At 36.4% G+C, this 72089-nt stretch overlaps 2 protein-coding genes and 1 long non-coding RNA gene across 3 annotated transcripts; 2 read left to right on the top strand and 1 right to left on the bottom strand.

Moving 5' to 3' along the window:
- Window positions 1-6698: 6698 nt before the first annotated feature.
- Window positions 6699-33216, bottom strand: LOC104883195 (protein trichome birefringence-like 42). The gene is made up of 4 exons (XM_010667677.4): window positions 32546-33216; window positions 32281-32455; window positions 31990-32174; window positions 6699-7374 (listed from the first exon to the last, which is right to left on the bottom strand). The coding sequence occupies exons 1-4, from the start codon at window positions 33124-33126 to the stop codon at window positions 6873-6875; spliced, it is 1443 nt and encodes a 480-aa protein (XP_010665979.2). The 5' UTR covers window positions 33127-33216; the 3' UTR covers window positions 6699-6872.
- A 21929-nt stretch (window positions 33217-55145) lies between these two features.
- On the top strand, window positions 55146-57148 carry LOC125493305 (uncharacterized). Its single transcript, XR_008967644.1, has 2 exons — window positions 55146-55287; window positions 56496-57148. It is a non-coding gene; the product is annotated as an uncharacterized LOC125493305 (long non-coding RNA).
- A 359-nt stretch (window positions 57149-57507) lies between these two features.
- On the top strand, window positions 57508-58533 carry LOC125493577 (uncharacterized). The gene is made up of 2 exons (XM_048637043.1): window positions 57508-57523; window positions 57803-58533. The coding sequence occupies exons 1-2, from the start codon at window positions 57508-57510 to the stop codon at window positions 58531-58533; spliced, it is 747 nt and encodes a 248-aa protein (XP_048493000.1).
- The last annotated feature ends 13556 nt before the right edge of the window (window positions 58534-72089 follow it).

Below are 72089 nucleotides of genomic sequence, written 5' to 3' on the forward strand. Positions count from 1 at the left end.
GTCGACCATCAGCCTTCGTTCGTTCTATCGGTCGTCGTCGACCGTTCGTTCGTCACTCGCCAGAAAACAAGAAGAATCATTCGTGGGTTCGTTCATTCTCGACGCTGATGCTTTCTTTCTCTCTCTTTTCTCTCTTTCGTCGTTCTCGGCTCTACTGAACTCGTGGTGGTGGTGTTTCTCGCGCCGCTTTCATTCTCCTCTTCGCCGGTCGATCGATCGACAAGAATGCTTGTTTTTCGTCTCTGGTGCCTCCAACTGGTATGTTATTTGTTGATGATGATTACGATTGTGAGAAATCTTGAGTAGGTTTTTAGTTTTTGCATTGATTGTGTTGTTGATTACGATTTGTTGTATTTTATTTTCAGATCTAGTTGCGTTGATTACGATTTGTCGAGTGCTGAGGTGGTTTTAGTTGCGTTAGACTCGACCCTTGGAAGACTTGCTCGTCGGGCGCGCTGAATTCGTTCCATCTCCAGATTTTGTTTTGTCATTTCTGCATTTTTATGTTTTAAGATTCAATATGATGTTATTGGATTTTGTGTATCATTTATGTTTTTGAATTTTGTGTATCTTTTCTGTTTTTGGATATTTTTTCTTTTGAATCTCTTTTCCTTTGTATCTTTTCTTATGATGTTAGTTTCGAAACTGGTATCTCAATTATTTGATAAATTTGAATTTGTTGTGTTTTATTTTTTTTTTCAGTATTTTTTTTTTTTCAAATTTGATGATAAAACGCAAAAAAAAAAAAAAAAAAAATTTTTTTGCCTATACAAGTACATATGCTGCGGTTTTCACTAAAAAACCGCAGCAATATGTCTAGTTTTTTATTATTAACTACAAAATATTGCTGCGGTTTGGTCTTTAAAACCGCAGCAATATTTCTTTATATTGCTGCGGTTTAAAACCGCAGCAATATTATTAATACCTATTGCTGCGCCCTTAATTGCTGCGCGCCCTAATCCACAGCAATAGGGCACTTTTTAACCGCAGCAAGTAGCCTTTATTCTACTAGTGATAAATTACAACATGTTAAAATACCAACACTCATTACAGTACCAACTTCAACATTGCCTCAAAGCTTCCAAAGAGGTTCCTATGTAAAGCAGTCAAACAGGTTTGGATAGAAAGTTGTACTCCTCTACAATAAAGGTGATTGTTCTCATTTGGTCCTAGATGCATATCTCAAAGAAGATCTGCTAATCACAATAAGAAAAAAAAAATTTTAAAACATTTTAAAGAGTCCCTTTTATTCAGTCCACCATAAGTCCATAATCCAAAGCCAATAAAATTTATTTTCGCTCACAAACAAGTTGGTCAGGTAAAGTTTGAGTTATAAGTTATTCGGTTTTGGGTTATATTCGGGTTGGTTGATCTTAAGTTTGGGTCAAAAATGGCTTGTTCAAGACCCAAAGCATTCAGGTTCGAAATGACCCAACGTGTTAAAGGATTTGAAGATGCTATTTCTATTTGCATATATTTGGCTATAAGTGAACATAGTCAAGATACGTCCGCTCCTATTAGAAGTCATAATGAATCTACACATTCATATCAAATCTCACAAGTCACAATACGAAGATTGATGATAAATTCTATAAATTTTGGGTTAAGTCAATCTAAAAAAACCCATCAAAAGACAATAAAAGAACCAAAAGTGATCCATTTCTCTGAATGCATGACCATTCTTTTCTTTTCTCAGTGATGTGCAAATGCTCATATCTCAATGAGGAAGAACTAAATAAGCGGAAAAAACAAGCTGGTTTCCTTCCTGAACTTCGTCTTCTCAAGTAACAACACCAAAGAAAATTTCATCCCCTTCATCGTCAACGTCCCACAAGGAAAATGAAGTTGCTTATTTAGTCAGATTTAAAAAGCGCAAAATTCAAAATTAAGAACATACATCCACATTCCGCACATGCAAATTGGGAATCAAACAAGATGAGCCAATAAAAAATCAGGAAACAAAATTAGAATAACCCACCAAAGGAACACAGATTTACCATAAGTTTATGAAATCACAAAGCGTAAACCATCAACCAAATGAAATTTTGAAATCGTAATTAATTCCACAAACTCAGTGTCAAAACCCGTATATCCTTAAATTGCTCCGTAAACTATAAAAATCCATAAATATAAATAAGAAAACAGACAATAATAGTAGCTGAATAACTAAGATGATACAAACTCACCGCACTTATTTAATCAACCCACATAACCATCTAGTTTATCATAGCTCAGCCAACACTATAACAATCAATTTACCACAATTTCAAGCTAAGAAATCTACTAATCATAATCCCAACTTTACAAAAGACCGTCTTTTGTTTATACAATGTTATTTACAAATGGATACATCATTCCAAAAGTGTGACTCAAAAAATATGCTCGTAATCCACTTTTATGAATAAAATTTTGTTATACTATACTATAAAAGTTTAAGAACATACATCCACATTCAACACATGCAAATTGGAAATCAAAGTATCATGAAATTTGTTGTTGTAGGCTATCAAATATAAAAAAATAAAGATAATTTTTTTGTTTCCGGTGGTTTCAGTAACTTTTCTTCATCTTCTTAGTTCTTAAGAACTACCATCACTTTAAGTGTCATAACCTTTCCATTTTCACTGTCTAGATTATTTCCGAATAACAGAAGAACAAAATAACAAATATAGAATCTAAAACTGTTGCGCACATATCTTTTCTTACCATTTACAGATATCTGAAATTCTGAAATGACCCATAATGGAGGCAATCTATAGCGGACTTTATTATTATCTGTTAAACTTCATAACTTCTGCATCTTTTCAAATTTATTAAAAAAATTTCGTTCCCTATTTATTGCATAGTTTTATCTTTCCTTTTAAAAATTAGAATCTCCTACTTTGCCAATCACTTTTCTCTATTCTTTTGCATCAACCCAAAAAGAACTTTTATTTTCTCAAACTTAAATAAATAAAACTGAAAAGCACAAGCCATTGATTTACCTTGAGACAAGCAGAAGATTCCTCACCCGAGAGCAATAGGGAAAGGAATGCAAAAGCACATATTTCTTCATTTTTACAACCATTGTTCATGAATTCCGACCTGGATAGGAGAATATGCTTCTGTTCTCAAGAGTTCCTAATTCAAACAGTGCATTCTTCCATTCATGAAGGTCATCAACACCGCACATTCGAAAAGCTATGTCCACGGCTCCTAGGTAATCAACTTTACCCCTTACGATTCTTTTACTCTCATCAAGGATGAGGACCAAAATTTCCCCAAAAACAGCTAGAAATCAACCAATAATTCTCTTTCTTCATCATCAAGCAACGGTGAAAGTTTATGAACTTTGACATTGTAGTACACAAGCAAGTTTTTAGTGTATACACCCATTGTTTGCAAAACAGCTAATTATTGAGCGTACCCTATGAACAAAATGGATGGAAAAAAAATCATTTTCTTGGCTTCAAATTGCACACTTTACATTTCAACTTATCAGCAACATGGATTTTAGGAACATACAACCTAGCAGTAAGGTGCTAAGAAAATGGGAATTTGATGTTATGCCCAGCTACGAAATAAATAAAAAGTAAGAAACCTAGGTGGAAACTTCATTAACATTCCCTTAAAACAGTGAACATGTAATGTTAAGTTATAAATGTTTAATTTGCCAAACCAAACACAGAAGTTCCAATAAGAAGTCTCTATAATTGACTACTAAACTATTCATAGCAGACTGTTGATAATATTGAGCTTGTCTTTCACCTACAAAGAACTTATACACTTCCCTATGCACCATGGAATCTTCCCTGAATTGTTGGGTTTTGTCCCATCTGGATGTAGTCTCAAAGAAGATATAGGAGGAGCCCAAGTATTCATTTTAGCCTTTCCATTGAAAAAGAGAACTACTATTCCAGTTCCCATGTCTAAACAAAACCATATTACATATAGAAACTTTCATGATCCCGACACTAAAAAACCAGCCACTTTTACTCAATCTCAAAGTGACAGTGTATCAAATTACTAAGCATCTAATTCGTTTTGTGACATATTACCAGTTTTGGGGGGAAATGATCACCATGACATGCCGACTTCAGCCCTAAGATAAGAATTTAAAAGCGCAAAATTCAAAATTAAGAACATACATCCACATTCCACACATGTAAATTGGGAATCAAATAAGATAAACCAATTTAAAAATAGGAAACAAAATTATCCAAACACAATTACAACAAATTAGAAAGATGAAATTTCGGATTAAGAAAAAAAGTTTCAAAATTTTGAATTTAAGAACTGACCAGCATCAATCAAATGGGCTCGATCTCCGGCGATAACGACGATGATAATAGTGTCGGAGATTACGATGATGATGAATAGAGAGAAAGTAGAGAAGTTTGTTTTGGTTAAACTGATGAAAGAAAAATTAAGAGGTTGAGGAGAGAGAATTGACGTGTTGGATACTGGGAGACCAAAGTCATTATTTTTTATTTTCCATTAAGGGCACGTAGGTAATTTCTTTGAGAAGTGGGTCGGTGCTCCTACCCTTGGGCAGCCGAAACCCCAAAACTCCTTTTATATAAGATATAAGATAAGACTTCAAAGATAAGATTCCATTACTAATCAAAAATAGAAATAGATAGTTTTAGTAATATTGCACACTTCCAGTATGATCTAAAGACATGGTTCCTTTAGTATTAAATTTTTACAGTTTAATCTTCAATTTTATCATGAAACTGATTATTACAAGTTTCAAAAAAGCAATATAGAGTCTTGTTAAATTTTTTTAGATTATATGAAAATGGGTCTGGGTAACCCAATAAGGAGGAGGAGAGTTTATCCCACTTACAAGCTAGGAGGTTCCATCCTAAAACCAATTGGTGATAGGAGGAGTAACTCCTTATCTTATAAAGTGGTTTATTCTCTCCTCTTTCCCCAATATGGGACACTCACAAGTGGGCACTTAATGGGTTTCAACACACCCCCTCACTTGTGAGTGTCCTTAGAAATTCAGAGCTAACTAGAAAGGTCAGAGCATTAATCCTCTTAGGGGCTGGACATCTTGTCGAGGTAAATCCTTATCCAGTAGCTATCAAACACCCAGTTTAGACAAGACCCGCAACCCGGGCTCTGATACCATGTTAAATTTTTTTAGATTATATGAAAATGGGTCTGGGTAACCCAATAAAGAGGAGGAGAGTTTAGCCCACTTACAAGCTAGGAGGTTCCATCCTAAAACCAATTGGTGATAGGAGGAGTAACTCCTTATCTTATAAAGTGGTTTCTTCTCTCCTCTTTCTCCAATGTGGGACACTCACAAGTGGGCACTTAATGGGTTTCAACAAGTCTTTAGATTGGAGGAAAAATTGATAATCGAAGGATGGAAAATTGTGCAACTACAGCAACATTGTAAGTAATAATGCAATAATTTCTCAAAGGTAATTTTATATATTTATAGTTTTCAAATTTATATCACATTAGATATTTTTTTGTCAATCACTCTTCTATATTGGTTGATAAAAACTGAAACTTTATTTGTTCTATGTATATAAGGCTTTAGGAGCCGAAAGGTTAATTTACTGATTTTAGTGAAATTTGGAACAACCTTAAATTCTTGGACTTCTACGTACTGTTATTTTCACTCTCTATATATATATGGTACTAGAAATTGGGAAGCTCCTGATTCAAATTAGAATTGAAGTTTTGGTCGAAGAATATTATTTTGTACATGATTTGATATATTCTCACTTTCTCAACTACTTTAGGTCAACGGAAGAAACAACTTTCTTTGAACTTCTAGAGCTCTCTTGATTAACCAACGCTCAAAAGAGGTTTCTTGGAGGATGTAATATCCTGCTATTTTGAGTTGCTAATGACACACATTCAATAACCATAAGCTAGTCCTTTCAGACAAAATAATCCTAAGCTATAATTACTACCTTTAATTAAATTAACTCACTGCAAAAATTATCCTTAAATTAGACCAACAACTCGACTAAATTCCCAAAATAATATACAATAATATATCCATATCTATCTAATTACAAACTCAATCCGTAATATACTTAATCATAATAACTTAAAGTAAGGTTAAATAAATAAATAAATAAATAAATTAGAAGCATGACAAACAAAAATTCATATTTCAACTCAAATAATAAAATAGGAATATTTATATTATTAAATTGATAATTAGAAATAGTATTTAAGAAATACTTTTAGAGACGGCCTATTACATAGGATGATCAAGAAATCGAAAATCCCAGGAATAATGATGTCTAAAAGACATATAGCTATGTATTTCGATAAATACTATTTGATTTTCTTATCATTTATCATTAAGATTAAGTTTTAGTGTAGTACTAATTTATTATCTACGAAGTTGATTTGTTTCATTGTCATATAATATTTTTATGTACAATTTTTGTTCGATGTTTCCTAGTTATTTTCCTCTTTTTTTGAAATAATAAATGGCATTTCCTATTTCTGAGTCGCATCTATGTTCATTTGCTTGCATCATAACTTGCAAATCTGTGGTTGGACATGATTTATAGTTCTTACGCAAGCAAATGTGATATGCCTATAATTCAATTTCATGACAGCATTGAAGTTCTCCCAAAAGTTTTAAAACGACTATATTAGTTATAGTATGGATAAAGTTATGTCATGTTTTTTTTGAAACTGTTTGTAAATTAAAGGACATCAATTTTCCATTTTCTATCATAAAACTTCATTATACATATATATTCATTTCAATCACAAAAGGAGATCAGTTGTAAGTTGAGCCTTTGTACACATTATTCATTATACAATCAGGTAGTCCAGGAATAGTCTATTAAGAGAAATTAAGGGATACAAATAAAAAAAATTAAGCGAAATTATGCGAAAACTCATTAACTAGACTTATTTCCAAAACCATCAAAGAAGAGAGAAACATAAAATAGTCTATTCCAAGTATCAGGTAGTCCAGGAAGGCACCAATGACTACAATCAGCATAAGAAGGAATTAACCTTTGGTATTTACTCGTGTAAATCTTCCATTTCCAGCTACTCCTATATACTGATGGATGTGCATCAATTCTATACTCTGAAAGTTTGGTGATGTTTAAATACGTTACCTTTATTTTGCTCATTCCAATTATCAAACTCTCAATGACATTAACCATAGATTTAGGGTAGTGATTTATATACGACTCATCCATGAGAGGTTGAGTTACGTTGTAGCACCCTGTTCTTCCATTGTGTTGTGCTGAAATACTTCTGAAAAATACATTTGTTTTCATTGGGTCTACGTTTTCTTTTATCCATTTAGCCCATGTTTTCATGCCTAACTCATATGCATGTGCCACCGGCATTCCCTCCATTAGTTTCCCATTGTGTTGTAATAAATCCCACCTGCAAAAATGTATACAAAAGTAATAATTCAAAGACAGCTTTGTATATGACTGTTAAAATCATCTATTGTTCTAATAGTTCATTTCTTTAAATATTAGCCTTATATGCACGTGATACATGTAAAAAGTAGAAAATATAATTAATTTCTAATTATATCTAATAAATCAGAAATTTTAATTTTCTAATCAATTTATATCACTAAATCAATGTTTTCTATAAAATTTACTTGAGAGGAAAGTAATAGAATGTGTTTTTCCTTTTTATCTTTACTTTGTTACGTGGTTATATTTCTTTTTTTTTTCCCTTTTTTTTTTAGTGTCACACCCTTGTTGCATATATAATGGAGATTAGTGTTGTATATGATTTTAATTATTGTCGCTAATAAAATCATGGCATTTCTATTTCGTGTTAATTTTATTTACTATTCTTGTCAAAAATTCTCGAAACTAACCCGACTCATTTAACTAATCGTGTCGAAACTCCTTGATACTAACTTGACCTATTTTTCAGCGGCACTTTGCATGCTTTGCAGGTAGGGCTATCCAAAGACCAGGATGGTCGGGAATCTGGGCCAGACTAGAACGAAATTTGAACCTAATTGAAGATTACGATCAAGTCCTCAGTCCAAATAAAATCCTGATTCCGGCTTTATGGTCAGGTCTAGTCGCAACTTGAAAACTTCTGATCCTGACCGTTGGACCGAAATTTCTGATTTTTCTTAAAAAAAATTTATAAGTTAAAAAGGTTTCAAAGATAAAAAAAAATCAGAAATTTAAAACCTACCATGTTTTACCTTTAGGAATATTATTATTAAAATTATTAAATTTAAAAATATTTTTTTTAGAAATATGTTTAAATCAAATTTAAAAGGTTTTTTTTAAAAAAATATATAGTAAATTCCGCTCATGGTCCAAATGTTTTCTAGATCACCGATCCACCCAATTCCGGCCTGGTCTTGTACCCGTGCACATCCCTATTAGCAGGTAAATATTCTGTTTTTTGTGGTTTAAATATAGACATAAAATTTTGGTCTTTTTCTTGGAAATATTATGTATGTATATGAAAATTGATTATTTAATGTAGGATGATGATAAGAAAATGGCTATATATATAGATAGAAGGGATTCAACAAAGATCTCAATGAGGTGTACTTTGAGACAATGGGTGGGAGGAAAAAAGGATTGGTTCCTAGCTTAGATACAAGTGCTGATCTACTCTACAAAAACTAATCAACCCACCCTATCAGCGCTTCCAATGTCTATACACATTCTTTGCTTTCTAAGCTTTCAATTACCATGGAGCCATATCAACAAGGGCTAGTTCATCAACCAGCTGAATTTGAGAGGTAAATAAATGAGTGGGATAGACATACAATGTTTCTAAACGGAAAAGGGAAGGGAAGAGGCAACGAAATACATGTAGGAGATGAAGATGACAATGCAAGAGTATTCTCAAATGATAACTTAGTGTTGAGGTTCTTTTCCTCTCATTCAACCACGTGATCCACGTGATCCTTCTTGTGGTGCATTAGGATTTCTTTTAGTACTTACACTTGTAGCATTTGGGACAAATATAATGCAACTAACGTATTAGTATATTATATATTTTGAGCAAAAAGATACTTAATTTAGGTTGTTGGAATTATTTTTAGATATATATCATGGAAAATGTGATGTTTAATATAAGTTGTTGGGATAGAGATTGCAAAAAAAAAAAAACCTATTACTTTGTCATCAAATAGACTATTAGTTTATATTGTTAAAAACATAATGTTTTTCTAAAAAAAAAAATACCAATTATTACCGACCGCATAACGGTAAGCTTACATAGTAAAATTACGTTGCCCAAAATCAAAAAATTAGTCGATAAATTAACTATCGTTTTCTAAAAGTTACTGACAGCCATCGAATTAGTTGATAAAGACCAACGATAAAGTTGTAGGTACTTACCTACAAATTTTACCTACTAAGGAATAGTAGGGAAATACATATTGTTGTTTAACGATTGGGAATGCTCAGGAATCGGTAGGTAAATATTTCCCGACCATTAGACAATCGGTAAGTTTAGATTACCGACGAGATCTTTAAAGACACATATTCTTGTAGTGATTCTTAGACAATAGTTAAATCATATTTGTGATCGTCTTTCGTGTTTTATTGATTGATTCTGGTGGTCGGTAAAAACATGTATTCTTGTAGTGATTAAGTTTTACTTCCTAAGTTTTGTGTTTCTTATTTAGGTTTTATGCCATAAAAAAACTGCTTCATATATATTATATTTGTCAATATTTTGTTTATGAAATTACTATGGTAGTTTCATATGTTACAATTTGGTTTCATAATATTTTGAATATGAAAAATGTCGTTTATAGCCCTAAAAGCAGTAGATTTAGTCTTAATATAATATTAACTAAAAGTTTATATACTTTATGTTTATTCACATTTTAAGGGAAACATCATAACTAGAATTAATCAAGGGACAATTATCCATCAAAATATAAGGAGTCACTTTCGGAGGGAAATCGTTCTCCCAAATCTGTTCAAACTCAAAAGGGGTAAGCTTAGCTAAATGATGAGCCACTAAGTTTTCGTCTCTTTTCACATAAGACCAAGAAAGAGAAGAAAAATTAGTACAATAAGCTAGAATATTAGACAAGATATTATCTAAATCTGAAAGAAAGATATGATTCTTCGAAAGCCTATTTATAATTCTTTGACAATCGGACTTAAGAATGATGCTTTGGAGGCCAGACCTTCTACTCAATCTCACCCCATCTCTAGTGCTTTAGCTTTAGTTTTTCGGGAGCCCTGTTTCCACGAACTCGACGTGTTGCTGCGAATACCACGCCTCCTACAGTGCAATAATGCCCAATGGCTCCTTGTTGTTGGCGGGGATCCACATTAACTTTGGGCGAGCCAACTGGCGGTAAACTCCATAAATTCGCACTGGCAGCACACCCTTATTGTTGGCGGGGATAAATAGCTTTTGTATATTTACCTTGTTCCTCCACATATCGCTTTATTCTCCTCAAAAGAACGTGGTTCCGGATAGCTTTATCATTGTACACTTTGTCATTTCGCTCGCCCCTAATACACCACATGAGAAAACCTCCTTTTCTCACTTTCACATCCACTTGTACGTTTCCATCGATCAAGAACATCACACATAGAATGATTCTCATCTTCAACTTTCAAGGATTCACAACCACTGTCCTTTGATAATTCTGGGTATCATTAAAACCAAAGAGTGCATGGTAGGAAGTTTCAGGCTGGCCACAACCCACACAGACAGTCAGTAGCATCAACGAGGTGGCGGTACTATAAGAGTGCACGAGCCGTAAGGGTATTAGTGCATATATCCTCCAAATAAAGTGACACAACTTATGACTAACATCCAATCTCCATATATCTACCCAAGATAGATGAAAATTATGAAGGTTGCCTCCTTTACACAACATATAAGTTGTTTAAACAGTGTAGTGGCCATCTTATGAGAAAGCCCACGTTAAATCATCTTTAGCAGCAGGGGAATTAAGAGGGTGGCCATTATGCACTTGATATCTAGCTATCTCATTAAGAATATTATCAATGACTTCCATTTTCCACTCCATACACCTTTCATCAATCAGATTGCTTACCGTGAACATGTTTTCACACGGCGCCGAAGGTGATATGCCAGTCATTCTCATCAAATACCCAACGCTTCTCCCAAATGTTAACATCCTTGCCATGTCCAATGCGCCATAAAATGCCTTATTTAAGTAAGGTTTTAGAGCTCCAAATCCTCTTCTAAGAGAAGATGCAAGAGTGTCCGATAAATAAATCAAAAAAAATCATAGTAAGGATAATACTTGGCCTTCATCACATGCCCAAGAAGAGAGTGAGGATGCCGGATGAGACTGTTACAAACTATGAGATTGTTAAAACCCATACCACCAACGCACTTCAATGTACACAAATTCGCCCAATTCATCTAGTGAATTTTGCTCTTTCCATCTAAACTGCCCCACCAAGATCGAGTCATAGCTACATGAATCATCTAAATAATCAAGTTAGGGAATTTATAAACTCCCATCAGATATGTAGGAATTTCTTGAATGGCAGCCTTCAGCAGTACTTCTTTTCCGGCTCTCGATAAAAGCTTTTCTTTCTATCCTTGGAATTTCTTCCAAATTCTATTAAGGAGTGAATCAAGAATAGCTTTTTTGATCGTCCAAAAATAGAAGGAATACCAAGATACTTATCATGTTTGTCAACCTTGCGCATCTAAAGAATTCCCATTAGTGGTTCTTGTTGCTCTAAGCTTATTCCTTAACTGAACGAGACTTCCGACTCTTCATAATTAATTTTCTCCTCATAAGCCAATTCATAAAGGTTGAGAATATAAACTATTTTAGTGCATTCATGTTGGGTAGCTCTAGTAAACAATGAGTTGTCATCAACAAAAATAAGATAGGCGATTTTTGGGCCGTTGCAACTGGCTTTAGCTCCATGAATCATTTTCTTATTCACTTTCTTCTAAATCATCTTTGAAAAAGCATATGCAATTAGTATGAACACGTAAGGGGATAAGGGTCCCCTTATCTAAGCCCTCGTGTAGGAGAAAGAGAACCACATATTCCTCCATTGATGATAAAGGACTATGAAATAGTAGAAAGACAATTCATGATTAAGTTTACCCCTCTGCCATCCAAACCCATAGTAAACAACATCTTTCTTAAGAAGCCCCACTTCACTCTGTTATAGGCTTTGCTCTTATCCAGCTTCATAGCGCAATAGTTCCCTATCTAACTTTGTGTCTGTGTGTTCATAGAATGAAACATCTCCATTGTAATGAAAACATTATATGTAATAAGGCGCCCTAGCACAAAGGCACTTTGATTCTTTCTAACAATATCATGAAAGAAGTCATTCAAACACATAACAATGGCCTTAGACACCGGCTTATAGAAAAGATTGCATAAAGCTATTAGGCGAAATTCAGCAGCATACTTTGGTTCTTTCACTTACGGAATGAGTGTAATATTAGACTTCAGCATAGCAGGGAACTGAACTCCATGAAGAATATTACAAACAAAAGCAATCACATCATCACCTACAATGTGCAATATTAATCTGCTCGCAAAGCTTATTGCAAGTTTTGGCACTCCCCGCTAGACTTGGCAAAGTTGGTCCTGATCCGAAAATCCGGTCCGAAATATCCGATCCGTGGTCCGATCTGGGTCCGAACGAGACGGTACGAACCATGATCCGAATCCGAAACGGTCCCGATCCGGTCCGAATCCCGATCCGAAATAATCATGATCCGAAACTCATCCGAAATCCGAATGATCCGATATAATCTTACCCGATCCGACCCGATCTAAAATTGATCCGACCCGAAGGTAAACAGATCCGAAATTATTGATTTCGATTAGGCTTTGATCCGAAAAACCCGAAACTTACCCGTTTTTTATATAAAAAAATATCATTGGCATAAGTATTCCATTCATTCCACCATAGTCCGATTCCGATCCGAAATAATAGTCCGAACGATGACCCAATCCGAAACGATCCGATCCGGTCCGATCCCGGTCCGAATGTAACTTGATCCGAAAACGGCCCGATCTGAATTGGTCCGGTCCGATTCCGATCCGAAATAAAAGTCCGAACGATGACCCAATCCGAAACGGTCCGATCCGGTCCGATCCCAGTCCGAATGTAACTTGATCCGAAAACGGTCAGATCTGAATTGGTCCGGTCTGAATCCGATCCGATTGGTCCGATTGCCAGGTCTACTCCCCGCCCCTAAGCCTCGCTCCAACGAGCTGATATGGGTAATAATCCCCTCCCCAACCGAATTCTCCCATGCACTTTTAACAAGCCCTTCGAACCCATCATCTAACATCCAGCAGGTCACAAAATAAAAACCTCATTTTTTCCTCTTTTGGCGAGTTCGATTTTGTAAGCGGGTGATAAGAGACACATGCAAGATCAAATTTATAACGAATACCTTGCTCAAGAATGCAACCCAAAAATAAATGTAGCCAATCTGAAGTACAAACACATTTGTCACGGCGCTCCTTTATTTGCTTAGCTACTGTGCGGCCCCTCTCCCAATTGTACCACATCTCTGCCGAAGAGCACAATCGTCTAATGTCTCTCGAAAAGGAATCATATCCCGCCTCACTTTATTCGCACCCCTTCTTTCTCCTCATTGTTAAGAATCTCATTGAAATCACCACCTATGAGAATAGGGATGCTTGACACCTAACAAAGATATCGAATAAGCTCCTAAGTTTAGTATTTCTCATCCTTTTTTACCCACCCATAAATCCCCACAAAACGCCATTTATGGTCTTCATCACCAACATCACCACATATATGATGTTGAGAAAAAAAATCAATGTAAAATTTACATTTTCCCTCCAAAACATATTAAGCCAATCTGCTCTTCCTTGACTTAAACTCCAAAAGTATTTGCAAAACCAATCCTGCACTTCAAAGCTTCCGCATCATGTCTCTTTAACATCATCTTCAAAAGAAATTTGATGTCTGGGGTAAATGAGATACTCCATCTCCGAAGCTGACGAACTGACCAAGGGTTGCACATCACTCGATAGTTGCAACATAAGGTACTCATGATGCTTGGCAGGGTTGGATAACACCAACCTCCATCGTAGAAATGGACGAAGTGTCTTGTGAGGAGCTCGATTTTGATTGCTTCTTAGCACTCTCAGCATTCTCTACCTCCATATAGTATTGCCACACGAACGCTTATTCAAAGAAGTCAAGTCAGTTTCCATTTCAGTTACCTCTCCTTTCTCATCCATTTTCCCACGTTCTAGGTGCTTCCATGAACACCCAACTATGTTTCTTTTTTTTTCTTTTTTGACATCGAAGTAAACATACACGAAAAATAAAGGCCGTAAAAACTAAAATTATTGTTCCTACACCAATATGCCAAAGAACAAGCCTCAGCAACTTGATGTTTAGGCACCTGTAGTACTAAACATGATTCGAAAAAGGCAGCTAAGTTAAGAAGACTTGCTAAAGTCCATCGGATTGAAATCGCGTGGGGACCTTTAGACCGGAGAGCTTGAACCAAAACCTGCGAGGCCGTGCACAGCTTGATCCGGCGGTACCCTTTGTCATTAGCCCAAGATAAAGCTCTTAGTACAGCCAAAGCTTCCGTTTGAACGGTTGACGAAGAATAGCTGATATCTCCGTGCTGCATTGTAGCTCCCTGGTCCCCTGCATAGCTTACCCAAGCGATACCACACCTATAATTGCCACGAAACTTGGTACCTGCAACAAAGATAGTTAAAGAGGAGATACTATTATGTTGTCGGCCAATATGGACTCCATGGAACCCAGGTGAAGAGCAAGGATCTAGAGGATTTCTGGTTGGGTCGTGCGTCTCGTGAGTGAAACACAAATATTGTTGTATGCTCTGGTGGTGTGTTATACGGATAGATCTTTCCGAAGGCCGCTGGTGACGAAAAATTTGAGAATTTCGTACCATCCAGATCGTCCAAAGATGCCAATAAAAGTCGGGATATTAGAGTCTATAGAAATCGATTGTTTGTGATAATGAAAAATCTAGTATCGCAACCATTCCCGAAACGGCAGAGAGACCGTGTTCTAATTCTCTGTGATAAGTTGACTCTCTTTCCATGCTGCCAATGCTAGGGGACAAAACCGGAAGAGATGTTGAAACGATTCCTGCTCATCGAGGCAAATAGGGCATTCGCTCGACAAGCTGATACCTCTGTTGTACTATGTTTCGTAGGAAAATAAAAGGTGCTTTTGGAAGTGGGGTCATTTTTCTCATCACAAGTCAAAGGAGATTTGTTCTCATTTAAAACAGTAGCATTTAGTAACTTGTTTGAGTCATCAAGAGAATTAAAGGCTTAAGTTTCCTTCACCCCAATACAAGGTATCCTTCCTTCTCCAACTTTCACTAACTCCCTGCCAACCTCAGTGCCTGCATCAATTTTCTCCAAACAACCCTCACCTTTGTTCAACCAAGTGCCCTCCTTCCTACTACTACCACCCTTCATCCATTCATTAGGAACAAAAACCATTTTCTATGTAGTTTTAAACTGTATTTTTCCTCCTCTAACTCCTTTGAGCTTCGATCCCCTTTCTAAGAGTAGCTTTTGACCCTGTGATCCATCCTAGACCTTCCTATTTGTCCTCTTTAATCACTGAGTGACAATCCCTCTCAGAATGTCCCACAACTCCACAAGCACAAAAGAAAGGAAGTCTTTCATAAGCAAAATCAATCTCTAACTTTCTACCATACTTATCTTTGATCCATCTATATCTTCTAAGAGGTTTTGCAACATCCAACAAAACTTGCATTTGACGGTACCAACCAATACCAAGAACATCAACCTCCATGTCAAGATTTATGTTCATTTACAAAGATTTAAATTTATCTAGGGTAAGTTTTTTTCCCTTATAATTAGTTTTAGCTTTGTCTTTTGTTCATTTTAAACTCGAATTTTAAAGCTGATGTATTAAAATGTTGTCGGAATTTAACAAAAATACAGGCCCGTCTCGTATAATTTAGGGGCCCTGTGCTAAACTAGAAATAAATCCCATAGGTAAAAAAAAAAGACATAGTTATATACACATCAAAAAGTAAATAACTAAACAAAATTTCTTCTTTCTTGAGACCGGGCAAAGCCTTTAGGTTGTTTAAGTAGGTTGGGTAGCTTCTGCTAGAACAATTAGTAATCAAATCATATAATTTGGGATTAAGAAAACCACGAAAAGTTGAGTTATGAAGGGGCTTCTTTTCTAGCAAATAAGCAGCATTATAGGATACTCCCAAATCAATCAGACCACTAGCAATGTACCAGCTAATCTGATTACCTAAATCAACCACATAACTCATTATAAAAAATGTCCAATTAATAAATGAAAAGTCAAAATTCATCTATGATTTAAGTTCACCGATCCTCTGTTCTTTCTGTAATTTTACAGAGGATTAGAGAGAGACAAGATTAAGAACAAGTGTCATTAGAAAGAAATTATGATTTTCAAGTACTTAGAATTGTATCCAACACTCACTTTCCAAGAAACTTATAAAATCGTTGCTTTTTCCAGAACATCAGTATGAAGAAGCAAAGTCAAACTCAACCAAAACATTTTCTTTTATTGCAAACCAATGTATCAATAATGAATTGTAAAGACCCCCAGTTTTTCAAGTCGAAGAAAAACCATCATTTTTTGAAGCTTGATTACTGTGATTTTCCTGTTCTCTGTAAATTTCATAGTCACTGCATTTGATAAATTGTGGGTTTAACGTGATTCGTACAGAAGAGGGTTAAGAATAAATGTTTATCTCCATCAAATTATTTAATGGTGCCATAAACGGGGTTTTGGAGAAGGAATCATTAATGGGTTTTGGAGAATCTAAAGAGCTGAAGAGGTGGAGGAACTAGGGAAGTGTGAATTGTGGTATATGTGAAGTGTAACGCGTGATTCTTGAAACTGAAGTTTTTTAAGAAAAATATTGGGCGATCAACACACAAAATTGGGCCCTCATATTGTTTGGGGCCCTGTGCAGTTGCTCATCCTGCATAGGGCCTTAGCCGGGCAGCAAAAATATGGTATAAGAATAGAGCGGTTCCACAAAAAGACAGAATACAAGTAATCAATGAGGTGATTATAATTTGAGATGACAATGGATCTTGGATCTGTCCTAGACGCCGTGGATCCAGACTCATTTTGAAGGATCTGGATCTTAGCATTTTGGACCCTGCAGATCTAGGTCAGATCCGGATCCTACACAAAAAATACAGATCTGGATCTTATGGAGAGGATCGAGATGCGACCCGTAGATTCTTTTTTACAGTTTGAATATTTTAATTTTTAATTAGTAACTTAAGGCTACTGTTTATCTCATTCTCATACAAGATTGAATATTTTAAATGTTGGGATGTTGCTATATTGTAGTTTGATGAATGTTATAACAATTATATCATTTAGTGATAAAATATTGGCAATTGTTTGTACAACTTTATGGGAAAAACAGTCAGATCCACATCCATAGAACCGTGCATCTAGTGGATCCGGTCCGGATTTGGGTATAGGCACAAAAAACGGATTTGGATCTAGTACCACCAAGGACCGGTCTAGATCCGACCTGTTGCCATCCCTAATTATAATCCCTCACATACAGAAAAGGGCTCTTGAATAGCATATTGGTAACAAATTAGAGTAATTCAATAATAGATGGATGAAGGAAATAATGATATAATCCCTCACAAGTAAATGTTGCCCAACAATCTACTCTGGACCCTACCTTAAGATCTCACAGTCATGTGTATATATATTTTGTAATTGCATTTTTCATAATTTTGTGTCGTAATTGCATTTTTTATAATTTTTGCAACATAAATAATTGGTATCCAATATATCTACTTTCAGTCATTTCGTTTAATTTTCAATCAATTTCATCTACTTTTACTAATTCTTTCTTTACTTTTAAGAATCGAATCCTTTTTTGACGGTAATTCAATAATAGATGGATGAAGGAAATAATGATTTGGCTTGGCTTGGATGGCAGAAACTTAACCCAACTATCTAGATGGTTGAAGGATCGATAAAAATTCAGAAGACATGTTGGTGTAGATAAAGTTGTGGCTACTATTTACATGATATGGAAGAATATAAACCCAACTTATTAGCCAAGTCGAAACTGTCAATAGAATAAAGCATATTATGAAGGACATTAAGTATATAATTAAACATAGAATTGTACATATTAATAGTTTTGAAGTGAAAACGAGTGAGGAAAGGTGGATTGAAACATTTTAATGACTGTCCATGTCTAGTTTGTTGGGGCTACTTGCTTCTAGCTACTTATAAGCGTATGTTTCCTTGGTCAATGGTATTACTTAAATAAAAAAAGAAGAAGAATCAGAGCCCCTACCACAAGGGTAGAAGGAAGACCTCCAACCAATTTACACCAATCATGATTCTCTCTCTCCCTTCTCTATATCGATATAAATATAATAATCCCAGATAATGCATGAAAATATGCTGCTAACAATTGTACCCACAAGCATTGCTGAGAAAGTGTTGGTGACAGTTTGGTGGAGTTTGTAAAGACTCAACTGAATATGGAGCACACTCATAATGTCCCACTTTGAAAGGTAAATTGCTACTATACAATCATGATGGTATAAGATAAAAATAAGTTGGTTCCAAATTACAATTTTGCTACCAATTTTAACTCTACTGGGTACCCAAATATAGTTAAGTTGCTACTTACAAGTTATAATTCGATATAGACATGACTCTGTTTGGATACCAAATTGTAATTTGGTATCAATTCAATAATTTGTCACCAAAATCTAACATGGTACATGTTTGACTCTTTTTAATAGTAACTTGACTTTATCTTGGTACCAAATATTTTGTTGAGTGTGTGAAATTACATAAGTGCCTTCGGTGGAGCCTTTGGAGACTCCATCAAATTGTCACTTATACAAGCTCAGCATTGCCCATAAGATAGAATTTGCTAGCTATTAAGATCTTCATACTTCCACGAAACACAAGCAAAATCCAACTAAGCAATTAACCAACACAAAATGTATTGCATTGTCTAAGCCACAATAAAATGTACCAGTACACAAACCAGGTCAAGGACTACGGTTCTTCTAAAACCCAAATTCGATATGCTCTAAATATACACCTAGTGTTACCATCATTTTTACATCCATGATAGCATTTATTGTGGTATATTGTATTAGACCTCAAAAGGTTTAATCTCACCTTAGTGTAAAGGCCCCATTATACTATAAAGCCCACGGGATAAAGTCAATATAAGTCAAAGTCAATAAAGATCATCAGGAGATGAAAGTCAAGGAAGGACAAAAGTACAAGCAGTTAGAGAATAATCACGAGATGAATCAACATAAGGAAGAACATGTAGAGCTACGGTTATTCAGCGCCTGAAGATGGTTGAGATTTGAATAAAAGATGATTCAAATGTTTTCCCTCCAAGAAGGTATGGAAGTTACGAATCACGTTAGTTTATAAATAGAAGAAGGATCATCAAGCACATGACAATCAACACAACACACAACAACTTGCAATTCCTCTTTTCTCAGCGTAGACTAGCCTCAGCCTAGCCCACCCCCTAATGGACTTATAGTTTAGTTCATTATATTTAGAACATGTCCTGGTGTCAAGTTTTATAATTCTTCGATTGAAGCAAGAAACCATGGAGGTAGCAATCTTCATGTTTTCTCTTTAGTTGTCCAGCCTGGCTTATCGTCCTATGTGTTGCAAAATTTTGTTCTTAAAGTTTGTGGTATGAGTGGGATTTTTGCTTTAATTAATAGATTACTTATTACTTGTTTTTGTACTTATTGCATTTCTCCTGAATTTAATTGGCATTATAGTTTAATTAATTAAATTACAACAAAGTATGTTAGCAAGGTTTTATCTAATTAAAACCGATAATCCCTTGGGACTAAGCCTCCCATGGCATTAAGTATCAAACTATTGAATGTGCATTTACTTGTTTGCAAGGTCAACAAATTGGTTTTGCACCAACAAATTTTTTGGTGATCATAGTGGGAGGAGAAAGATTTACAATGAAAATGTGAAATTTTTTCTTCGTAATTTGTACAATTTAACTGTATCAAACAGTTATTGTCATTTTCATAAAAATGTCGGACATACGTTTTATAAAGAATAAAGAAGTTGCTCAGGGTGAAGAAAGTTTCCAAAACATGGAAACTAGTTATTCAATGCTTTCAAAGACTAGGGCGCAAAGTAACAATGGTGAACCAATTCATCATGTTCAGGAAGAGTCAAATGGAGAGACTCCTCAAAGGGAATGCTCATCTCTGAGTAGTACTAGTATTGGATTTGTACATCAATTGTATGGAAAATTTACATTGATTGTAAAGCATTTATTATTGGAAGCTAGAGAGAGTCAAAGACAACAATTTAATTCTAACTACAAAACTCTAGCCCATGAGTCTGCAAGAGTCTTCACATATATCCTCCAAAGGATAAGTGAGGAAAATAGAGATATTAACTCTAGGCGAATTCATCGAATACTCGTAGATATATATTAATGATACTTTGGCAAATTTACTTATGGAAGAATTTCAATGGTTTATTTTCGAGATGTTTATTCAAGTCATTGAAGTGAGAGTTTGGTGCTCTCAGTATCTCCAATGCGTTTTGGCACCACTATCGTCTCTCCGATGCAACATTGACGTCTCTTCGAAGGACACGTCGCGTACATCTCCGTTCAATCTGTGGGTCTTTCTCTCCATCGAAATTCCACGACGTATCACTCAACATAAACTTCCGGTCAAATCTAGAATTTGTGCGAACTGTTCCGGTGGTTACTGGTCTTTTATGGTTGTTTGATGGTGAACTTTTATTTTTGACATACAAAATTTGTGCGAATTTTGTATAATTTGTACAAGTTTTTCATTTGGTAATATAATTCTACTTTGGTTAATTTTTTTTATTAGTTTATATTGTTTACCAGTTTATAATTTTGTTTCATGGTTTCAATTAACAGAGTGATTGTAAAAAATGATTGTGGTGGATTTTTTTTATTTGTTTCACTATTTGGAATGGTGGACTTTTTTTTGTTTGTTAAAAGGCAATTTGCGTCGCACCCTTAACCATGTGCGACGCAAATCACTCATTCAAGATCTATGTGCGTCGCACATTGTCCAATGCGTGTGATGCAAATGAAGCTCCTGCAGGCTTGGCTATCCGGTTATGGAGTCATGTGCGTCGCATATGGTTACGGGACCGACGCAAATAGCTTCAGATTTGCGTCGTGTCACAATCCGACGCATATTGTCTCTACCAAATTTGCGTTGAGACTTGTGCCATCGGACCAATGTCCGAAGCAAATGGTGGTCGTAGGTCCGACGTAAATCAATGCTTCTGTACTATTGTGTTTTTATCAGGAACTCTATAAAGTCAATTCCCACTATGAAAATTGAGGTTTATCTACAACTTGAGTCGCAAACTCACCAAGAGACAGAAGACTCAAGTGCAATTCTCATTGAAGAAGTCGAGGACGTCCCAAAAGTTGAAGACATTCAATCAAAATATAAAGTATTCAACAGGCGTCGAACTACGATCATCCACCAGCTCTTGTTAACTTAGAGAGTGACTGTATTTTTCTTATAAAAGTATATTATGTCTGTAAACCAAGAAGAATGTTGTAATGGGTTTACCCCAATTGTTGATCAGGTTATGAAAGATTTAGTTTTTAGAATATACCAAGAGGATTTTCTTATAAACTCTAATGCATGTTGCTCAACATTACACGAAACTGAATCTTTAGAAGAAGAGGATTACAAAGTATGGGCTAAAAGTGAGGATATTAAACAGGAAGTTCATAATCCACTAGAGAAAATAAATATAGGGGATAGTGAAAATCCACGTGGTACTTACATAAGTATGCTCCTCAATAACCACGAAAAACATGAAATAATTGAAATTCTAAAAGAATTTAGGATTGTTTTGCTTGGGAAAATCATGAAATGCCTGGTATTTATAGGAAAATAGTAGAATATAAACTGCCTATCAGGGATAACTTGAAGCATTTGGCACAAAGTCCTAGAAGACTAGCGCCTAAACTTACAGAGCCTATACAAGAGGAAATAAACAAACTCCTTACGGCAAAGTTCAAAAGGCCTTGCCAATATGCTGACTAGATTTCTAATATAGTCCCACTAGTTAAGAAAAATGACAAGATGTGAATCTGCATTGACTTTAGGGACCTATATAAAGCAACACCTAAGGATCAATATCACATGCTTGTAGCTGATCTCCTAATAAATGCAGCATCAAGATATGAATACATATCTTCTATGGATGGATATGTAGGATATCACGAATTAAGGATTGCAGAAGAGGACTATAATAAACAACCTTTAGATGTCCAAAATCATTAGGCTTGTTTGAATATATGGCCATGACATTTGGATTAAAAAGTGTTGGAGCTACGTACTTACGAGCAATGGACGCAATCTTTAATGACATGATTGGTAAGATCATGGAAGTGTATATGGATGACATACTCGTGAAATCAAATGACTTTCAAGGACATACAGAGCAATTGGTTAAGTCATTCACTAGAATAAGACAATATCACCTAGAAAGGAATCCATTCAAATGTGCATTCAGAGATAAAGCCAGTAACTTGTTTTGGATTTCTCATTAATTAAAATGGAATGGAAATTGACCAAAACAAGGTAAAAGCAGTATTGGCAGCCAAGCCACCTTCTAATAAGAAGGAAATGGATAGATTCCTTGGACATGTCAATATGTTAGGAGATTCATGGCCAATCTAGCTGGGAAAACTAAAAAATTTTCACCTTTATTAAGATTAAAACACGACTAAAAGTTCAAATAAAACGAGGAGCATCAAAAGGCCTTTGATCAAATCAAACAGGATTTGGCAAATCCTCCTGTATTAATCCCTTCAAGGAAAAATGGGAAACCATTAATGTTATATCTGTTTGCTTGAAAATTCTTGGAAGTCTCCTTACTCAAGAAAATGAGAAGGGACATGAGCAGACTATATTCTATCTAAGTAGAATATTGCATGATACAGAGAAAAGGTATACCATGACAGAAAAATGGTGGTTGTGCTTATATGATGCATCAATCAAGCTCATACATTATTTCATGGCCTTCCCAGTAGAAGTAGTATCTCCAATAGATATCATAAAATCTATGATATCCCAACCTTTTATAAAAGGAGGGTTAAGCATGTGGAGACTACATTTACTGTAATTTGACCTAATATATGTGCCAAAAAAGGTAGTAAAAGGTTAAGCTCTAGATGACTTCCTAACAGCTCATCCTTTCTGTGACTCAGGAATAATTTATGAGGACATCCTTTCGTGAGTCTTGTTCTTTAATGGATATATCACCAGAGAAACAACAGGGGCTAGAATATATATTGTATCTCCTGATGGGATCCCAACCAAATTGGTTTTGACCCTGAAGGGTCCATGCACCAACAATAGAGTAGAATATGAAGCTTTGTTGATTGGGTTGGAGTTGTTGCTAGATTTGGGAGCTAAGAGAGCAAAGATATACAGGGATTCTCATTTGGTCATTTATCAAATGACTGAAGAATTCAAATGTATATCATCAGTACCACAAGAGTGTGGAAAGAAAGCACAAGAACTGTCTAAACAATTTAAGGAAATTACTTTCATACCTTTTTAGAGAAGAAAACAAAGTAGTAGATCAGCTGCCCCAAATAGCTTATGCTAGAGAAGAAGTACCTTCACAAAATAAAGATATCATTCTCCAAGGAAAGATCCTGGATCCTCTTAATGAAACTGATAAGGAAATATCAAAAACATATTCGAAGTCTATAGAATTTCAAAATTAAGGGAGAAAAAGGAATAGATGGATGAAATTATCCATTCTCTCTAGAACCCAACAGGGACAAAGGTGCCAAATAGAATAAAAATTGATGCAACTAAGTTTTGCATGCAATTTGGTGTGTTACACAGGAAAGGTCCAGAAGGATTATTACTTTTGAAGTGTGTGAGTGCTGGAGAAGCTCTAACTCTCATAGCAGAAATTCACTAAGCACTATATGGTGCTCATCGAAACGGTCTAAAAATAAGATGGTTGTTGCACGAACATAGATTCTATTGGCGCACTATGAGAAAGAATTGTATAGATTATGCTAAAGGTTGTAAAAGATGTCAGAAGAGTGGACCCATTAATAGGACGTCAGCCTCAGATTTAAAATACATTCTTAAATCTTGGTCTTTCAAAGGATGGGCAGTAGATGGCGTATGAAAAATTAATCTCCCATCTTCTAAAAAGCATTCATACATCCTAGTGGTGTCTGATTACTTCACCAAATGGGTGGAGGCTCAGGCTTTCAACAAGATCAATACATAAGTTGTAATAAATTTCTTGGAAGAGAAAATTTGTACAAGATTTGTATTCCAGAAAACTATAACCTTTTGTCAAGCCACATTATTCATGAACCCTGACCTACTAGAATATCTTAATCAATTTGTGATTATTAAGTTTCATTCAACACCTTACTATGCTCAAGCAAATGGTCAACTAATAAGATCATAGTAAAAGGGACCTCAAAGTTGATAGATAATAATCCAAGAAAATGGGATAAACTGTTGCTATATGCCCTATGGACCTACGTGACCTCTAAAAGGGAAGCAACATGAGTTACTCCTTTTAACTTAGTTTATGGACATACTATAGTAATTCCTGCTAAAGTGAATGTAAGGTCGTCTAGGGTAGCCCAACAAATGGGATTATCAAGAGATAACTATTCACAAGCAATGAATATTGAAATTATGGATGCTCTAGTAGCTAAGGAAGAAGCTTTAGCCAAAATGAAAATCCAAAAAGAAAAGGTTTCTAGAGAATGATAAGGTTTGGAAAATATTTCTGCCAGAAGCAGCTTACAAAAATCCTCTATTAAGGAAATGGTCACCTAAGTGGCAAGGTCCCTTTATCAGTAATAAGAATCTTGGATCTGTTAACTGAAGTTTTTGAAGGACTTGGCTTGAGTTTCCAAAGAAGCTTCTTTTACTTAAAGCTTTTGAGCTGAGAATTTGGGAGATTGAACTCTTGATTCAACATTACATTGTTGAAGAAGAAGGGTTTCTTTAACATAATCAGGGCAAGGTATCCAATACTCAAAGCCTTGAGAAATCAGGGATTCCAAAATCTAGTGAGTGTGAGCAGAAGTCTGATCATAAGGATTGTCTGTTAAGGTCAAGCAGAGGTCCCATATCTTGTCTTCTTGTTTTATATGCTCATAAAACTCATCGTTGGAGGAATAATCGGTGCTAGCAGAAGTAGGTTGATTCCTTACAATGATGGATGTTTGCAAATTAGCCTTTTCCCCTCCATTAGACTCTTTCATCACACTTGCTTCTTGAGTGCTTCCCTCTGTCATATTTAGAGTCTACCCTCATCCCATCAGGCATTCTTAGCTTCTTCCTGCCAGCTTTAGCTAAAAGGCAACAAAATGTATAAGGAAGATTTAGTAATATTCACTCCTCCTGAAAGTTACAAAATAACTAAGTAAAGAAATTACTTACATCCTTATAAGAGATTATTCTCAAAGATCGCCAAAGCGTAGAACATTTTGAATCATCTAGGAATACATGATCCCACCATTGATGGAAGCCTCGAACAACTTTAGTGATCCATCTCCAAGGAGTGTTGGACATGAAAGTAAGGCTAAGAGTTTTACTTCGAAGGGTTTTTCCTTCTTCAAAATGAGCCCTTGACATCCAAGGATCATTATCGATCAACAAATAAGGCGTAGCTAACATTTGGACCAATCCAAATTGTCTAGCTACCAGTTTAGGATTATAGGCATCAAAGCCAAAATACTCAGGTTCAACAGCTATCAAATCCTTGGACCTAAGGACGACACTACTCCAAAAGTTCCCACTCCCTAAGGAACTTGAGTGAATGTCAAGGAATTGTAGCCAAGCAGTCATTGCATGAAGGCGCCAGGTTTCATTTTCAACATAAACAACCTTCTTACAAAGAGAGTAAACTTGGATGCAAAACCTCATCTGGAGATATAAGATTGAAGTTGACTTCACCATAACAACTACAATCTTCAAGACTAGAGAGGAACAAAAGACAATCAAAAGAAAGACCTTCTTCCTGTGAACCCCTAAGTGCTTCAAAAGCAGATGATGGATTGAGTACCATCAGACTGGATAAGTACATGTGGCCCTAGCAAGTCAAAAGCCACAGGGTTCCAAATCCCTTATCAATAGAGAATATAGGGGACTCAGAGGCCGGAATTCCAAAACCTTTGAAGGATTCTCTACTCCTAAAAATACATCTATCAAGTTGTCCCAATAGAACAGGAGCTAAAATAACTTCCTCAGAAGTACATGAGATATTAACAACTAGAGATAGGCACAATGTTACAACTCCTCCAGCCCTGGATATCATTAATTTGGAAAATGTGAAAGCGCAGAATAGTACCTCCTCTTGAGAAGTTACCACTTCACTAGAATCCTTATTGATGAAGAAATCAACAAATTCTAAAAGCCACATTTGCTAGCACTAGCAAACGACTGGCTGACTATTCATCTTATCATACTCTTTAACATGGTGGAATATAATGAGTTTAATCTCATATCTACCCGTTAGAGAAACTTCGGTAATAAAGGAAATATCAACTAATGTTACAGTCATTGGTCCCTATTGGAACAAGAAGCAATTGATGGCAGGGTCCCAACAAGCCAATAAGGAAGTGGACATGGCTTCGTCAAAGGGAATGGTTTCATAAGAAGCCAATATCAAGAAAGGCAATATCTTGTTCTTGGACACTTTGTCATGGAAAGATTGCATGCGCAAAAACCATGATCTTGCGTCCACTCGTGAAATCCAACCTTTAAAAGGTTTGCTGAATAAAGGACAGTGTGAATGGTGGGTAGACCTTCCAGTAAAGGGAAGCGTCCTGGGCTTATTATTTTCTATAATGATATGATCCAAGAACTGATAACACTTTTCTAAGATGATTTGGTGCTCTAGGCTTTACATCTTGAAAGGAAAGCCAGGACCAATGGTAGCAATAATTCTATCCTCTAAAGGCATATTTGGGTCAGTGCACTTATTCACATACCAGAACACTTTAGATTTATAAGTTCCAGGGTTCACTCTAATAGCGTTGCATAGTTGACAAGCTGCCTCAGACTACATGGCTTCGCTTTTTCTAGCAAGCGCCTCACGAATTTCATTTTCACGATGAGTTCTTTTGTTAGACGTGGTGAATTGAAGTTTGGTGATGATTGTGGATTCGTAAAGAGTTGAATTAAATTGGTGTGAAAGTTTTTAAATTTTCCTAAAATCCTTGAAACGGGTTTTAAGAAGAAGACAACCAAAATGAAACACGTGAAGAATGCGTAGTACATTTATTTTGGGTCATCTTTTGTTGCGCCATATTAATATCAAATTTTAACAAATTAAAAAAATGTTCATAAATTCCTCATATTAAAGAAGCCCATTTTAACATGTATTGACTTGGAAGCCTATTCAAGGGGTGTGTTATCTAAAAGCTCATTTACAAAGAGGCATAACTTTTCACTTTTCAGGATATAATAAATTCCATTATAAAAGGGGTAAGTGTAATAATCTAAACACATTACTCATCTCCTTAAAACACACCCCTAAGAAAAAAAAAATTCTCATCTCCCTAAAACTTCTCAAGAAATACTCGTGTGAATCTTGTGTTACATGGGATTCTGAACTCAACCCACAAGAGGTTGATCAAATTTTCCTCCCTCCTCCGAAAATACAAGAGGAGATAGAGGAAGAAGCAGAGGAAGAGGAGGAAGAATAAAGAGAGAAGATACTCCACCGTCAGACGAATCAGACGAAGAGGATGATCAGGATGACGACGAGGAAGAAGATGAACCTCCTACCAAAAGAAGGAGGATTCAAAAGGACTAATCCCGAAGGAAGCCTCTAGCGGTAAAGACCACTTTTATCCCCTTGGCGACGACTCCAGCGACACTGTTGGAGGAGGAAATGGTGGCGATTCTGAGGAAGTATATATATATATATATATATATTTATATATATTATATATATTATATATATAATATATTATTTATATATATATATATATTATATATATATATATATATATATATATATATGTATATGTATGTATGTATTTATGTATGTAATCCCTAAAGATTCAAGACTTAATTAAAATGGATTACACATATTTATCCATGTTTCATCAATCTGCCTCATAATATATGACATATCCATCGAAATCCCAAAATCATCACAAGGCATTGAATGTAATATCTGGAGATAAATATGAATTTATTAAGAACGAATCCACTACATGGAATTCTTCTATTCCGAATTTTTTTGGAGATAATCCTGTCATGCAACAGGATATGGAGCATAAAGGGGATATAAGGTCTTTCAAATAGGGTCCATTTTAGATCTCATGCAAAAATGGTATTTCCTAAACTCGCAAAAAAATGATGATCGGGTTATATCTCTTCTTGTTAATGATGGGGCAAAACTATTACTGAGAAATATGACAACCTAACATGTCTTGGAGATATTTAAAAAAGCTTTTTGCCAAAGGAACCACAAAGACAATAAAAGTTTATAAAATGGTGGATAGGGCATATTCAAGAGATGTAGTATAATATAAACGTAAATGTCAAATATTGTACGATCTCATGAGCTATGATGTAAATCCTTATTGGTTATCACCAAATAATCCTATAAGTTCGCATCCTAAACATACCTTCTTAATGGATTTCATAATGGCTAGAAAGAAAAGTGGGGGAATACAGAAAAGATTTCTCTTCTCAACCAAATTCAGTTATCCTAAAGAAAGGTTCATCAACCACCTTATAAATAATGAAGGAAGTAACATTCAGGATATTGTTGGATGCTATTGGTTATAATCATTGAAAGTCCTTCTCTACTCATATTTTGTGGGTGCTGAGTACATCACTCCACCAATCAGAGGGGCAATTTGTTACGACCATTTTTAGATGCATGATAACATTTATTATGGTACATTGTATTAGACCTCAAAAGGTTTAACCTCAGTTTAGTGTGAAGGCCCAATTATAGTACTACCTCCATTTCAAATTAATTGTTACACTGACACTTTTCACGCATGCCGATGCACTACTTTGAGCCTTTATATCTCTAATTTTGTATTTGTAAAAAATATAAAAATTACATATTAATAAAATACATACTAATACGAATCTAACAAGATCCCACATGACTATGTTTTTATTCACGTATAAATCACAAATGAGAGTCAAAGTGCAATTTGTGAATAGTGTAAAATGTCAAAGTGTAATAATTAATTTGAAACGGAGGTAGTATAAGCCCACGAGATAAAGTCAATATAAGTCAAAGTCAATCAAGATCATCAACAGATGAATGTCAATGAAGGATAAAGTTACAAGAAGTTAGAGAATAATCACGAGATGAATTCATATAAGCAAGAAGGTGCAAAGCTACGGTTATTCAGCGCCATAAGATGGTTGAGATATGAATCAAAGCTGATTCAAATGTTTTCCCTCCAAGAAGATATGGAAGTTACGTATCACGTTGGTTTATTTATAGAAGGAGGATCATAAAGGAGAGTACAATCAACACAACACACAACAACTTGCAATTACTCTTTTCTTCGTGTAGCATAGCCTTAGCCTAGCCAACCTCCTTCTTGGTTATAGTTTAGTTCATTAGATTTAGAACATCTTTTGGCGCCAAGTTCTGTAATTCTACGATTGAAGCAAGAAACCATGGAGGTAACAATCTTCGTGTTTTCTCTTTAGTTGTCCATCCTGGCTTATCCTCATATGTGTTTAAAATTTGTTCTTAAAGTTTGTGGTAAGAATGGGATGTTTTGCTTTAATTAATAGATTAATGATTGCTTCTTGCTCTATTTATTGCATTTCACCTGAATTTAATAGACGTTGTAGTTTAAAGAATTAAATTGCAATAAAGTACGTTAGCAAGGTTTTATATAATTAAAACCGGTAACTCCCAGGCACTAAGCCTCCCCTGACATTCAGTATTAAACTATTGGATGTGCATTGACATGTTTACAAGGCAAGAAATTGATTTTGCACCAACCCCTAGGAGGAGTGGTATAAGGGGAAGGATAAGAAGATATATAAAATAGAATTTGACCCTTTATAGAGAGGAGGAAGGGACAAGAACAAGGGATATATAGTAACTAGTAAGGATATTTTGGTTAGTTTTTCCACTTTATCACAATCTTATTTCTAGCTAACTCATACCAAATAAGAAAAAGAGACTTATTCTTAGCGTTGACTCCTAATGTATTTGTTTTTCTTAACTTCATTCCACCTTCTTATGCTCGTAATCTCTACAACTTATGCGAAACAATATTTTTAACAACTCTTATCAGAAGAATTTTTTTTACCAATTTGTTTATTCCATAATTGTTGGCCACTTGAATTTGTTTTCAGGATCCCGCAAAAGATACGCTCGTAAACACAGTCCAGTCAGATTCCAAGCACAAGGGACTTGTCTTTTTCGAAATTGATCCTTAGAAATGTAAAAACATAGAATTTTTGTCAAAAACCACTTTATAAAACATAAAATTTGTGAGAAACCACCATATATAATATTTTTAGCGAAAATAAACCTTCAAGAAAAATTTTCTTGCGAGAACAAACCTTATGCCTTGTTCCGATCATTGATCCAAGATTCCGACATTGATCATGTCATGAATATTATTGGGTTTACAAACTTAGAGCACCATTATTCATGATTGAAAACAAAGATCATCCCACTCTCTTTCTAACTTTCTCTCTCTAAAAAATAACATCCCACAATCTTTTCCCACTCATCTCCTTAACCATGAACCATTTTTCAATCATCCCAACTACTTTTTCCTCTCTCTCTTACTTTTTGACCCCACCCAACTACTTTTCCCTCTCATCACCCAACTACCATCATACAATATTTTTATTATTTACTTTTTAGTGATATGAAATATTAATTACTATTTGATATTTTATTATCAATTAATTAAAAAAAAATTAAAATTTTAATTATCGTTTTAATAATTAAGTTATCTATCTTTTATTAATACATAGCATATGTAATTAGCGTTTTCATTAAGTAATTAAATACGTAATCAGTTAGCGTTTTTAATGATATGAGACACAATTAGCATTTTTAATATAATTAGTGAAGAGGGAGAAAATTAAGTGTGTCCAAAATATAGCAAAATGGGTCTCTATTTATATATCTCGAAAAAATAGAGCCGTTGGTATTTTTTTTTTTTTTTGATTTATATTTTTTAAAATATAACCGTTGTAAAATTTACAACGGTTATATTTTACAAACTAATAACAACACGACACTTGGCAGCGTGCGTGACAAATGTCACGCTGCAACTGGCGCTGACATGCGTGTCAGCTGCCAGCTGCAGCGTCAGCAAGTTAAAATTTTTTTGGCTGAGAACCACGCAAAACGCAGCGTTTTGCGTGGTTCTCAGCCAAAAAAAAATTAACAATTGATGACCTGGCTGTGGGTCCCAACCCCACGGCTGATCATCAATTCAATCACTCCATGCCATTTTTTTCCCCCACTCACCTTCAATCACTCCTCAATCTTTATTTCACTGATGGTTAAGAGCCATTTTTTTCACTCACCTCCACAATCTTAAATTCCACTCATGGTTAAGGGTGCTCTTACTTGCCTTGCACGTGACATGGTGAATGTCGTAACCTTGGATCAATAATTGGAATAAGGCATAAGGTTTGTTATCTCAAACAATATTGAGTTTAAGGTTTGTTTTCGCAAAAAAAAAAATATAGATAGGGTGATTTATCATAAAATTAATATTTTATAAAGTAGTTTTTGAGAAATATAATGACTGGTAATAGTTTCATGACGAGGACGTTAATTTTTGTAGGGCAACTAAATTGGTGCGTATTCCATCAACCATGAGTTCCAATATATGTACGACATATTGTTAGTTGAAAAGTTAAAAGTTAGTATCAACTAGACAAATCTAGTATAGAAAACTCTAGCCACTAAAAGAAGGTTTTAAACTACGTACTTTTTGAATGTTCCTGTGTGAGTCCACCAATGGCCTGAGTTGAACACCATGACATCAGCACCTAGCCATTGCTGTGAATTGGATGAAAGCTTGTCTAGCATAAGCACTTTTTTACCACTTCTATGTTTAATATCAAATTCGACTAAAAATGGGCTCCAATGAAACTCAAGAATGGTATTATAGTCCTGCAAAAAAAAATGAGCACAGGTGTGAGATTGTTGAGCTATGGACAATAAACAGTTGGGGTATTTACCTATAGATCAAAGTGAAAATACTTTTTTATCCTTTTACCTTTGCCTTGAACACCTTATAGTGTGAACTTTTGTCATTAACTTCAGCTCTAGAAGGAGAAACAGATGAGTATAGAAGACAAGCAAGAGACTCCCACATGTTTCTATTAAGTGAATCTCCAACTATAATCACCCTCTTGTTTCTAAGCCTTTCAAGCATGTCTCTTCCATTAAACCTTGGAGAATGGACATAACCATGTCAATTTTTTTTTGTGTTCTTACAATTATTAAAAGAAATAGGAATTAATCTACATATATTTACTCACAATGGTATGTCACAATCTTTAGCTTCCCATCTCCACTTCTCATACTCGAAATCTGGCCTTCCATTCTTTTGGCAACTCATCTTTTCTTCAATGAACGAACACCTTCTTGTATCATAATTTGGATTCTCACCCGGCTTATAAACCCATCTTCCATCAAAGATATTGCATTTGTTTTCTGTACTATTGTTTATTTGTTTTTCTAAGGTGTTTTGAGGGATTTTAGGCATTGCTTTATCGTTATAATGCGTTGACTTTAAATGTTTTGTAAGATCAGAATCTAACTTAGCGGGCTCGATAGGCTCATTGACGTAGTTAGCTGGTGAAGGTGGAATAGAATGATGCAGAAGATCGGGAATAATCGTGGAGATAGGTGCCTCAGCATCAGCAAGCGGAGCGAATTCTAGCATTGTGGTTTTAGCAGCTGAAAAACTTGCATTTTGGTTATTCTGGTTGATAAACATGAGCAAGATCAAGAACCCAAATAAACTCCCTATTATGCAGAGTTTCCATGTGTTGTTGATGGAGGAACTCAACTCCATAACTCTGATATGTTCTTTGATGTTTAGGTAAGCTTTGTGCATATGGAGTAGGTTCAGCAGGTATTGAAATATGAGACATGAACTTAAGGCGGCAGGTAAGGCGTTATACGCATCAAATACGTACAGTCCACATAAAGTAAATTTTGGTTGAATAAGTTATGGTCACTAATTACAGCCGCCCCTACCTACATAAGGCTTTTGAGAGTGCGGTCTGGACCGCACCAAACCACAAACCAAAATTGTTTTTTCGCGGTTTGGATTAATTCACGGTTTCAAAATTGCATTTTGGGTTATGATTTCAAATAAATCGCGGTTTGCAGATTGGTTTGGGTTTTAATTTTTGTAAACTGAAATCTCACCGTAAACCCCAATTTTGTATGCTTTTCTTTTGAATTTTTTGTATCTATTTAATTTTATATAAAATACACTTGACAGGGTGTCATACATGTATACAACTGAAAAACGAAGTTTGAGGTAAATAACTTGGACACTTTTGATAATTTATTATTTATCTTTATTTATGAATTCAACTTCATAGTTATTTGAACTCTTTATATTTATTAACAAATTTTTTTTTACTCTTAGAATAGAAAATTAATGCCGCGAAGGAAAAAATGGTTAAACCGCACCAAATCATTTTGCGTGGTTCAGTTTGGATTGGTTTGGGCGAAAGTGTGGTGCAGTTTGGGTTAGGAAAATGTCAAATTGTATATTTGCGGTTTAAGTTGCGTTACCTCCCCAACCGCACCAGCCCAAACTATAGACACCCCTATACGTACATATCTTCGGGTAATTAGAAAGTTTTTGGCACCTTTTCTGTATCTAAATAAATTTGTTTAATTATTACATTTCTGTGGACTTGATTAAATTTAAAATCTATACTAATATACTAAAGGAGAAATTGCCCTCAACACCCTCAATTATAGCGCAGGTGCAACAAACAGCCCTACTACGGCTTATCGCCATAAAACACTAAGGTACAAATGTGGGTGCAATCCATATCATAAATGAGGTCGGTGCCAGCTCAGCGGATTCTCTCCCATTTCTTATTTTCTTTTATAAACCGTAAGTTTTTTACTTGAACCAAAAAAAGTGTGTCCCTTCATATTCTCCTTCCTCAATTGAACACAACAACTTTCTTTCCCAAATTCTCTCTTAGTTTCACAATTTCGCTCTTCTTCCCAAATGAACCCTAAATTCTGAAAAAGTGAAATCCGCATAACAACAATGAATTCAGCTTCATCTTCAAGTTTCAAGAAAAATTCAAATACTAGTTTAGGTAATGGTAGGGTTACAGTTGACATTGATTTCCCGCAGTAGTCAAAACTACTTGAAAGTTCAACCACAATCAAGAAAAATGCTCAGATGATTTTCCAATACCTAGCACTCGACTTACAGCTGATGAGAATTACGGTCACCGACCTCATTTATGGTACAGACTGCACCTGGGTCCATACTTTGGGGTAATCTGGCTATAAGTCGTAGCTGGGGTTGTTTGGTGTAATGATGTTATAGTTCAGGGTGTTGAGGCCAATTTTACCAATATTAAAAGGTGTTTCTAACTAAACTAGGAATGGTGACACGAATTGAAATTAGAGAGTACTACATTATATAAGATTTGATCCCATGACTTCAACATTACCGTTAAACCAATTTACTATTTAGTGTTATCCTTTTAAAGTAAAATTTTGATAAATGAAAATTTTAATTACTTGAGAATTAGTGATTTATTATTTTTTATGTATATATAAATATTATTTGTTAGTTAATCAGTTTTGGTTCGACTTTTTTGTTTGAAAGTGGACATAATTAGCCTTGCCTAGCAGTCAAACTTACTTCTTTCCTTTTTAAATACTTGCTATAATTTCGCAAAATGAAAATGGCACAATACTTAATTTTTGGACACTATTGCACTCTTAATGATATAGATCTAACTTTATTTAATATTAAAGTATGTGATTAAGACCATATTTTATACTCCCTTTAATTTTTTTAATTTACTCACTTTACTTTGGGGATAAATAAGAAATAAGTCAAAAAGTAAGAGAGAAAAAGTAAAAAGTGTGAGAGAGAAACTAAAAAGTGAAGATATGAGAAATTATATGGTGGTTTATTATATAAAATAGTTGACCATATGGGTTGAAGAAGAGGAGAAAATAGGCGGGATATGTTACCAAAACTAGCTAGAAAAAGCAAACGACGGCTTTGTTTGATGAAACATTTTTAGTTACCTTAAATGATAATGTACTAACATATTTTAGGAGTGAAAATGAATAATAGTGTTCGAGGAGTACCTAAATCACGGAAGCGCTGCAGTTAAAACAGCCTTAAGGGTTGCATTTTTGGCTAGCAACCCTTACTAAAATGAAGGTGTAACGCCCTGTAATTTATATAATTCTAATAAAAGAACATTAAATGCCAGTACCAGGATCGAACCAAATATTACATCTTTATTTATTATAGGATATAAAGAGTTTACAGGACATTACTGCCGTATTCCTAATAATAGAAATACAAGGCGAAACCAACCTAAAACATGATACTAATATTATAAAACATAAGTTAACAACATATAGTATATTAATCCTAAGTTTTTTTTTTTCTCACTCTTGCCCATTTCCAATACTGGTACCTGAAAATAAAATATTTTATAACAGTCAACCCAAAAGGGTCCAGTACATTCTCAATACCATGTAAAAACACCTTGCAGATAATTATATAAAATAATCAGTTATAATTGTATAACATTATCTGGTTTAGTTTCTCCGACAAATCTCGTGTGCACACCCCTTCAATGACGTACGTCACTCCGTATATAATTCATTTCTCAAACACAAACCACGAACCTCCATTTTATTTTAACATATTTCCTCCACCACGAACCTCCATTTTATAATAACATCTTTTTGTTTCCTCCACCACGAACCTCCATTTCATTTTATCATAGTAACATCTTTATTATTAGCAAATATGATAATCTTTCTAAAATCACCTTATATATAAATCATAATGTGACAAATACCATTATAAACACACTTTATAAATCACAATATACCTTTACTATTAAGGCAAAACTATTACTAATAATTTATCTAAAAAGATCAATATAACAATACATTATAGCAAAACAACATTAAGAAGGGGTATTCAGGAATGTACCTGATAATATTGATGGTACGTACCCAATTTTCAACTTACTACTTTTACACTCTCTTTCTATTTCTTTTCTTTTTGGTTCTTACTTAACTCAAAGAAATGCTGAATAGCTTCATGCTATTTATAGTGTATGAGTTGCGGCCTACAAAACTTACGTAGAGAATTTCGTATTTACTAAGGTTTCACTTTTTTTTTTGCTGGCTAACTACAAAACCTACATTTAAGCAAACCTATTTAGAATAGGTATGCCTAGGTATTTACTGGCAAGGTTACGTAATTGATTGGCATCTTTCTTTTACTAAAACCTATTAGTAATGACCAAGTGTCATAAAGTTACTCAATACAAAACATACAAATATTGTATTTTACGTATTGTCTGAAAATGGATAGCGATTGTTTGTCCTTAGGTAAAATTATTAATGACGATTCTAAAGACTAAATAACGTTAGCCATTAGGTTAACCATTTATAAGTTTGGGGCATTCTAGGTTTATGTGGTACTTACTAAAAATCTTACTAGATATATTTATAAGCTCATAAACTAGTAATTGATAATTTTATTAATCTTTGACCCTTAAAGTACTTTATAAACTATAATGTTAATATAAATGGTATATGTATGCACATATAACTTTCCCTGAGCAAATGTACAAAGCCAAGGAAACACATAACTTCACCTAAAATAATCATATAAACGACAAAATAACGTATATAAAATCTTAGGGACTAGTTTAACTTATAATAATACTTTAACCTTTGATCCCTTACTAATATTTTTTTTTTCTGGTTATTACATTATCCCCTCTTTAAAAGAAGTTTCATCCTCGAAACTTAAAGTTAAATTACCTTAAAATAAGTGTGGGTACTTGTCTCGCATCTCCTGTTCAACTTCCCATGTAGCTTCTGTTTCGATGTGATTAGACCATAACACTTTTAGCAACGGAATTACTTTGTTGCGTAGTACTTTATCTTTATGATCTAAAATTTAACAGGTTGCTCTTCATAAGTCAAATCTTCTCCAACTCGAACAGGGGGTATAGTAATGATATGGGATGAGTCTGGTATATATCGGCGTAAAAGTGAAACGTGGAATACATCATGAATTCGAGAAAATTCACTAGGGAGTGCTAATCGATAAGCTACGCTTCCAATTTTCTCGATAATCTCAAATGGCCCAATTATCTAGGACGAAGTTTTCTTGCTTTGCCAAACCTCACTACTCCTCTAGTAGGAGAAACTTTTAGAAATACTGACTCACCTACTGAAAATTCTACATGTCTTCTTTTAAGGTCAGCATAACTTTTCTGACGACTCTGTGCAGTCCTCATTTTCTCCTGAATGATTCGAACCTTGTCAGATGTTTCTTGTATCATTTCAGGTCCGATTATCTTTGATTCATCTATATCGCTCCAACATAAAGGGATTCTACATTTTCGTCCATATAGAGCTTCATAAGGTGCCATATCAATGCTAGCATGGTAACTATTGTTATAGGAAAATTCTATTAATGGCAAATGCTTTTCCCATGAACCTTTGAATTCTAGAACACAATCTCGTAATAAGTCTTCTAAAGTTTGAATTGTTCTCTCAGTCTGGCCATCTGTAGCTGGGTGAAAGGCTGTGCTAATGTTCAGTTGTGTACCTAGTGGTTTTTGTAACTTTTGCCAAAACTTAGACACATATCGAGAATCTCGATCAGACACAATAGAGCTAGGTACTCCATGAAGTCTAATGATTTCTTCAACATACTTTCTTGCTAATCGCTCTAGATCCCAAGTATTATGAATTGCTAAGAAATGAGCACTTTTTGTAAGCCTATCCACTATAACCCATATAGAATTCATCCCTTGAGGAGTTGTTGGTAACCCCATAACAAAATCCATGGCGATTGACTCCCATTTCCAATGGGTATATCCAAAGGCTGTAAAAGTCTGAAGGGCGCTGATGTTCTATTTTTACTTGTTGACAAGTCAGACATTTAGCAACGAACTCTGCAATTTCTTGTTTCATGTTACTCCACCAAAACATACCACAAAGATCTTTATACATCTTATTTCCACCTGGATGTACAGAGTAAAGGGTATTATGTGCTTCATTCATAATTTCTTTTTCAAATCTGTCCTATTCGGTACACACAATCGTCCTTGAAAACGAAGTGACCCATCATCTTGTATCACGAAACCAGTCTCTTTCCCAATCAACACTCTTTCATGAATCTTTTCTAATTGCGGATCTGTTTTCTGCAACTCCTTAATTTCTTCACTCAAGGTTGGTTTGATTTCTAAGGCTGCTAAATATCCTTCCAGTTCACCTACAATCAACTCAATTTCTAACTTTCGAAGTTCTCTTTGGGTAACGGGTTGAATTGTAAGTAAGTTAAGGGTAGTGTAGTTTTTCCAACTAAGAGCATCAGCTACCACATTGGCCTTTCCAGGGTGATATTGAATATCTAATTCATAGTCCTTTATAAATTCTAACCATCTTCGTTGTCTCATGTTTATATCTTTCTGAGTGATGATGTATTTAAGGCTTTTATGACATGTGTAAATTTTACACTTAACCCCATGTAGATAATGTCTCCAAATTTTCAATGCAAAAATAATGGCAGCAAGTTCAAGGTCATGGGTAGGGTAATTCTGCTCGTGTGGTTTTAACTGACGAGATGCATAAGCTATCACTTTCCCATGTTGCATCAACACACATCCCAACCCTTGTCTGGAGGCATCACTATATATTTCTAAACCTTCGATACCACTAGGAAGAGTAAGAATTGGAGCTGTGGTAAGACGAAATTTCAGTTCTTGGAATGCTACTTCACACTTGTCACTCCACTCAAACTTCGTTATTTTTCTTATTAGGTTTGTGATAGGTTGAGCAATTCGGGAAAAGTTTTCCACAAATCGACGGTAGTATCCTGCTAACCTAGGAAACTTCGCACTTCTGACACATTAGTGGTCGAGGCCAATTAATGATTGCATCTACTTTCTGGGAATCTACTTGCACACCTTCTCTGGACACAACATGTCCTAGAAACGCTATTTTATCTAACCAAAATTCACACTTTTTAAACTTTGCAAATAATTGGTTCTTTCTTAAAGTTTCTAGAATTATTCCCAAGTGTTCCTCGTGCTTCCTCTTATCTTTGGAATATATTAAAATATCATCAATAAACACAATAACAAAATGATCTAGATAAGGTATAAAAATTCTATTCATAAGATCCATAAATACAGCTGGGGCATTGGTAAGACCAAAAGGCATAACAAGAAACTCATAATGCCCGTACCTCGTTCTAAAAGCAGTTTTCGGAATATCTAAAGGTCTAATCTTAATTGATGATATCCAGATCTAAGTCAATCTTTGAGAATACTGACGCACCTTGTAATTGGTCAAAAAGGTCATCAATACGAGGCAAAGGATATTTATTTTTAATGGTATCTTGTTAAGTTCTCTATAGTCTATACATAACCTTAGGGTTCCATCTTTTTCTTTTACAAATAAAACAGGTGCTCCCCACGGTGACGTACTTGGTTAATATATCCTTTTTCCAATAACTCATCAAGTTGTATCTTAATTCCTTTAATTCTGCAGGTGCCATCCTATATGGTGTTTTGAGATAGGTGCTACCCCAGGTACTAACTCAATAGTGAAATCAATTTCTCTTTGCGGAGGCATATTTACAATTTCTTCAGGAAAGACATCTTGGAATTTTCTAACAACAGGGATTAAAAATTTTAAGTTCAGATTTTTCAGTACTAATAACATCACAAAGGTATCCTTCACAACCTTGTCTCAACATCTTTTGTGCTTGAAGAAAAGAGATGATTCTAGATTCTAGTTTTGTCTTATTATTCTGAAATGTAACTATCTTTTCTTCAGAATTTACAAGGTTACAATTGTTTTTGAAGTCTACTATGGCAGGTGTTTATTCATCCAATCCATTCCTAAAATAACATCAAATCCCTTAAGGTCAAATTGAATTAGGTCAGCATGAAATATATTTCCCTCTATGCTTAAAGGACAATTTTTATATATTGTTTGACATGGGATGATATTTCCTGTAGGGAGGCTAATGCAAAATTCTAAATTTGGCTCACTAGGATCCAAATGTAGGTTTTTAGACATGGTAATGGATATACATGAATGGGATTCCCCGGTATCAAATAAAACATGTATCGGGAAAGAGTGTATAGAAATGTTACCCGTAACTACTTCACTTGAGTTTTGACCTCTTGTGGATTTATCATAAACACACGACCAGAAGTTGGATTTTGACGTTGGATAGCTCCACCTTGATATCTAGAGGTAGGTTTTGAGGTGTAGGGATTAGGTGTAGTTACTTTTGCATTTGGCATTCTACCTCTCTCTAACTGGCAATTCTTTCTTAAGTGACTTGTACTCCCACAAGTATAGCAACGATTATTTGCAAACCTACACTTTTCAGTTGAATGATTGAAATAACCACATTTGGCACAAGGGGGTTTTGGATAGTGGATTGGAGGTACAAAGGGTTTTGCATTCCCGATATTAGGCCTTTTCTGAAAATTTCTATTTGTAGTACGTGTTCCTTCCCACTTCCTTTTATACACTACATCTTCTGCCTCTCTTTCTCTAATTATTCTCTCAGCATTTGATGCCTTATCATACATCTCTTGTAGCTATGACAATTATGGGTAGAAAGTCGGTCACGAAGTTCCCAATTAAGACTTCTCTCAAATTTATTCATTCTTAACTCTTCAGTTGCTACCAGGTGTGGTGCAAATCGAGACAATTCCATAAACTTTGCTGCATAATCCATAACAGACCTATTGCCTTGCTCTAATTGATTAAATTCTTCCTCTTTTTGTCTTTTTAGGGCTGATGGGTAAAATTTTGCTCTCATAAGATCCTTCAACTGAGTCCATCCAAAATCTTCATTATTTCTCCTTTCCTTCACAGTTTCCCACCATAGATCTGCCTGCCCAACTAGATAATAAACAGCAAATCCTACTTTTCATTTTTCAGGACAATTTATAGCATCAAACAATTTATCCATACTTCTTACCCAATCCTCAAATTCTACAGGGTTAGGTTTTCCATCGTAGGTTTTAGGATTATAACTGGCCATTTTTCTAAAATACCTTGCACTTTCTTCTTCTTCATGCTTTCTGTTGTTTTTAATCATTTCAAACAAGTGATGTGACTTCCCTAACATTTCCCTCTCCGTTATCATGGTCTGGAACTGGTTGGTTTTCTTATGTAGAGTGGTTAATTGCAGATTCCATTATCCTAAATACATAAAAGATTGAAGTTAAAATCGTATTATAGTTAGGTTCGTATAGCATTTGTGAAATAACTAGGAGTATAATAAACAAACACACCTATATATATGTATATGTATATATATATACATGAAATTATACATAGCATGTTAGTAGATTAACCAAACCGATTTCTATTCAACCATCCGATAGGGTGAAAACAACAAAATATGCACCCTACATCATCTTAAGCTGAGTGTTAACATATTATACAGACAAAAATGGTTAACACCTAATATATAAAAGAGTTTCTTTCAGCTTGATATCTTCCTTACTCGTCGCCATCCTTTCCTGGTGTATCCTGGTCCTTATTGAGATCAATACTTCCACATGATTCTGATTCATCATCTGAGACAAATACCATGTGGTCCCTCTCATAAGCTAGCAGTTCTCCTGATAATTCTTCACAAGTCGGGGTCCATCTTGGTCTTCCTAATCCAAACCTTAAGTATTTTTCCCAATTCGGAAACCCATTAACTATCAAGTCACGATACTTATTCTTAAAGGAATCCCACGGAGCATTCATTGGAAGAGTTTCAACTAGAGCAAAAGAAAAGTAAGGTGCAGTCATTCCATATTCAGGGAAGTGAGTATTAAATGCATCTATAGCTCTTGCTAAACGGTTAATGTGATCGATGACACTATAGTCAGGTTCCATCGTTAGTGCCTGTGGAACAATTGGTCATGCCATTCTGAGATAATAAAACACATTATAAATATCATGAGATAGCTTCAATAAGCAATAAACTATCAATACCCTAACCCTTTCTCTCAAATAGGTTACTAATGTAATTATTAATAATTTATTCCATTTACTTTTATTTGTAATATTATATTATTTTAAAAGTAGCTCGGATACCAAACTGTAACGCCCTGTAATTTATATAATTCTAATAAAAGAACATTAAAGGCCAGTACCAGGATCGAACCAAATATTACATCTGTATTTATTATAGGATATAAAGAGTTTACAGGACATTACTGCCGTATTCCTAATAATAGAAATACAAGGCGAAAACAACCTAAAACATGATACTAATATTATAAAACATAAGTTAACAACATATAGTATATTAATCCTAAGTTTTTTTTTCCTCACTCTTGCCCATTTCCAATACTGGTACCTGAAAACAAAATATTTTATAACAGTCAACCCAAAAGGGTCCAGTACATTCTCAATACCATGTAAAAACACCTTGCAGATAATTATATAAAATAATCAGTTATAATTGTATAACATTATCTGGTTTAGTTTCTCCGACAAATCTCGTGTGCACACCCCTTCAATAACGTACGTCACTCCGTATATAATTCATTTCTCAAACACAAACCACGAACCTCCATTTCATTTTAACATATTTCCTCCACCACGAACCTCCATTTTATAATAACGTCTTTTTGTTTCCTCCACCACGAACCTCCATTTCATTTTATCATAGTAACATCTTTATTATTAGCACATATGATAATCTTTTTAAAATCACCTTATATATAAATCATAATGTGACAAATACCATTATAATCACACTTTATAAATCATAATATACCTTTACTATTAAGGCAAAACTATTACTAATAATTTATCTAAAAAGATCAATATAACAATACATTATAGGAAAACAACATTAAGAAGGGGTATTCAGGAATGTACCTGATAATATTGATGGTACGTACCCAATTTTCAACTTACTACTTTTACACCCTCTTTCTATTTCTTTTCTTTTTGGTTCTTACTTAACTCAAAGAAATGCTGAATAGCTTCATGCTATTTATAGTGTATGAGTTGCGGCCTACAAAACTTACCTAGAGAATTTCGTATTTACTAAGGTTTCACTTTTTTTTTTTTTGCTGGCTAACTACAAAACCTACATTTAAGCAAACCTATTTAGTCTAGGTATGCCTAGGTATTTACTGGCAAGGTTACGTAATTGATTGGCATCTTTCTTTTACTAAAACCTATTAGTAATGACCAAGTGTCATAAAGTTACTCAATACAAAACATACAAATATTGTATTTTACGTATTGTCTGAAAATGGGTAGCGATTGTTTGTCCTTAGGTAAAATTATTAATGACGATTCTAAAGACTAAATAACGTTAGCCATTAGGTTAACCATTTATAAGTTTGGGGCATTCTAGGTTTATGTGGTACTTACTAAAAATCTTACTAGATATATTTATAAGCTCATAAACTAGTAATTGATAATTTTATTAATCTTTGACCCTTAAAGTACTTTATAAACTATAATCTTAATATAAATGGTATATGTATGCACATATAACTTTCCCTGAGCAAATGTACAAAGCCAAGGAAACACATAACTTCACCTAAAATAATCATATAAACGACAAAATAACGTATATAAAATCTTAGGGACTAGTTTAACTTATAATAATACTTTAACCTTTGATCCCTTACTAATATTTTTTTTTCTGGTTATTACAGAAGGGCTGCATTTTAAAACCGCAACCCTTCACAATGAAGGGTTGCGGTTGAGCCCAACAACCCAGACCTTCCATATAGGAAGGGCTGCGGTTTTGTGCCTAAAACGCAGCCCAACTTTGTACAAAGGGCTGCGTTTTTGGCACAAAACCGCAGCCCTTTCGACCTACAAATTTATTTTAAAAAATGTGTTTTATTTTTTAACATTTTTTTTACTCTTAAATATATGAAGAAATTTAGAACAGGGAAAATCAACAAGAATAGTCGAAATTTATAGGTGTAAAAATGAAAAAAAAAATAACGAAAATGAAAAAAAGAACGGAAAAAAATAACAAAAACGAAAAAATGAACCAAAATGGAAAAAATGTAACAGAAAATGAAAAAAAGGGAACAAATATGAAAAAAAAACACACACAAATTCAGAATAACAGAATTACATAATACTCAAACGAAAATGAAAATTACGAACACACAAATTCAGAATGACAGAAAATGAAAAAAAAAAGGAACAAAATGAAAATGAAAATTAAACAAAACTCAAACTCAAACCTAGATCTGAAAAAAAAAACTCAAAAATTACAAACAAGTGTTTTACAACGGCGTCATTTAGCGCTTGTAGAAGACAAATTCAGGACATGGAAAACGCTGCAAAACGGAATGCATCGCGGCAATTGAACCCCGGAGGTAATCCACGTCCGACGTGGGAGCCGACTTTCATCTGCGTTGTGAAAATCAGAAGGGAATTGAGGAGAGGGGAGAGAGGCGTGCGTGAAATGAGGAGAGAGGAGACAGGCCAGTCTCAAATAACAAACCCTAAAGCCTTGCAATTTCTTTTAAATTAAAGTCATTTTTTAAAAAAAAAGCCCACAAAGGGCTGCGTTTTTTTTAAAAACGCAGCTCTTTATTACTCAAAGGGCTGTTTTTTTTAAAAACCACAACCCTTTATTAATTAAAGGGCTGCGTTTTTTAAAAACCGTAGCCCTTTATTACTTAAAGGGCTGTGTTTTCAAAAATCGCAGCCCGTTTTTACTTATAGGGCTGCGGTTTTCGGCTAACGGCAACCCTTCACTATTAAGGGCTACGTTTTTAGAAAAACGCAACTCTTGCACCGTACCCCTTCGTTTTTTTCCCCTAGTGAATGTACCGAAAATAAGATTTCCAGATGGCCAAAATGACTGAAATGATAAGCTATCATTTTTTTTATTTTAAAAATCAAGTGACTAAACTTTTGGAAAATCTTTATAAAATTTTTATAACAACTACTTTTGCTAAAATATTTTATCAACTTAAACAACAAAATTTGTCAAACAGTTAAGCTAATCAGCTACCTTATTAGTTCAAGAACCTTATCAATTTCACCTTCATTTTATCAATTTCAGTTAACTTATCAGTCTCAACTTAATTTTAGCTAGTATTGCTAAAGATAGCCAGTGTGTAAATATAAAGAAATGGATCAAAATGGAAAGTGGTAAATTAAAAAGAAACTAGGGGAGAATTTTAAAAGGGGAGTAAACATATCTTCTTGTCATGGTTGTAAATGAACTGTTTTCATGTAGTACCTCTAATTTTACTTTCTTTAAGTAAAAATTACGTTTTCTCTTTGTAATATTTAAATAAAAACATTGTAACGTCCCAATCATCAAAATCAAATAGTATATGCTACAATGATACTGAACTGTGATGATAAGTTTGCTGCTAAGTTGCATTCTAAACCTGATAATTCCTTTCACTCAGTTGATTCTGCTAGTTCTATCATTAGGCATATTGGGGACTTGGGGGTTGAGTAAGAGCCCCTTATGGAACCCAACCCCCTCTCTAGTGCTTCTAAGAGGAGAAAGGAGAATATTGAGGATGAATCAGCCTCTTCTTCCCTGAAGAGATCAAAGGCTTAATCTCTCCTGTTAGGGGCTTTTTTTTTGGGTTTAATATTTTGAACATGTCTTTGTGAATAGTTTACATTTTGTAATGCTATGTGAAACCAAGTTCATTCTTCCCCCCTTCAGATAGCTGTCAAAGAAGGATTGGTTTCCCATTTTTTGCATATCTCTCTACCTAGGGGCTGTCTGAAGGTATGTGGCTTTAATGGAAGGATGATGCTACTAATCCATTTTCTTTGCAAATCCTTCGTTTAGCTACTTGTTTTATAGCCTTTAAAATTGATTATTTAACGTCTGGAATTTCCTTTATTACTGTTTTTGTGTATGACCCAGCTCAAATGGCTGATAAGTCTGAGTTCTGGAATGAAGTTCCGTGTTATGTTCATTTGCTTAGTGATCCTTTTTCTAGTCTTAGGTTAATTTAATGAACTTAGTTCCATGCAATATAAGCAAGGGGGTGCCCCCTTCTCTTTCTCTCGACTTGATATATTATATTGGATATGATAAATTGACTAGATATGTAGGGCCAAAGGGATAAGTTCTAATTATAAGATATGTATTTCATAAGTCATATTTACTTATAGGTTTTAGGTGAATTTAGGTTGCATTTTAGAGAATTTAGTTTCATAATTAGATTTATTATTTCATTATATTCTTAAGTTATGTTTTTCTACTCCTATTCGGTATGTTTTCTTGTTTTTGGTGAATTTTAGGCATTGAGGACGTATTTGGAGTATGATCAGATAAATATAAGGATTAAGAGCACTTGGAAAGAAGCTACAATGCATAAGGATCGTTGGCATATTTCATAGTACGAGTTTGAGTGCAAACGAAATGGAAAATCATTAGAAGAAATGTGAAAAAGAGTCACGTTTACTATTCTGATTATAACTTTTATTCTTCTTCATTAATTCATGAGTTTTATTATTTTCTTTCCTTGATTTCATTGATTATCCTTTTCTTTGTAGATTTATACTTCATTATTTATTTCATGATAGAGTAGCTTTTATCTCTAGGATTTGGGAATCCATGTTTATATGATATGATTATTGATTGATATTTATTCATGGCTTAAATAGTTATTGATTTCTCTAATTGATTAGTGTTTTTATTGTTAATCTTGTAAATTAATCAATTATCTGATTAAATATTGCTAATATCGATTCATAGATCGAGAGATAGTACTCTTTAAGGCTTACCTACAATTTGAAATCTGATTATGTTGAGCGACCGTACTAGCATATGTTGATTTGAAAGCGTTATGACCTGGTCGTAGGATTAACATGTGCTCTAGGTATATAATTAATTGAACTATTGATGATATTTTGATAGTTTATAGTTATAAACATGGTGAACCATTACCCTAGATCGTTTTTAATTTGATTTTCGTAGTTTGATTAGTTTGTAACTTTAATTCAAATATTTGTGATCTTGTTTAGTTTCTTTATACCTTAGAAACTAGATTAAAACGATCATCTCTCTATGGGTTCGATCCTACTTACCCTACTACATTGTTATAAGGTTTTCCAGAAATTATTTTCGACAGATGTACGACAACCTATCAAATTTTGGCGTCGTTGTCGGGGAGACGGTATTGTTTTATCTAGTTTTTATTGTTGGTGAGACTAAATTGTATATTAATTTTTTCTCTTTTGTGAATATTTTTGTCTTTATTTTTTAACTTTTTTTTTTGTATCATGGAGTCATGCTATTTTGATGATGGGGATAATTCTCTTGCTAGGCAACATAATAATAATTATTGAGATTCTCATGTTTACAGTTTTGATGCACCATATCAATATCCTCCGAATTTTTGCATGAGTTCTCCTTAGTTATCTCATATGTTATGTGAACCCCATGTACTTGTAAGTTGTTCTAGAGCAATTTTTTCTTTTCTTCAGTATGAGAATGAAGAATTTTCGAAGTACTATCATAGGCTTTGTTGTAGCCTTAAAATCAACGGCTATGGAGGTGACACGTGGCCTTATCCCCACCTTACAAGTGGTGTGTACTTGTACTGGTAAAGTACATGGGTCAAAAGTTTAGATGGGCTAAAGTACACTTTTCTGAGGAAAAAAGTGTACTAACAAGCTTCATTATGGCCCAAACGTGTACTTAGGCCCAGTAAAGGTAAAGCCTATTTCTGTCAAAAGGTGAGGTGTACTGACCAATCAACACCTGCCACGTGTCGCAACATTATTGCTAAGCCAATCAGATGCTCCCAAATTAGCTATGGTGACATCAAGGTACAACAGTCATTTCAAACAGTATAAATAGTCGTTGAAATCAGGGGAAAGGTACTTTTTCAGAGCATAGTACTGTTATTCTGCCATAAATTCTCTCTCTCTATTTTTTCTCTCTAAAGTTCCTTTATATCCCTGATACCTGACTTAAGCTTCAGAGGGGGAAATACCACCCAAACCTCCAGGGTGGGTCCCTTTCTTGCAGGTTTCAAGGCAGACCTCAGGCCCGGAGTACGAGCTCAGGCATTGTTGCACAAGTCTCCAAATTGAGAACCTACTGTTGGGAGTTGTAGTATTGATTTACTAGTTTTGCACTACGTTACATTTGGCGCCGTCTGTGGGGAGACGCAACAATGACTGATTGTCACTCATCTAATGTTGCCAGGAACAGAAGCTTTGAGATTCAAGTAGAAGATATATGATGAGAGGCCCCCCCGAGGACGAGACAGGCCTTCAGCTGTTGTTCGTCCCTCGTGAGGAAGTAGGGGCCCTATCATCCAGGAGAATTTTGACCGTCCAGTGACAGCTGATCATCTGGAAAATGTTTTGAATGACTTCCAGGCCAGGATGGCTGCTGTCATGGAGGAGCAAATTAAGAACAATATGCTGTTTTTTCAGGTTAATCCCGGGCAGGATGCTGCGTTGCCGCTTAGGGGGCAGTCCGAAGAAGGTCGTCTAGGGACAAGCCGGCCTCCTCGGCAAGAGAAGACTAAGCCACTGTCTAAAGGAAAGCAGCCAGCTGTCAGTGAACCTAGAAGGAAGATGGATTGGAAGTTAGTAGTTCGGCCGGGAGATAACATTCCTCCTAGTGGCCACAAGATGGAGACGGATGCTAGGGAGTATTTGGAGGCCAAGAGGGCAGCTGCTCTCCAGCGTTCGGCCTCAGGGTCTACTCCTTACATGAAGGATCCTCCATTAAGAGTTCCGTGCAGAATAGAAGAAAGAAGTCAAAGACCTTCGGCTGTCCAGCCAAGGCAGGAAAAAACGGTTTTACAACCAATGGTGTACAGGCGTCAGGTCTTAGCCAACATCTCTTAAAACCTAGTGCTGAAGGAATATCGTCAGGAGCACATACCCACTGAGGGACATGTTGGGCCACTCAAGATCAATTGGCTGACTCCTTTCTCAGACAGAATCATGGAGTCCCCTCCATTCCAAAAGGTTAAGCTTCCGACAATAGAGCCCTTTGACGACACTACCGATCCAGACGATCACCTGTCCGCATACAAGCATCAGATGTATCACTACAAAAAAAATTGGCTATAGAGGGACATCATTTGGCCGACTTGCCTCTAAAACCCCCTTTTACCATCACATAAACATGGTTGCCTCTAATTATATGGTTTTTAGTGTCAAGTATATTTTGGTGCCTCTAAAGATACATTTTAGCATCAAATGAATGTTGGTTGCCTCTAAAACCATGTTTTTAGCATCACATGAATATTGGTTGTCTCTAAATCCATATTTTTAGCATCACATGATTTTAATTGTCTCTAAAGCCATTTTTTTTAGCATCAACTATAGCTAGTTGTCTCTAAAGCCATGTTTAGCGTCACATGAATTTAGTTGTCTCTAAAGCCATTTTTCAGCATCAACTATAGTTAGTTGTCTATAAAGCCATGTATTTAACGTCACATGAATTTAGTTGTCTCGATAGCCATTTTTTTCAGCATCACATAGATTATTGTTGCATCTAAAGATATTTCTTAGTGTCACTTGAATTGTCGTTAGTGGTGCCAAAAACTCTTCTGACTGCTGGGTCAACCTGATATTGACCTGATTTGAACCTGGTTCGACCTGTGAGGGTCAGTCTCTAGACCTGATCGAAACCTAACCTGGGATTACCCAGACCTGACCGTAGTGGTGTCAGAAACAGATCTGACCGCTGGATCAACCTGATTCTGACCTGACTTGAACCTGGTTCGACCTGTGAGGGTCAGTCCTCAAACCTGACCTGTTTTCATTTTCTTTATGAGGATCCACCCCTTGCGTATTTATTTTGGTTATTTGGATCAAAAGCAATATAATGTTTGGTTTAGGTTTTCAGCATTTATGACTAGTTAGTGTATGTTTCTTTTATAAAAAAAGGTGTGAGAAAAAATATCTCAATTGTAACTACTTTTCAAAAAATCATAACTAAAAAAGTAATAAGATAATTATCGAGCTCCTCATGAGTTAATCAAGTTGAGTTGGTTCTTGCTTGACTCCACTCGTTTTGTATTTAAGTCGAGTGAACTTGAGCTGAACTTTGAATAATTTAACTGAGTCGAACATAAGCTACTTGTGAGCATCTAAACTCGATTAGCCCCTAATTCAAGTCTGATATATCTACTTTAGGGCTAACAAATTCATATTAGTTAATGATCAGTTTAGATTAGTGAAAATGGCACACTCTACTCTAGTATGACAAATCATATAGCATATTGTACGTGGCCCCTTTGTCATAAATTGTCAAGGTGGAGAAAGTCACGAGATGGAGTATTGTGAAAGACAACATATCTTAACTGTAAGATAATCAAAACATCAAATGAAATAAAAAGATCAAGAAATCATTGTATTAATAAAAATAACCTATTAAATGCAAAACATTATACATTGATTATCAATTATGATCAAGAACTGCATGTGAAGATGGGACCGATTAACTAAGCAATTAGAATAACTAAATTAGAATAACTTATGGAATCCAAATATGAAACTAACCAAACCCTTTAATAAAAAACAAAGAATAAAGAAAACTACTTATGGAATTCAAATACAATATATAGCATCTATATTCTAATTCAAACAATACAAATATTTTTTTTTCCTTACAGTTCACACATTACATATCAATCATAAAAAAAATGCAACTTCCTTCCGAAATTGTCAAATCCATAACTTTGATTCCAATTCTAAAATAAGATAATAATTATTGCTAAACAGGATTTAAATTGATACATAATTTTACCGGAAAATAAAACAAACTCGATTTTTCATTCTTTTTGTGTGATTTGGTGTGTTTTGTTGTTGTGATTGTAGGTGGAAATTGAAATTGAAAAGGATATAAAAAAAAAAAATTAGAACAAGGAGCATTAGCACTACAGCAGCGCCCAGTAGGCAGTAGACACCACGGCCCGGCCGTGGGCTTCATCCCCACGCCACGACTGACCCGTGGCTGCCCTTTCCATTTCTTCTTATAAATTAACGCCGGTCACCTCCTCTGCGCACCACCACCATCACCTCCCAGGTCATTCGGCACCAGAAACCCACTGGAACCCCACCGTCTTCTCTTCGCGCCTACCACCTCCCTCGCGTCTCCTTCCCGCACAACATCGCCTGACAATCTCCCCTCCTCTTAAGCCCACACCGATCGCCCAGCATCGCACCACACCGCCGCCGACCCCCCTGCGCGGAACCACCATCTCCGATACCCTCGAAATCCTCGCGACCCCCTCCTGGTCCTTCGAACCACTCCACCGTCCTAAGCCGCATCATCACCTGCGCCTTGTTCGTCGCCTCCTTCGACCGCCTACAGCAGCCGCAAATCTAACCATCACCTCTCCTGCTCCGACCACCTTCCATCCTCCTGCTTTCGACAACCCAGCCAGCCTTCCCCTGTTTTCTGCTCTCTCTGTCTTCTTGCTTTACTCTGTTTCTTACGGTTTTTCTCTTTTTTTTCCCCTAAATTTTTTTTTTCGATTTCTTAATATCGTTCCCTTAATGAACCCAACTTTTCTTTTTCATTATTTTTAATCTAATTTTTTTTTTGTTTTAATTTTTTATCGTTCCCTTAAAGGACATAGAAGGATGGTGGTGCTAACCCACTAATTCGAACACAGATCTGGAATTTTGGGGGTGCTTAAGTAAGGTGGTGTGGTGGTTGTCAAAGTGGGTGGTGGTGGAGAATGGAGCGAAAGAGATGGTTGGTGGTGGAGAGAGGGTCGAGGTCGCCGGTTTGGGGTTTAGTATTAGAGAAATGATAGAAATTTAGGGTTTCATTTTAGAATTTGTTTTTATAGGGGGGTTGATTTGGGGTTGTTTCAACTGTTGGATTAGATCGAATGGTTAGGATAGAAAGAAAGGAGAGATGAGAATTTCTGAAAAAGAAGGAGAAATTGGATCATTTTGGACCATTAGATCAATAAGATTTTTGCTCTTTTACAAATCAAAGGCTAAAAATTAGGATTCATGTGTTTGTCTTTTGACTAATGAGATTTGAGAATGATAATTTTTATGCACTATGACAAAAAAATTATTGAATAACCAATTAACAATATATTATTATTATTATTATTATTATTATTATTATTATTATTATTATTATTATTATTATTATTATTATTATTATTATTATTATTATTATATTATTATTATTATTATTATTATTATTATTATTATTATTATTATTATTATTATTATTATTATTATTATTATTATTATCATCATCATCATCATCATCATCATTTATATTATAATTGTTATTGTTATCATGTTATTTTATTATTATTATTTCGAATCATAATGCTTACCATAATCGAGTCATTAAAATTTTATATAAATCCAGTAATTGATCGTATACTCGTAGTTAATATATAATACTCGTTATTATTATCGTTAGTTATACTATTATAACATATGAAGAGTCGATACTCATTAATAATCATTCACATATGAGCTATAATGGTTCCAATATTATTATATCGTACTGTCGCTATACTAATTTAAAATCAATAGAATATTAGATTGGTTTTACAATTATTTTGATATCAATTTTATATATTAAAATGATTCAACATATTAATATTTATATTGTTATTGTTATTCTTAGTATTCCTGTTCTTATTTGTATTACTATTGCTACTATTACTTTTATTATTATTTGTATTTTTACCTATTATCGTTGTCGCTTTATGTTTATTAGTATTATTATTCTCATTACCATCATAGCTATTTATAAACTTATATATCAATCATAATGCTTATAATAATAAATCATTTATATAAAGTTTGGAATTGATCGTCTACTCGTTATTATTGTAGTTGGTTATAATATATAATATTAAAACATATGAAGAGTCTTCTACTTTTTTTTCTCATCAGAGTGGTTTTACGCAGTTGATTATTCATCTTAGCAAAACACAACTCGATATGGGTACAATATCGACTGCAATGATGGCGCAAATAGAGGAAGTCTGCTTGGAGCTAAACTTTTCATTGAAGTAAGGAAAGGGTAACATCCTCAACAAAAACCACTATCAAGATCGTGGACACCATTTTACACGACCAAGACTCGGGCAAGTCAGATGTTTTCTTCGCAGTTGTCAACGCCGATGACGTTCCATGCGTCATCGAGAACACCCATCTTTCCAAACACACAACTAAGACACATGCAGATAATTTCGTCTACTGTATGGTTAAGCCTGCCGCCTTGGATGAGGGCTAGCTGGTCGGTGACCTCAGTCTTAATGTCGTTTTAGCCAACGCAAAACCAGCTAGGGACAAAGTTTGTGCTCCCAAGGAGTCATTCTCTCGTATCAGCACCAGTCTCATCGTTTGAGTTCCTTGTCAATTCGCGACTCTTGTCAACTGTGGCGACCAATGTCGTGAACTCCTTGATAAGAGGAGCAAACACATTCCATGGCGTGCTGACGACTAACCATGTGCAGGATGAACACCATGTAAGTAATCCATACTATAATTATGCTTCTAAGCCTTTTTTGGCAGGACATCGCAACGGCGTTGAGGAAGTTGGGACATGTAGACTCCTGAGAAGGGAGTGGCACATGTATAGACAATGATTTCTAAAATTCTTGAGGTACCATCAACTTTGGAGAAGGTAGCTCCATGTAGTTATACCGACTCAGCCTTGCAGATCATATTGCACTAATGGAGATTCCAAATAAGTGTATGTACTGTTCAACCTATGAAGTTCTATGATAGGACGTCTGATCTGATCTTATCCATGTAGGTATGATTCATCAACAAAGAAAAGAATTTGACCAAGGGTAGGCTTAATGGAAGTAGTGTTGTCCTTAAAATTACAGAAGTCAGTAGAAAGCACCAAGGACATAGTTCTCTTGGGATCAGGCGGGGGAATCACTTGAATTGGAATAGGAGGTTTTGTAACTGTAGCAGCACTAGGAGTATGGATAGAGCCGAATGAGGTGGTTTTATTTACTTTTACATGACGATGAAGGTCATCCACAAAGGGGGCACTGTCCCGATAGATAACTTATTTCTTATGGAAGACGATGATAAATAATAAGAAAATTATAATCAATAAGAATATTAGATTGGTTTTACAATTATTTTGATATCAATTTTATATTAAAATGATTCAACATATTAGTATTTATATTGTTATTGTTATTGTTAGTATTCCTGTTCTTATTTGTATTACTATTGCTACTATTACTGTTATTATTTGTATTTTTACCTATTATCGTTGTCGCTTTATGTTATTAGTATTATTATTCTCATTACCATCATAGCTATTTACTAACTTACATATCAATCATAATGCTTATAATAATAAATCATTTATATGTAAGTTTGGAATTGATCGTCTACTCGTTATTATTATAGCTGGTACGGTTATAATATATAATATTAAAACATATGAAGAGTCATTCTACTTTTTTACTCATTAGAGTGGTTTTACGCAGTTGATTATTCGAATTTTATGATTCACGCGTTTCTTGTCGTAAATAATGAGCATTTACGACCAGATATGCTAATTGGTCGTAAATAGAAGAAATTTTCTACGACGAGATGAATTCTGGTCGTAAATGCTAATTATTTACAACAATATTCATTTCTTGTCGTAATTAACGAGCATTTTTTGCGACGAGATAGAAATCTGAAATTGGTCGTAAATATAAGAATTTTTTGCTAATTGGTCGTAAATATAAGAATTTTTTGCGACGAGATAGAAATCTGGTCGTAAATATCAAGATCTAAAATTTTGGGCAAAATTAGAGCGGGATTCATTCCCGGTTAACATTTATTGAAATTTAAACCTTATATTGTAACCCACCCACCTCATCACCGACGTAACTCATCTCTCCCCTCACGTTCTATATTATACGTCCTTCTCTTTCTCCCCCCTCTCTTCTTGTTCATCTTCAATTCCTCTCTTATCAATCTCGTTTTTCTCTTCAAATTTTGCAGCTAATTTTCAGATCTTGCAAATTTCATTGAAGAGGTTAGTATTTGTTATTTTGTTTAATTTACACAAATCTAGATTATTTAAGGGTTTATTTTCGAAACAGGTTGCGAAAATTTATGGGTTTTTCGCTTGATTTTTTGAAATATGAGGGTTTCAATTTTTTGAGGTTTGGTTTTTTTCGTATGGTTTTTTGTAAATGAAGAATTTTTTTCCTTTTTTGGGCCTTTCTGTTCTTGATTTAGGGTTTGATGTGGGGGTTGAGGGGTGGGTTGGGGAGTTGAGGGGGTGGGTTCGAAGGGGGGATAAGTCAGGGTGGGTTCGAAGAGGGGGGGTGGGGTGGTTGGGGGGGTGGGCTCGAGGGGTTGAAGGGTGGGGGGGTTTGAAGTTAGGGTTTGGTTTGTTGATGATGATGTTGTTGTTGTTGTTGTTGTTGTTGAATTTTCTGGACACTTTCCTGTTAGTAATTCAAGCAAAACTACTCCAAATGAGTAAACATCCCATTTTTGTGTTGGTCTACTTCCAGGGATTTTAGCCTCTGGTGCACGATAGTTCATGTTGTTACTTTTTTCTTGGTTAACTGATTTTACGTAAGGGAGTGCTCCTCCCATGAAACCACTAGACGCGACGGAGGCGGAAGGGTTGTTTCCGGCGATACTAATCAATCGATTTAGGCCAAAATCGGACACGTAGGGCTGAAAATCATTGTTTAGGAGTATGTTGGATGGCTTAATGTCGCCATGAACAAATTTTCTAGGACTACATTCATGGAGGTAGGCTAAACCTTTAGATGTTCCTTTGACAATTTTTAACCTTGTTGACCATGTTAGGCTTGTTGATGGTTGTCCTGTTCTCCCTGTTACAATATCAATCAACTTGTCAATTGTATAGTTGAATGTAATTTATATGTGCAAATTAGATTAAACGTGCATATTGTACAAAGTAAAAGAGTATATAGTTCAAGCTAAAGGATTTGAGACCCTTTTTAATATGTTTGCAAACTAGTTATTGCATTTTAGTATGGACTAATAACTATATAGTTCAAATTTTCTGATATATAACTACAAAAATTTATGATGCAAATGCAATACATTTTGCTAAAGTCAAGTATGATAATCCAAGAAGTTATTGTGTTTACTTTATGATTTCTTAGTGAACAACATCCTAAGTTGACGCATATAAAATTGGATTTATATATAGTACATCTAGTTTGTTCTGAGACAGATTTATAAGATCATTTTCCACAGTAATTGATATGAGCGAACCTGGAGCTTCTCAACTAGAAGAAACCGAGGAACATATGGACATTGTAGAGACCCAAAGTTCGCAAGTTCTTGATAAGAATGTTGTTGAAAATGCAGAAGCAAGACACTTAGAAGGAGGATCGATAAATGTGTCTGTGCCTTTGGGTGACCGTAGTGGTTCTATGCCACTGGACCTCAATACTGAAGTGTGCACTGATGAAAATTCAGGTTATAATAATGCAGTTGTGTCTTTAGATGATTCTAGAAAACATTCTTCATGTGCAAAAGCCAAAGGAAGCGTTGAACATAATTATCTCCATTTTAACTTGGTGAGTTTGCTTACATTGATTTTTTTTTTGATTTTAAATTTAGGCCCTTTTCTTATTTTTTGGCGTTGCAGGTGTAAATAAAGGCGGCGGCGGTGGTAGGGAAGACCGGCGGCGGTGGTGGTCAGGCTGGGACTATTCAATTTCTGGGTTTAAATTCCAGGAATTACAAAACTAGAATTTTTGGCATTTATTGATTTATTTGTAAAATTTATTTTGATTAAATTGTATTTTTTAGTTTAAAGTTGTAGAAACTAGTTTTTAGTTGTATTTGTTTTAAGTTGTATGAGATAATAAAAATTATTAATAAAAATATAGTTTGTTAATTTATTGTTTATTATTTTTTTTTAATGACAATGTAGTTTATTAACATTAGATTGTAAAAAAAAGAAATTAGCAACTAGGTTTAGTTGTTAATTATTTTTTTTTAATTTTTTTAATCACATTTGCGATGACTAGCAATTGCGATCAGATCTAAATCTGGTCGCAAAAGGTTTTTACGACGAGTTTTTTTAAATATTATTGGCGACAAAGCCTTCTACAACCACTCGCGACCACATGCGTTTCTGGCCGTAAAAGGTTTTTTAGGACAAGATTTCAGCTTTTTGCGACCAGAAACCTGGTCGTAAATAGTAGTTTTTCTTGTAGTGACTAGTGATTAGGGGCAACCTATAATTAGCGACTGACTGATGGTAGCCTCTAAATGTAAGTGGCTTTAGCAACACCTCAACTTTTGTGCCTGAAAAAGGTGGCATTAGGGGCAACCAACAATTAGCGACAAGCATATGGTTGCCTCTAAACATAAGTGTCTTTAGCAACACCATAACTTGTCTGTCTCTAAAAGGTGGCATTAGGGGCAACCTATAATTAGCGACGGACTAATTAGAGGCAGCAAGAAAATTGCTTCTAAACACCATTAGAGGCTACATATATATATTTAGATGCAATTTTGGCTTGCCTCTATATGTAGTTTTTTTTTTGTAGTGTATGTTCAAGGAGTTGATGATGCTACATGGTGCAAGAACTTTCCAGCCACGTTGAAAGGGGTAGCTCAAAAATGGTTTAAGAATCCGCCGCCTAACTCGGTGAATAATTTTACTGAGTTAAGTATTTTGTTTACCAGTCATTTTGTCGCAAATCGACAAGAGCAGAAGACCAGCATGCATCTAGGAAAGGTCGTCTCAGGACCTAAGGAAGCTCTAAGAACTTATGTGAAGAGATTTAATCTAGAAGCATTGCAGATCCAGGATCCGAATACAGGAGTAGCGTTTGACACTTTCATCCGGGGTTTAAGACTTGGAAGTTTTAAGTTTGATTTGGTGAAAAAGAAGATATCCACCTTGACTGAGGCTCTGCAGGAGGCTGGAGCCTTTATTCATGCTACAGATGTTTATACAGAGGCAAAGCAGCCAGAGGCAAAGAAAGTTGAAGAAAACATCCAGCCGAAAAAGAACATCCCTAAGAAAGCTGAAACTTGGGCAGTGACCTCAATGACAACTTCATCTAGAAGAAGCAAAAAATCTGAATCGGCATCATCAGCTGAGCCTATAGAGTTCAGCAAAGATCAGTACTCTCCATCCTCATGGAGATCAAAGATCAATATGAGCTTAAGGCGCCAGCATAAAGGAAGACGACTTACAGGAATCGAGATAAAAGCAAGTACTGTCATTTCCACAAAGATTTTGGTCATGAGACGAATGAGTATAAGCATCTGAAACGAGCCTTGGAGGATTTGACTCGCAAGGGTAAAATGAACTCTTATTTACCTCAGGCAAGTACAAAATTCCAGACAAAAGACAATCGTCAAGGAAGAAGAAAAGATGATGAAAGCACGGATGAAGATGTTGTGCTAGTGATTTCTGGAGGATTTGCAGCAGAAGGTCCTACAAATCGCGGCCACAAGAATTATCTGCGGGAACTCAGCCAGGTAATGCTCACCAACCAGGCAGAGTCTGATCCTTTCCCTAGAATTGTGGTCAGCGAGCAGGATCGTGGGAAGATATGAACACCTCATGATGACCCGCTAGTAATGGAGATGAAGATTGCAAATCTCAGGGTAAGACGGATCTTGATTGATACAGGGAGTTCTACTGATATCATCAGTGAAGATTGTCTGTCAAGGTTGAAGTTTGATGAAGGAAACTTGGTACCCGTCAATCATCCTATCATTGAATTCGGCGGAGGAGTCATCCATCCCATGGGGACAGTCACTCTACTCGTCAGGGTAGGAGATAAAGAGGCCGCCCGAACGCTCTTTGTGAAATTCTTGGTGGTACGAGGTTTGACAGCCTATAATGTCATCCTCGGACGACCCACCTTGAACCACATCAAAGTTGTCATTGTGACTCATTTGAGGCTTATGACATTCGAGTGTGATGGGGGGACGATTGGATCCCTATATTGCGATCAGCAAGCAGCAAGAGAATGCTACCTCACCACTCTCAAACCATCATCACGGAAAGGAAAAATGGTAGAGCGGCCGAAGGCCATAGAAGAAGAGTCGGCCAAGATAGTAAAAGGCAGATAGGTGAGCTGAAGAATGAAGTAGGGAAAGCCCAATCGTAGGTTTCTCAAGAAGGCAGGCCAGCCACACTCTTGCCGAGCAAGAAGAGGAAATGCCTAGGCATCGAAGAAGAGAAGGCTTCCTTGGAGGAAGTAATGGCCATTATGAGTTTGGGAGACTGGGACCAGAACGTCCAGAGCCAGTGGAGAGCCCAGTGGAAGTTTGCTTGAATCAAGAACGTCAAGAAAGGATGCTGATAATTGGGTCAGTTCTTGGTTCTCAGATCAAGGCCGAGTTGGTCGCATTGCTGAAAGAATTTGAGAATGTTTTTGCATACACCGTTGAGAAGATGCCGGGGATTGATCCCGAAGTCGTTGTGCATAAGTTGAACATAGATCTAGGGCAGAAGCCAGTCTGGCAGAAGAAAAGACACTTGAGACCGGCCAGGAACCAAGCTATTGATCAAGAAGTCCAAAAGCTTTTATAGTCAAAATTCATCCGAGAAACCTTTTATTCGGATTGGATTGCCAATGTAGTCATGGTTCCCAAGCCGAATGGAACGTGAAGGATGTGTGTTGATTATACCGATTTGAACAAGGCTTCTCCAAAGGACAGTTTCCCTTTGCCTAAAATCGATCGGTTGGTTGACTCCACTGCGGAGCATGCTCTACTAAGCTTTATGGACGCTTATTCATGTTTCCACCAGATTCCTATGTGGCATGAAGACCAGGACAAAACCTCGTTCATTACTGAGAAAGGCCTTTATGGCTGGCTGAGGATACCTTTCGGCCTCCGAAATGCCCCGGCCACCTTTCAGAGGCTCATAAACACGGTCTTTCAGCCACAATTGGGGCGGAATATGGAGGCTTATATCGATGATATGATCGTCAAAAGCCGAAGGAAAATGGATCATCTAGAAGATTTGCGCGAAACATTCATGACACTCAGAAAATACAAGTTAAAACTCAATCCACAGAAGTGCGTATTTGGAGTAGTTGGTCGGAAGTTCTTAGGGTTTTTGGTTGATTAGCGAGGGATTGAGGCCAATCCCGATAATATACAAGCAATCTTGAGTATGACTTCTACGTCCAAAGTTAAAGAAGTCCAGCGTTTGACAAGGTGTCTGGCCGCCCTTGGACGATTCCTATCTAAGTCTGGCAACAAGTGCCATCACTTCTTCGCAACAATAAAGAAGAATGCGAAGTTTGAGTGGACGGAGGAAGCAGAGAAAGCTCTTCAACAAGTAAAAGTGCATCTTCGGTAATTGATTAGGCTAATCAGCTCATTCGAAGGAGAGAAGTTATATGTATACTTGGTTGTTTCTCCCTTCGCGGTTAGTGCCGTTCTCTTAGCTGAAAGACAGTCAGTACAAATACCCGTCTACTTTATTATCAATGTGCTAAAAGATGCTGAAGGCAGGTACTCAATGATAGAGAAGTTTGGCCTACCGGAAGCTAAGGCCATATTTCCTTGCTCACAATATCCTTGTCTATACTGATCAACCGTTGAAGCAAGTCTTGCAGTAGATGGATGCTTCTGGACGAATGCTAAAGTGGGTCGTGGAGCTCAATATGTTTGATTTATCGTTTGAGCCTCGAAAAGCGATTAAAGGGCGATTTTATTGTAGAGCTTACTCGGCCTGCAATAGACTACGTCCATGACCCAACAGAAGGAAAGCGGCATTGGACTCTTATGGTAGACAGGTCGTCCACTGCCAATGGTTGTGGAGCTGGGATCATCTTCCTATCACCTGAAGGAGACAAGTTTGAATATGCTATGAAATTTCAGTTCCCGGCGTCAAACAATGAAGCAGAGTATGAAGCTCTCTTAGCCGGCATTATAATGTGCAAAGCGATCGGAGCTCTGGAAATTGAAGCAAAGACGGATTCTCTGCTGGTGGTCAATCAAGTCAATGGAGATTTTGAATGCAAAGAAGCGTCCATAATTAAATATATGAATTTGATCAAGGAAGAAATTAAAATGCTAAAAAGGTTTGTGCTCGACCAAGTACCAAGGACGGAAAATCATCAAGCGGAGGCTCTCTCCAAGCTAGCCAGTTCGGCCGAAGGAGATATGCCAAGAACTGTGTTCTGGGAGACCAAGTCGGCCAAAAGTATTGATCAAAAGGAGGTCTTATTTCTCAGCCGAGAAAATGTATGGATGAGCCCCATCATAGAGTATAAGAAAACAGGACGGTTGCCCACTGATTCTTTGGAGGCCAAGTATGTAAAGGCTAGGGATGAAAATCTTTACAAGAAAGCCATTAATCGGCCTCTCCTCAAGTGCATCACTAGAGAGGACGGGTTGGAGTTCCTGAAAGAGCTGCATGAAGGAGCGGCTTGTGCTTCCCATATTTGGGGAAGGGCGTTAGGAGAGAAGGCCTTAAGGGCGGCTTATTACTGGCCGACCTTGAAGGAGGACGCATTGCTTTATGCAAAGAAGTGTGATAGTTGTCAAAGGTATGCCAACTACCTAACTCCGTTTCTTTTTCCCCTTCCCTTTGCCAAATGGGGGATGGATATCGTCGACCCATTTCCTGTGGCGGCCGGCCAGAAATAATTTGTTATAGTAGCCGTCGACTACTTAAAAAAATGGGTGGAGGCTGAAGCAATGAGAGGAATCACTACCAACGACGTAAAGGAGTTCGTTTGGAAGAACCTCATTACAAGGTTTGGGATGCCTCGGTCCATTATTTTTGACAATGGGCCACAATTTGAAACACCCAAGCTCCGTGAATGGCTGGCTGACCAGGGTATTAAAGTCCACTTTGCTGCAGTTGCTCACCCCCAGGCCAATAGGCAAGTTGAAGCCTTCAACAAAATTTTATCAGATAGAATAAAAAAGAAGTTAGACAATGCAAAAGGATTGTAGGTAGAAGAGTTACATTTGGTTCTATGGTCGATTAGAACAACAGCCAAGAACTCAACTGGAGAAACCCCATTCATGCTCGTCTATGGCTCAGAAGCCGTCCTCCCCATTGAAATTGAGGAATCAACTCTGAGGGTCATGTTGTTTTCAGAGGAGGCCAACTAGGATGCTCTCCGGACGGCTTTGCATAGGTTCCTGAAGTAAGGGGCAATGCTCTGTTAAGAATGCAACTTTATAAATTAAGAATGACTCGAGAATTTAACAAGAGAATGGCTAGGCGGCCATTGAAAGAGGGAGATCTCGTCCTGAGGAAAATGGAAGCAGTTGGCCGGGCCAAGAAGCAAGGTAAACTCACCCCGAACTAGGAAGGACCTTACAAGATTGTCCAACAAGTTCAAAATGGCATCTTCCGTCTGAAGCATATGGACTGACGTTCTGTTCCTGTGACGTGGAACTCTGATACTTTGAAAAAATACTTTGCTTAAGATAGCTCAGAGAAGTGTAATCTTTTTCTAAGTACTCATCTATGAAAAAGTAGAAATGTATACATGTATCTTGGCTCCCAGCCAAGCAAAATTCATATAATACAACTCTACTTATCTCATATGACTGTCTCGTTGTTTGATATGTTTGCCTTATTTAGCCATATTCAGATACATGCGATCGGCCAAGCCGACATATAAAGCAGAGCAGTGAATAAAAGCATCTTCTATTAGGAGACCGGCCAACTTGTTGCCATCCTATAAAGGACAGCACATGATATAGACCTATAATTAATTAGCTTAAAGAGTTGACATCTCCTAAACGTAGGCGGCTGGAATTAGGACATTTTAGTAAAGGTTTCTTACTTTCCTTCCAAAGGCCATACCCTGAGATAATAAACTTAGTAAAGGAACAAGTTATTTCATATTATAAACAAGGATGGATGAGTTACCATAACTTACCTAAAATGTTCAAGTTATCTAGCAAATTATGGTCATTCTCCTTCTTGACCAAAGAGAAGGCACTGAGTTCTCTTCGTCCAAGAAGGAGAGCATATAAGGACCAAATATACTGCAGATAACCAAGTCCTTGTACAAAAAGTTAGCATTACCAAATTTCAGCCCGAACAGGTTTTTAACTTGGCATATCTGATAAACGAAATAAAAGTATTCGGACAATTAGCACTTATTGCATTGGGTGAATTGTTTTGGTTGCATAGGCCGAGTTGTTTTCGTACTTAGCATTTTTGTTCAGAATAATTGGTTTGAATGATAGACGTCATAAGTATGAGATTTTGAGACAAACATGTAAAAAAGAAACCTTTTTATAGATAATCAAAAAAGGAAATTACAACTTAGTCTAAAAATACAAAAAAAATACAAAGTACAAATGGCCTGCGACCAAGATTGAGAAAAGAGAACAACAAGAAAAGCTAAGTCTCTCGAGTTGCATCGTCGGCCTGGGCTTCAGGATCGACCTCTTCTTCTTCCTCGTCATCTGAGGATTCTTGGAATACAGGAGGTTCTTCCCCAGCCAAAGTAGCTTTGTGAAGGCTCTCTTGAAAGTTAAGGCGACGGACGTATCTTGGAATATCGTCCTCTTCGGCAAGAACTTCGAAGGCCTTCACAACCCATTCCTTCGTCGTATCAATTACTCCATTTAGAGCCTCCTTGGCCGACTCAAATGTTGTCGTGACCTCTTCCTTTAGGACATGGTTCTTAGCCCGAAGAAAGCTATTCTCTCTTCGGAGCTCCGCGACCGCCAGAAGGGCTGTATCTCTTTCGGCCTTTAGAGTCCACTCCAAGGCTGCCTTTTCGTCCAACAGCTCGGTCAGCCGGACCAGGTACCTCTTATCCTTAGTCTCCATTTCGGCCGAGCGTATATCCCAAGCCTTTTTAGACTATATATGCAATATTTCTTGCTCGGCCATGGCAAATTGGGCCTGGTTCGCTACCTTGGTGGAATCGGGAATGATTTGTTTATTCTCTTTTCTGAGCAATCTTGCCTAGTCTTCAGTCAGTATGCTTCGAGCAAAGAGCTGGCGCATGAAAGACGAGGATATGTCAGGACGGTTACAAAAGTGAAAAATATATCCAGGTACAAAAAAAACATGCGTCAAAAGAACAAGAGTATACCTCAGCAGTAAGTTGAGACAAGTAGCCTACATGCCCCGACGAAACTCCCATCAAACGTTTGATATAAGGCTCAGGGAAGCACTTGAAAAGCTCCTACTTGAGCTTCTCAACAGTCGGCCGAGGACATCCTCGTGAAAGCAGCTGAGGATTCATCGTCCGAGAGTATGGGAGAGCCGTCAGGAGCCACTCCAGCCTGCCCTTTTCCTTTATCTGAAAGAGGATACTCGTCAATATTTCGGATCGGGATAACAACAGGCTATTTGTTGGACGGACTCATCGGACGCCCGCCAACTCGCAAAGTCCTAATTACATTAGAGTAATAAGAGTCACCAGAAGATCGGGAGGCCGTCCTATAAGCCTCCGACATCTGGGATACCAGTTTGGCAACTGGACCAGTAAAAGCCGACCCGTCTAAAGCCCCGTCCGGCTGAGTAGGATGACTCTCTGTCCCATCTAGTTGAACGACCGCGTCCGGTTGTTCGGAATTAAGGGGAAGAGTAGGATCGACGAGGCCAATGTAGGTAACCAAAGCCCTCTCCTCAGTGGCTGGAGGATCATCCTCGGCCGGGATCGAAATCACAACTTTAGGTGCAGGTTAGGAGGGCTTCTTCTTCTTGGCAGTAAAGCCTTTGGATTTTTTAGGAGGAGGTGCATCCCCAGCGGTGGTCAACCTTTTCTTGCTAGCCGCCTTCTCCGCCAACGCCATGGACGTTGGGGCATTTTTCTGAAAACGAAAGCAAGTAAAAGTGTTAGCGACCAGAAAAAGATGGAAAACGGCCAAGAAAATTTTAAGGGCGTCACTAAATTGTGCCGAGCTCATATCTCCTGTCCAAGATTTTTTGAGCTTCGCCCTGGCCGAGTCTGCATAAGAAAATAAAACATAATTAAGATGATGGACATTGGACAAGAAGCTTTACTTGGGAAAAATACAGATTTTACCTCTATCCTCGGCTCGCCGCAAGCCGGCAGCGACCAGGAAGTTATCACAATAAAACATCTCTTTAAAGGGGATCCAATTGGATGGACCCTTAAAAGACGCGTTGTTAATGGAGTACTCCGATACTCTGAAGTACTCCATAATCTCTTCGGCATAAGTACTCTCCAGTTCTAAGTAGGACGCCATTCGTCCAGTATTGGTAGTAGATCGGCTGAAATGCCGGAGTCGTCTGGCAACGACTTCATTTGGCGCCTGGACGAATAGAAATTCGGCCTTCCAGGAGTGCATCTTGGACGATCTGTCCCAAGACGTCAGGAAGCCCCGACGATTGCACACACTGAACCAGGCTCCGTCGAGAGTGCGAGGAACCTTGGATATATAATGAATTTGGGACAAGTCGGCCAGCGAAGGGTCAACCCCTTTTAGCTCGCAGACGGCTAAAAACGTCAGGATGTTTTGCCAAGAGTTTGGGGAAAGTTGGTTGTGGCCTATATTGTAGTAATGGAGATGGCGGCTGATGAAGGGGTGCAAGGGAAAGCGCAACCCGACATCCAGGGCCAGCCTATAAACAGCAAAATGGCCAGGAGGAGCACTAAGTATAGTGTCCTCTCGGTCAGGAAGGACAAACCGGTAACCCGGCATGGGCATAGCGGTAGAAAAGTGTTTGAGGTCAAAGCCTACCCGGCCTAGCCAAGTGTTGTCGGCCAGGATGAATCTAAGGTCGGACAAAGGACCTAGACGGCGCCTTATTTCTGAAGAAGTGGTGGACGACTCCTCATAATCATTGGCCGGACTGGAGGAGGCTTCCATCTCGCTAACCTCATATATGGCCGTCCCTTGCCTGGACGGGCTGGGATCTTGAGACCCCCTAATAATAGTTTCCTCCTGGACGCTTCGAGGAGAAGGAATTTGTTGTGTTGGCCGGGTGCTTTGGACTTCGCGCTCCCCGGCCGCAGGAATTCGTCTGGTCGATGTCTCCATCTCTAAGCTGGAGGCCGAAAGGTTTACCCCTCGTCTGATACGAGCTGTTTGCTTGATGCGCGTCAGATTACCCTGCGTAGGTAAAGACTGGGTCGTCTGACTTTGCCGTCCATGTCGAAAAGAAAATAATGCATGGCCGGCCGAGATAGGTCCAACTCTAGAATATGCCGAAGAAGGAAGGCTCTCGGTTCTAAGGTCGGTACCAACCCTTGAGCGGCCGGGAATGTTCGTTGAAGAAGACGAGTCCATTTTTCTTAAAAAATGCGTGAAAATACAAGGGAAGTAAAACAAAGAAAGGAATACCTGTAGAAAGTGCTTGGACGGATGTCAAGGTCGAGCTAGATGAAACATCGGCCGGATTGAAAAGCACTTAGCAAGAGCTTGGACGGAAGAATTTTCTCTCTCTAAAAGCTCAGTAAAAATATGCAGAGTCTCTCTCTCCAGAAAATGTCTCAAGGATGTTAAAATGATTTCAGAAACGACAAAGGAACATATTTATAAAGGGGTGAAAGTGACCCCCTTATACGGTAAAAATAGTCGTTGTCTGCTTAATACCTTTGAAGGTTGACCTGTTCAGACCGGCTAAATGGTGCCTCTTTTTTGAAAATAGGAAGGGCAATTATTTTCGGTTAAAAGAGGAAACCAACCGTCTTGGCGCCCAAATGGTAACTTCCTCTTTTAAGGGGTAAATGTTGTAGCCTTAAAATCAACGGCTATGGAGGTGACATGTGGCCTCATCGCCACCTTACAAGTAGCATGTACTTGTACTGGTGAAGTACATGGGTCAAAAGTTTAGACGGGCTAAAGTACACTTTTCTGAGGAAAAAAGTGCACTAACAAGCTTCATTGTGGCCCAAACTTGTACTTAGGCCCAGTAAAGGTAAAGCCTATTTCTGTCAAAAGGTGAGGTGTACTGACCAATCAGCACCTGCCACGTGTCACATCATTATTTCTTAGCCAATGAGATGCTCCCATATTAGGGTGACATCAAGGTACAACAATCATTTCAAACAGTATAAACATTCCTTGAAATCAGGGGAAAGGTACGTTTTTCAGAGCATAGTACTGTTATTCTGCGATAACTTCTGTCTCTCTCTATTTTCTCTCTCTAAAAGTTCCTTCATATCCCTGATACCTGACTTAAGCTTTGGAGGGGGAAATACCACCCAAACCTCCAGGGTGGGTCCCTTTCTTGCAGGTTTTAAGGCAGACCTCAAGCCCGGAGTACGAGCTCAGGCGTTGTTGCACAAGTCTCCAAATTGAGAACCTACTGTTGGGAGTTGTAGTATTGATTTACTAGTTTTGCACTACATTACAGGCTTGGTGATTTTGTTGGTCTTAATCGTGGAATTGAATTGTGGGATATATGCCTAGTGGCTAATGAAGGGTTAAATGAAGAGATTATGATGGTGGTAGAATCTATTTCAAATGGAGAATTTCTATTCCAAGCACCTGATTATGGTTAGGATTTAATTGCATGGTTGGCTAGGGATACTTACGAGTAGGAGATGTCTTCATATGCTCTTTAACCCCAAACATACATGACACCACCCCCTTATTGTTCTAATTGTCAGTTAATTCTCATGATTTTTCTTCGTGTGATGTGACATTGTCAAATGGCTTTGACCCTTCTTCCCAATATGAATGTCAATCTGATCAAAATTCTATCCCCCAAACCGTTTATTTATGATGATGAAGAGGGATGGTTATTTAATGAGAGTTATTTGGATGATGATAAGATTGAGATAAGCGCTAATGTGATGGATGTTTTGCAGGAGGTGATTTATGAGTCTTTATCGGCACCACATACTATTTTTGAGTCTCATGTTCCCTTTTCACAAACACTTGACCTTCTTTATCCCCCCTTGAATGACTCACATGATAATAATGTAAATTATGTACATTTAGTTTGGTTATCTTCTTTTGAGTCATGCAAAAAGACTAATGATATTTCTTTTTCTTCTTCTTGTAAGTTTAATTTTTCCTTTGATTTTTGTTTTTGAAATTTTCGTAATTTTTCAGAACTAACTTATTTATTTTTCCTTTCCACTTTTATATAATATGCTCTGAGGTGTTTGCAGGAAAATATGATAAGATTCTTAAAGCATTGAACTATAATGAGTACTCTATTAATCTTCAACTGTCATGCAAGACCTTAAACTTGCGCTTCTCGGGAGGCCATACAAGTTCTGATTATTTTTTTCTTTCCTTTTCTTTACTTTTTATTTTTATCTTTTTTTCATTCTTTTTGTGTGATTTTTGGTGTGTTTTGTTGGTTTTTGTGATTGTACGCGGAAATTGGAATTGAAAAGGATATTAAAGAAAAAAAAAAAGAACAAGCATTAGCATTGTAGTCTATAGCAGCGCCTAGCAGGCAGTAGACACCACGGCCGATCGTGGGCTTCATCCCCATGCCACGCCTGGCCCGTAGATCCCCATTCCATCCCGCCACATAAACCAACGTCGGGCAGTTCTTCTGCAAACCACTACCAAACCATCACTTTCCCTGCGCAACACCACCAGAAAACCACTGGAAACCCACCTTCGTCTTCTCTTCTCGTCTGCCACCTCCCTCGTGCCTCTTGTCCCGACAGAAGCACCTTATATCCGTGCAGCACCACCGACAGTCTTCCCATCCCCTTGAAATCTCACCAGCCCTTCAAACCAACCATGCCTGGTCCCTGCCTAGTCCTAGGACCACTGCAAACCCCCACCAGCCTTCCCCTGTTTTCTTCTCTTCCTCTTCGTTGCCTTAGCCTGTTTCTTTTTATTTTTCTTTTCTTTTTCCTTTTTTTTTTTGCTTTCGAACTTCTAATATCGTTCGTTTAACGAGCCCCAACTTTTCTTTTTCATTATTTTGATCTAATTTTTTTCTTTTTTTAAAATCAATGATTGTTTCGGATCTTTTCAAGTGGCTACAAAATCATTCAAGTTAGTCTTCAAGCAATGCAATGTGCTTTTTAAGCTTCTTCGTCACTTCAGTTGGGTAGTAGGCCTTCATATTCCATCTTGTTGATGCTTTTGATGTTCTTTTTGGATTTTTGTTTGTGTTGTTATAGTTGTTGAGTTCTTACCACTACATTGATTTAATTCTTTCATTGTTGGATTTGTGTGCGGCAATAGTGGTGAATTGTGATGTTTGAGGGAGTATGTGGTGTTGCATGATTGTTGGGGTTCGACTTTTTTCCTTCTCTATTTTGGTTTCTTGCAGTGAGGACACTGCAAATTCTAGCTTGGAGGAGGAATATTCTATCCTTTATTGCTTTCTAGTATAGATTTTATTGCTTTCATAGGATGTTGCACGGTTTGTACCACTTATTAGGAGTGGGAGTCTACGTGTAACAAAAAAAAATGATATAAGCTTTCTTAGTTATTTTAGCATTTTTCATCTCACATTAGACTTCATCTCTTTTGAGTTGCATCTATGGGATTATTGTAGGCACTCTTTGAAAACTTTGTTGATTAATGTGTAACTATATAATCCAAGGTATACATTAGCCGAGTTCTTATTAACATAATCCATAAGAAAACCAAGTACAGACCATACTCATGGTCATATAGACCGAGTCGACCCCATTCCAATTAGATAACATAATTATATGTATGTAATCTACGAATTTATACTTCAGTTTATAAAGTATTAACTTAGCTTAATGATTCAAAATTAACAATTTAACTTATTATATCACCCATTGTAGTCATTGAATTGAAACCCTTTGTTGAACACATTCTTTACAATTTAATACATAACATGCCAAGTTAACTCTAATAGTCTCCACATTATTAACAATAATTAGTCAATCCTTTTTAAAACTATTCCCATCTCCAACCAACTTACTTCATTTATATAAGAGTCAATCAAATTGAGTCTCTCACAAGTTAGCTTTGATTAACTCACAACTCAATCATTTAACAAAGAAGTTAATGATATTTTACTTTATAACCAACATGGAAGTAGTTCACTGAACTATTGACTTTGTCTACTAAGTATTACAAGACGAATATAAACATTTTACATTCGTTTTAGTAAACTCTAACTAGTATGCTAACTAGACAATGTTAATCCCCGCTATAGAATATTCCCTCATCGCACTAAGTAGGATATATTTATACATAAACCTTGCTTCCAATAGACAACAATCACATATTGACATTCTTATTAAGCTATTTCAAAATCAATTCCTCAACATTCATTATTAATACTAACATATTCAATTTTACTAATAACCTCCCCTAGGAATATTCATATCTCCGAATGATTTTCTACTCTGTAACTCAACCCAACGATTTCACATTATTAGCATTAATAAACATCAATAACAATTTCTTAATATATAGCCATTTAAAAAAATTAATTCAAGTAGCTTTCTTAGTTAATTAAAACGAGTTTAAGGAAGAACATACATTTCTCTTTTCCCAAAATCCAAATTAAATGGAAGATATTCTGAGTTTTCGAAATTGAACTAATAGACAAAGTTATAACCTTCAATCACAATAACTTACTAGTAATACCAATTAAAATTTAAGTTATAAGCTAATTTCATAAACAACTTCACCAATTGAAACCATAAACTGAAAATCATTAACAACATAGAAAATGAATCATATTTCACAACGTAAACTAAACACTATCAATCCATCCTTACATGAATTTATCTAACAAAGAAAGGATTAAGCAGGTGCAATGAAATCAGATTTTGACCAAAATCATCACTAATATCATGAAGCAAAACAACCACACCACACAAGAAAGGGGAAAGTACCAATACGTGAAGAAGATAGAAGGCAGCACCACCACGATCAGCACCGAATCAACACAACAACATCGACGATGACTACACACTCGATGTGGCAACACTAACCAGAACAGAGCAGCAACGGAGGCAAAAAGAGGACCGAGAGAAGGGGTAAAGACCATCAACAACAACGGTAACAACTCCTACAGCGGCAGCGGCAATCCGCGAAAGAAGGAAGAACATGAATCGGGGGAGAAACCACAACACGTGGCCACAAATAGGCAAGGCTCGCTGCAGCTCTGGTGACGGCAAGGTGGCGTGGGTGATGCGAGAGGAGTTTCGAGCACAACGAACAGGGGTGGGAACCACGACAACACCAATAACTCTGATAGCAGCTGCGGTGAGGCAACACCATGCATCATCGACGCGGAAACGGTAGGGTTCGAACAAGGCTGACGGCGCGGCAGCGCCTAGGAGATGCGGGTGTGAGAGAGAGACGCAACGGAGAAGGGGATATTCAATTGGATCTCGAAGCTCGTCGTAAATTTGGCTTTCTTGACAGTACGATAACGGCCCCAGAACCACCATACACCATGGCCGATTGGACTACCATCAACGCAATGCTAATGTCTTGGATCACGAATACCATTGATCTCGAGGTAAAATTCACTCTTTCAAAATTTCATGAACCTTCCCGCCTTTGGGAATATCTCAAGACTCGGTTCGCACTTGTCAAAGGTCCCCGAATTCAACAATTATGGTCCGCCATTGCGAAGTGTGCTCAACCGAAAAATATATTCATTTCACAGTATTATGGCAAAATGAACTCTTTATGGGAGGAATTGTTTAATCATAAAACCTTGATTGATTGTCAATGTTGCTTTAAGTGTATGGCTAGTTCGTTACATGCCAAACGACGTGAAAACCGTAAATTACATGATTTCTTAATGGGGTTAAATCCCGACTACTCTCACTTGCGCTCAAATATCTTATCCACCGACCCACTTCCTTCTCTTTATCAGGCATATCAATTGGTGGTGCAAGATGAGAGGGTTCGAATGGCTAGTGTTGGTGTCGCCGAACAACCAACGGATGTTCTTGGATTTGCGATCTACGCCCCTCGTGGCCG

This window comes from Beta vulgaris, chromosome 9, assembly GCF_026745355.1.
Source record: "Beta vulgaris subsp. vulgaris cultivar EL10 chromosome 9, EL10.2, whole genome shotgun sequence".
Taxonomy (NCBI): domain Eukaryota; kingdom Viridiplantae; phylum Streptophyta; class Magnoliopsida; order Caryophyllales; family Amaranthaceae; genus Beta; species Beta vulgaris.

What these genes read in the sequence shown, in the direction of transcription:
- LOC104883195 (XM_010667677.4), bottom strand. Translation starts at nt 33,126, where the DNA reads ATGCACAAAGCTTACCTAAACATCAAAGAACATATCAGAGTTATGGAG. An exon ending in ATAAGGTGTTCAAGGCAAAG is followed by an intron (nt 32,175 to 32,280) that starts GTAAAAGGATAA and finishes TTTTTTTTGCAG; the next exon opens with GACTATAATACCATTCTTGA. An exon ending in CACACAGGAACATTCAAAAA is followed by an intron (nt 7,375 to 31,989) that starts GTACGTAGTTTA and finishes ACATTTTTGCAG; the next exon opens with GTGGGATTTATTACAACACA.